At 40.7% G+C, this 72089-nt stretch overlaps 2 protein-coding genes and 1 long non-coding RNA gene across 8 annotated transcripts; 1 reads left to right on the top strand and 2 right to left on the bottom strand.

The window, feature by feature from the left end:
• Nucleotides 1-30655: 30655 nt before the first annotated feature.
• LOC139830635 (uncharacterized) lies at nt 30656-33789 on the bottom strand. 2 transcript variants are annotated; one of them, XR_011743555.1, is made up of 4 exons: nt 33267-33789; nt 32657-33167; nt 32146-32425; nt 30656-31364 (listed from the first exon to the last, which is right to left on the bottom strand). It is a non-coding gene; the product is annotated as an uncharacterized lncRNA (long non-coding RNA). The 2 variants fall into 2 exon arrangements; XR_011743554.1 differs by having other exon boundaries at nt 32679-33167.
• An 895-nt stretch (nt 33790-34684) lies between these two features.
• Nucleotides 34685-40918, top strand: LOC127332154 (uncharacterized). Of its 3 annotated transcripts, none has more exons than XM_071819138.1 (9): nt 34685-34816; nt 36180-36353; nt 36426-36500; nt 37420-37926; nt 38264-38611; nt 39365-39462; nt 39573-39619; nt 39695-39748; nt 40373-40918. In XM_071819138.1, the coding sequence occupies exons 1-9, from the start codon at nt 34790-34792 to the stop codon at nt 40696-40698; spliced, it is 1656 nt and encodes a 551-aa protein (XP_071675239.1). In that variant the 5' UTR covers nt 34685-34789; the 3' UTR covers nt 40699-40918. The 3 variants fall into 3 exon arrangements, with proteins under 3 accessions (XP_071675239.1, XP_051214369.1, XP_051214370.1); XM_051358409.2 differs by having other exon boundaries at nt 39695-39756; nt 40372-40918; XM_051358410.2 differs by having other exon boundaries at nt 34686-34816; nt 36183-36353; nt 39695-39756; nt 40372-40918.
• LOC127332155 (E3 ubiquitin-protein ligase DIS1) lies at nt 40876-46584 on the bottom strand. 3 transcript variants are annotated; one of them, XM_051358414.2, is made up of 4 exons: nt 46364-46584; nt 44747-44968; nt 43971-44357; nt 40876-41593 (listed from the first exon to the last, which is right to left on the bottom strand). In XM_051358414.2, the coding sequence occupies exons 2-4, from the start codon at nt 44942-44944 to the stop codon at nt 41273-41275; spliced, it is 906 nt and encodes a 301-aa protein (XP_051214374.1). In that variant the 5' UTR covers nt 44945-44968; nt 46364-46584; the 3' UTR covers nt 40876-41272. The 3 variants fall into 3 exon arrangements, with proteins under 3 accessions (XP_051214374.1, XP_071675240.1, XP_051214372.1); XM_071819139.1 differs by having other exon boundaries at nt 44747-44971; nt 46385-46584; XM_051358412.2 differs by having other exon boundaries at nt 46385-46583.
• Nucleotides 46585-72089: the final 25505 nt, after the last annotated feature.

The following is a 72089-nucleotide window of genomic DNA, read 5'->3' as shown; positions in this document are numbered from 1 at the left end:
TATCTGGATTGTGACTGCCCTTATGCAAATTAGAGAAGAGAAATTAAAGCGTGAAGCCTCTATTTCTAAAAAGTTAGAAAATGGATGGGAGCCCATCATTAAGATGAAACTATATGGCTTTGATTGCAATGCTTTATGTGATCTCGGTACAAGTATTTCTGTTATGCCTAGAAAAATATACGATAGATTTGCCACCGTTGGAACAATGTTATTTGGATGTTCATCTTGTTGATATTGCTGCAAAGAAACCTTTGGGGAGTGTTAATAATGTTCTTATTATAGTTAACAATAACCTTGTCCCCATTGATTTTATTGTTTTGGATATTGAATGCAACGCTTCTTGCCCAGTTATTTTGGAAAGACCGTTTCTTAGAACTGTTGGTGCTGCTATTGATATGAGAGATGAGATTATTAAATATCAATTCCCACTTAAGAAAGATATAGAACACTTCCCTCAGAAAAAAAGGAGTCACCTTATGATTCTATTATTAGAACAAATTATGATGTTGATACTTCTTCACTTGATAATACTTGATGCTAGCTCTTTTTCTGCACCTAGCTGAAAGGCGTTAAAGAAAAGCACTCTTGGAAGATAACCCATGTTTATTTTCTGTAATTTTTCTTTTTCTTAAGTCTTGGAAGTTATTACCTCTGTAATAACATCTCCTTATCATTTTTATTTCGTTTTTGTGCTAAGAATAACCTCTAATAGGAAGAAACTAAGATTTGGGGAAGTTGTTGTCCTGAAAAACAGATTATGTGCTGTCATCATAAAAATTTGTAAAAATAGCCAGACTGGAATTTTGAGCTGAAAATTGTTGTGCGTATGTACCAGGTTATTGTATAACTTTTGTTAGTTTACCACTTTTCTATATGAGCAACATAAGGTTTTCTAAAAAATCGATCTTTACCTGCGGTTCTGCTTTGACAGATTTCTTCCACTATTTGCATTTGCCTCTTAATCTCTTTCTTTTTTAGTTCTTTTGATCAAAGAGTTTTTTGAAGAGTTGCTACAGTATCTAATGCTTTAATAGATGTTTGATATATGTTAGAACTGAACCCAAGTGGATTTGTTTATTTTGATTAAACTAATGCTGCTAATAAAGAATTGTGTGAAGTTTTGTATGAAGGAAGTTTTGTAGGGAGAGAAAAATGATGCTATGAGATGAAGTATGGATAAAAGCTCAAGCTTGGGGATACCCCTACACCCCAAGAAATATTTAATAGGTACAAGCGTTAAATCTTGAGGATGCCCAAGGCATCCCATCTTCATCAACAAAGAAACATGTCATCTCTATGCGCTATATTTTTATTGTTTCATACGCTATGTGTTGTTCTTGTAGCATTTTTTGTTTTGTTTTGTTTTGTTTTTTGTTTTTTGTAGAATATGGTTGGATACCGGCATATTTATTTTGGATAGAGACACGCTCTATTTTAATTGCATGGAACGCTCTAGTTTTCGTTGTTATTGTTCTGCGAGTGTTCTAGTTTTCTAGTACCACGTTTAGCTCATGTTCTTTCACTCGAATTATATTCAGAGATAGTTAGTATTCTTTATTTATGTATGATTAGCTCTCTGGTCCATATTGTTTTTTTTTATCTCTGAGAGCTATTTCAAATAAGTTGATTGGTGTTGGAGACGAGTAAAATGTTTCATGACTATAGTGATGCAAAAGGAAGCTTGTCTGGACTGTGGCATAGACTTTGGCATGTCATGTTGGATGTTACTAGATATTTCCCCGCGCGTTGCTGCGGAAACCAGGCAAATAATTTAGAGAATTGTAAAAAATAAAGAATGTACATTTTCTTCAAAGAAGGGCATTCAGCACATGACCAAAAATATGGTCCAACATGCATTTTTTGTGTTGACATCTCACACATGAAACTACAGTACGCGGAGCGGCCGCTTTGTGGCATATTAGGTGTGGTTTATACGGTTACACCGGGGAAGAAAGTTGTTTTGGTGTAGACTACAATTGTTTCTTGCATAAAGCATATGCTAAAGCATGAATACACACAGTCTAGTTGTTCACATGTGAATGAAATTAAAAAATTGAGGAAATGCCTTAACCGGCCGATCAAAGATAAGAATATCCAAGCCACCTATTAGCATCCAAAGAATTGAAGAAGCATCTTGCAGCTATTCCAGGATAGCCATTTCAGAAATAGTAGGTGCCAGTGTATGTGCATATCATTTCACAGTTTTGTATATGAAGAAATCAATTGTCCGAAGGATAATGAGTAATTATTTAGAAACTTCTAACCCGTACATCACTCCAATTACATCATTTAAATTCCCTGGATGTGTGTACGTGTGTATTAGAACTTACACATCCATTTGCAATCTTATTGTACACAAAATAAAAACATTTGGAATTGTGTTATCTCCGTATAAACCATTTCATGTTTCCTTGTGTAGACAGCAGGCAAAACGAATGAGTATCATACTCCATCAGCAAATATTCAGTCAGACTAAATTTATGACCTAAAATTTATTGGCTTGCTTGTTTACATGCCCACTTTCTAGAGAAGAATAGAACGTAGATAATCTATATGCAAAAAAAGAAGAGTACATATTTGAAACAATATTTGATACATGTGGTGATTATATTAAGATTCTTACAACAAGCACCGTGGAATGCACATGGATTAGTGCTACTCAATAGTTAAATTTCATGTTTTTGTCATGTCCGTGAGGGTTAAAAGAAGTACCCTACTGAGATAGGACGTACAGCAAAATCAATCCTGGATGAACTATAGCTAATTGGTTTAAAATGTGGAAATAAGGAAGGCACATAAAAATAAGAGGAGAGTTGGTTGATAAAACATGCTTGAAGGCTTTTTAGTATAGACCTGCCATACGCTGAGATTTTTGCCAGTACAGACCATGTAAAAGAAATAGGACTCGTTTGATAAAAGTGTATTGTAGTAACCTCAAGAAATAGCCTTGTGACAAACTCAGCCATTTCAACTCCAATAATCAGAAATTGGATTATGTGCTCAAACAGTTATCTGGATCCCTTAAGGAATACCTGTAGTACTTGTGTAAATATTAAACACTACTCGCCTTAGCATTCAGCCATTGAGCCTGACAACCAAAATCGGTGAAGCAAAATTAAACTGAAATTATTGGTTATGCCTGAAAGTTCAACAATAGAGGAGCTGCTGGGTTTCCTCTCCAAAGAATATCATAACCGCTGATTATAAAACAGCATTGCTTATATATACTCAGCAATACAATAAGTAAATCACACTAACTCCATTGTTCTTTAATCACATTAACTCCATTTTCCACTCCTCGTCACATCTAAGGAAATAAACAACCAAGACATGAAAGAACACAGCCATATGAAGATTTCTTGATCAAAATCAGATGATGTTGGACTCACATACAAAGAAATTGGTCCGAGCTTCAACGATAAAACGAATCAGATTATATCAAAAAGAAGACCTGAGCACCACCCTGCATCCACCAAATGAATTCTCGGACGCTCACCTGAGGCCCCATGTGTACATTGGCGACCATGTCGATGGATTATATAAGGCGTGGGAGAGGAGGATTAACTCCATTTTCCACTTCTCATCAGATGTAAGGAGGAAATAAACAACACGGACATGCAAGAACACAACCATATGAAGATTTCTTGATCAAAATCAGATGACGCTGGAGTCACATAGCAAGACATTGATCCGAGCTTCAAGGAGAAACCGAATCAGAGATTATAGCAAGAAGAATACTGAGCACCAGCCTACATACACCAGATGAATCCTCGTACGCTCACCTGGCCCCCTGTGTAGATCGGCGACCATGTCGTTGGATTATATAAGGCATGGGAGAGGAGGATTTTGATAGTGGGGAGGGGAAACGATGGTTCCTAGAGGAGTAAAACTCATCGGTTCAGAACGAATTAAATATACCACCTTTAGTGAGGGAATAGTGATGGGCAGCCAAAGGGTTATTGATGAGCGCCTAATACAATCGCTAGGGACGGAGGAGCATTTCCGTGATGCAGCTAGAAGGTGAAGCGATCGGGTCTGAAAAAAGTAATCAACGCGAACAGGCAGCTGGTTGCATGCATGGGATGACGTGGAGGTGAGATGTCTAAAATGGTGGGCCTGCTGAGGTGGCATAGCTGCATGTTTAGAGAAATATGTTAGTGGGGATGAACTACTTAGTTATATAGGATTTTTGTCATATGCTTAGTATTTATTGTTGTAGCATGACTTGTCTCAAATAGCTGAGAGTGCATAATATGCTATTGAAAGAATCATGTGATGTTTCCATCATAAAATCATAATGTTGTGGTATTCTCCGTTGATGCTTTATTCGGTTGACTTGGCGCATGCTTATACCATGTGATGACCATAACCAGTCAACTAAATCCTCTATGATCATTTAGTTTTTGACTTGTAATATCACTTTATGCTTTGATAGATAATTTTTTATCGCTATGCATGATTATGGCCATTATTTCTCTCTTAGTTGATCACTCCCAGTCTTTTCTAGCTTTCGCTTGTACTGAGTATGAACTCTACTCGTGCATCCAACCACCATAAACCAAAGTTTGTCAATTGTGTCCACCATATCTACTTGCAAGCATTATTTCTATTCCGAGTATATTCATCATGTTTTTATTTATCTTCCAAATTAAATTTTGGCATGAGAAAATTAGACAATAAAGCTCCCACGAACTTGATGACACATTTAATTTCTTGCGCTTAATAAACTTGATCATTGTAACTATCTTATGAAGTTTATATGTTTGCAAATTGCAAGTTGGGAGTTAGCACAACCATAATTTTATGGGGAACGCTTTCAACATTGCACTTATTCATATTTGGTTGATGTCATGTTCTTTTGTTTATGGATGCCTAGCGATGCGAAATAAAATGGAAACTTGCAAGTCCATGGATTTTGTATATGAGTTAGAGAAACGCTTAGGCCGCTAATCTAAGTCATGCATCATTCATGATGGAAATTTACAGCGAACCATAGTGAACATTCTATGAAGCATTTTCAATAAAAAAAACTATACCTATAGTAAATAAAAAGATTGATGAGATGCTCATTGTTTGTTGGTCTTGTCATTTTGGCATGGGATTGCTCCTACAAGAGTACTTCCATATCATCGGGCAAGAGGTACCCCATTGGCGATTCTCGATGATACATGTATACTTACAATAACAAGAACTTATTTGGGACCTAAGTTGAGTAGCATGAGGTTTAGGTACTCGTATTCAAGGGGCATGAGATTTTCAACTTGTGATTTGTCAAGCATATAGCTCATATTTGCGATCACATTAACTTTAACCATTCAAGATATATGGTTGTGATAGGGGCAATGATGTCTACGCACGCTTCTATTCCTGTAGACAGTGTTGGGCCTCCAAGAGCAGAGGTTTGTAGAATAGCAGCAAGTTTCCCTTAAGTGAATCACCCAAGGTTTATCGAACTCAGGGAGGTAGAGGTCAAGGATATCCCTCTCAAGCAACCCTGCAATTAAGATACAAGAAGTCTCTTGTGTCCCCAGCACACCTAATACACTTGTCAGATGTATAGGTGCACTAGTTCGGCGAAGAGATAGTGAAATACAAGTAATATGGATGATTATAAGTAGTAATTGCAATCTTAAATAAAAATAGCAGCAAGCAAACATGTAGCAGAACTTGTTGAAAACGGTGTTTCAATGCTTAGAAACAAGGCCTAGGGATCATACTTTCACTAGTGGACACTCTCAACATTGCAATCATAATTGAATATAAATATAAGCACTTCACTATGCTATTCTGAATTACTCTCTGGCTGGATAACGAACACTAATTCACCATGTAGGGCTGCAAAAGCAAACCTTAAAGATGTATTCCCAAGTACTAATAAACACCCCACGCTGTCACTGTGAGCATTCATAGGAGGTACTAACACACCACAATTTCATAGAGACATCCGACTCAAATCATAACCCAGTGAATAAGTATTCTGTGAAATATAACCTAAGAGACCCACACGGTGCACACACTATCACCTTTACACACGTGGGACAAGGAGTCTCCGGAGATCACATAAGTAAAATCCACTTGAATAGCATAACGACATCTAGATTACAAAGCTCATTTTATGGATCTCAATCATGTAAGGCAGCTCATGAGATCATTGTATTGAAGTACATGGGAGAGAGAGATTAACCACATAGCTACCGGTAAAGCCCTCAGCCTCGGGGGAGAACTACTCCCTCCTCATCATGGGAGACAGCAGCGGTGATGAAGATGGCGGTGGTGTCGATGGAGATGGATTCCGGGGGCAATTCCCCGTCCCGGCGGCGTGCCGGAACAGAGACTTCTGTCCCCCGAACTTGGCTTCGCGATGGCGGCCGCTGCGTAACTTTTCTCGTCTCGTGGCTTGTTATTTTAGGGTTTTCGCGATGGAAGGAATATATAGGCGAAGGGGTAGCGTCGGGGGAGCCAGGGGGCTTCCTCCCCATAGGTCAGCGCGGCAAGGGGGCCACCCGCGCCGCCATATGGTGTGGGTCCCCTGCTACCCTTCCTTGACTCCTCTTCGGTGTTCTGGAAGACTCCGTGGAAAATAGGGCCGTGGGCTTTTGTTTCGTCCAATTCCGAGAATATTTCCTGTGTAGAATTTCTGAAACCAAAAACAGCAGAAAACAGGAACTGGCGCTTCGGCATCTTGTTAATAGGTTAGTCCCGGAAAATGCATCAAAATGATGTAAAGTGTATGTAAAACATGTGAGTATTGTCATAAAACTAGCATGGAACATAAGAAATTATAGATACGTTTGAGACGTATCAAGCATCCCCAAGCTTAGTTCCTACTCGCCCTCGAGTAGGTAAACGATAACAAGGATAATTTCTGAAGTGACATGCTACTATCATAATCTTAATCATACTATTGTAAAGCATATGAGATGAATGAAGTGACTCAAGGCAATGATCTATAGTTTGCTAACAAACAGATAACACATAGCAAAAACTTTTCATGAATAGTACTTTCAAGACAAGCATCAAAAAGTGTTGCATAAGAGTTAACTCATAAAGCAATAGATTCTTAATAAGAGGTTTGAAACAACACAAAGGAAGATTTAGTTTCAGCAATTGCTTTCAACTTGTAACATGTATATCTCATGGATAGTTGTCAACATAAAGCAATATAACAAGTGCAATAGGTAAAAACGTAAGAATCAATGCACACAGTTGACACAAGTGTTTGCTTCTAAGATAGAAAGAAGTAGGTAAACTAACTCAACATAAAGTAAAATAATGGCCCTTCGCAGAGGGAAGCATGGATTACTATTTTTGTGCTAGAGCTTTTATTTTGAAAACATAGAAACAATTTTGTCAACGGTAGTAATAATTCATATGTGTTATGCATAAGAATCCTATAAGTTGCAAGCCTCATGCATAGAATACCAATAGTGCTCGCACCTTGTCATAATTAGCTTGGATTTACATGGATTATCATTGCATAACATATGTTTCAACCAAGTGTCACAAAGGGGTACCTATATGCCGCCTGTACAAAGGTCCAAGGAGATAGATCGCATTTGATTTCTCGTTTTTGATAGATCTCAACTAAGGATATCCATACCGGGACAACATAGAAAACAGATAATGGACTCCTCTTTAATGCATAAGCATTCAACAACAGATAATATTCTCATAAGAGATTGAGGATTAATGTCCAAACTGAAACTTCCACCATGATACATGACTTTGGTTAGCGGCCCAATGTTCTTCTCTAACAATATGCATACTCAAACCATTTGATCATGATAAATCACCCTTACTTCAGACAAGACGAACATGCATAGCAACTCACATGATATTCAACAAAGGTGTAATAGTTGATGGCGTCTCCAGAAACATGGTTACCGCTCAACAAGCAACTTATAAGAAATAAGATACATAAGCTACATATTCTTTACCACAATAGTTTTTAAGCTATTTTCCCATGAGCTATATATTGCAAAGACAAGGAATGAAATTTTAAAGGTAGCACTCAAGTAATTTACTTTGGAATGGTAGAGAAATACCACATAGTAGGTAGGTATGGTGGACACAAATGGCATGGGTTTTGGCTCAAGGATTTGGATGCACGAGAAGTATTCCCTCTCAGTACAAGGCTTTGGCTACCAAGGTTGTTTGAAGCAAACACAAGTATGAATCGGTACAGCAAAACTTACATAAGAACATATTGCAAGCATTATAAGACTCTACGCTGTCTTCCTTGTTGTTCAAACACTTTTACCAGAAAATATCTAGACCTTAGAGAGACCAATCATGCAAACCAAATTTCAACAAGCTCTACGGTAGTTCTCCACTAATAGATTTAAACTACATGATGCAAGAGCTTAAACATGATCTATGAGAGCTCTAAACAATTGCCAAGTATCAAATTATTCAAGACCATATACCATTTACCATATGAAGCATTTTCTGTTTCCAATAAAATAACAATAAATGAAGCGATCAACTTTCGCCATTGAACATTAAAAGTAAAAGCGAAGAACACTTGTGTTCATATGAAAAAGCGGAGCGTGTCTCTCTCCCACACAAGCATGATAGGATCCGATTTATTCAGAGAATGAAAATTAACAAACGAAAATAAAAGCACACAGACGCTCCAAGTAAAGTACATAAGATGTGACGGAATAAAAATATAGTTTCACTAGAGGTGACCTGATAAGTTGTTGATGAAGAAGGGGATGCCTTGGGCATCCCCAAGCTTAGATGCTTGAGTCTTCTTGAAATATGCAGGGATGAACCACGGGGGCATCCCCAATCTTAGACTCTTCACTCTTCTTGATCACATTATATCACCCTTCTCTCTTGACCCTTGAAAACTTCCGCCACCACAAACTTCTCATAAACTTCATTAGAGGGTTAGTGCATAATCAAAAATTCCCATGTTCAGCAAGGACACAATCATTCTTAACACTTCTGGACATTACCCAAAGCTACTGAACGTTAATGGAACAAAGAAATCCACTCAACACAGTAAAAGAGGCAATGCGAAATAAAAGGCAGAATCTGTCAAAACAGAACAGTCCGTAAAGACGAATTTTTTAGAGGCACTTAACAGGCTCAGATGAAAAAACTCAAAACTAATGAAAGTTGCGTACATATCTGAGGATCACGCATGAAAATTTGCAGCATTTTACGAGTTTCCTACAGAGAGATCTACTCAAATTCGTGACAGATAGAAATCTGTTTCTGCGCAGAAATCCAAATCTAGTATCAATCTTCTATTAGAGACTTTACTTGGCACAACAATGCAATAAAATAAAGATAAGGAGAGGTTGCTACAGTAGTAACAACTTCCAAGACGCAACAAAACAGTAGCAAAATAAAAACATGGGTTATCTCCCAAGAAGTGCTTTCTTTATAGCCATTAAGATGGGCTCAGTGATTTTAATGATGCTCGCGCAAGAAATAAGAGTTGAAGTAAAAGAGAGCATCAAGAAGCAAATTCAAAACACATTTAAGCCTAACCCACTGCCTATGAAAAGGAATCTTCTAAATAAACAAGTCATGTAAGCATAATGCAATAAGCATAGGAAGACAAGACAAGCGCAACTTCAAGATTTTCAGCAAAAAGAGAGGTGTTTTAGTAACATGAAAATCCCTACAACCATATTGTCCTCTCTCATAAGGATTTTCAGTAGCATCATGAACAAACTCAACAATATAACTATCACATGAAACATTCTTATCATGAGCTACATGCATAAAATTATTACTCTCCACATAAGCATAGTCATTACTATTAATTGTAGTGGGAGCAAATTCAATAAGATAGCTATCATTATTATTCTCATCACCATAATCATCATATATAGGAGGCATATTGTAATCATAATTAATTTTCTCCTCAATAGTAGGTGGACTGAAAATATGATAGTCATCATTGTAATCATCATATATAGGAGGTAAAGTATCATCAAAGTAAATTTTCTCCTCCGTGCTTGGGGGACTAAAAATATCATGCTCCTCAAAACCAGCTTCCCCAAGCTTAGAATTTTCCATAGCATTAGCAACAATGGTGTTCAAAGCATTCATACTAATAACATTGCCATTAGCATGCATATAAAGTTCCATAGGTTTTTTAATTTTCTCTTCAAACACCTCATGTCCTAACTCAAGATAAATACTATAAAGATCTCTAATATTTTTGTTGTTTTCCATTAAACCTAACTAGTGAAAATAAAAACAAGAGACAAAAAGATAAAATTGCAGAATCTAAAGAAGATAGCTTCGAGCACTCACACACCGGCAACAGTGCTAGGAAATAGCTTAGTAGTCGGAGGATGTGAATACCTTTTACCTTACCTCACTGCAAGAACGGCGCCAGAAAATAGCTTGATGTCTACGCACGCTTCTATTCCTGTAGACAGTGTTGGGCCTCCAAGAGCAGAGGTTTGTAGAACAGCAGCAAGTTTCCCTTAAGTGAATCACCCAAGGTTTATCGAACTCAGGGAGGTAGAGGTCAAGGATATCCCTCTCAAGCAACCCTGCAATTAAGATACAAGAAGTCTCTTGTGTCCCCAACACACCTAATACACTTGTCAGATGTATAGGTGCACTAGTTCGGCGAAGAGATAGTGAAATACAAGTAATATGGATGATTATAAGTAGTAATTGCAATCTTAAATAAAAATAGCAGCAAACAAACATGTAGCAGAACTTGTTGAAAACGGTGTTTCAATGCTTAGAAACAAGGCCTAGGGATCATACTTTCACTAGTGGACACTCTCAACATTGCAATCATAATTGAATATAAATATAAGCACTTCACTATGCTATTCTGAATTACTCTCTGGCTGGATAACGAACACTAATTCACCATGTAGGGCTGCAAAAGCAAACCTTAAAGATGTATTCCCAAGTACTAATAAACACCCCACGCTGTCACTGTGAGCATTCATAGGAGGTACTAACACACCACAATTTCATAGAGACATCCGACTCAAATCATAACCCAGTGAACAATTATTCTGTGAAATATAGCCTAAGAGACCCACACGGTGCACGCACTATCACCTTTACACACGTGGGACAAGGAGTCTCCGGAGATCACATAAGTAAAATCCACTTGAATAGCATAACGACATCTAGATTACAAAGCTCATCATATGGATCTCAATCATGTAAGGCAGCTCATGAGATCATTGTATTGAAGTACATGGGAGAGAGAGATTAACCACATAGCTACCGGTAAATCCCTCGGCCTCGGGGGAGAACTACTCCCTCCTCATCATGGGATACAGCAGTGGCGATGAAGATGGCGGTGGTGTCGATGGAGATGGATTCCGGGGGCAATTCCCCATCCCGGCGGCGTGCCGGAACAGAGACTTCTGTCCCCCGAACTTGGCTTCGCGATGGCGGCGGCTGCGTAACTTTTCTCGTCTCGTGGCTTGTTATTTTAGGGTTTTCGCGACGGAAGGAATATATAGGCGAAGGGGTGATACGTCCAAAACGTATCTACTTTCCCGAACACTTTTGCTATTGTTTTGCCTCTAATTTGTGTATTTTGGATGCAACTAACACGGACTAACGCTGTTTTCAGCAGAACTGTTCTGGTGTCTCGTTTTTGTGCAGAAATCCAACTTTCGGGAAAATACTGGGAATTTACGCAGAAGGCCCTATTTTCCCAGAATACTGACGGAGCCAGAAGGACAAGTAAGGTGGAGGCCCGAGGGCCCCACACCATAAGGCGGCGCGGCCTAGGGGGGGCCGCGCGGCCCTATGGTGTGGCCCCCTCGGCCGACCTCCGACGCCCTCCTTCGGACTACTTATTGGCCTCGACCTAAAAACGCACGAAGAGAAGTCGAAGTCGCCAGAAACCCTCCAGAACGCCGCCACATCGCGAAACTCCGTCGCGGGAGCCAGAAGTCTCCGTTCTGGCACTCCGCCGGGACGGGGAATTGGAGGAGATCATCGCCGCCATCACCGCCAACGCCTCTACATCAACCAGCCATGTTTCCCCCATCCATGTGTGAGTAATTCCCCCGCTGTAGGCCGAAGGGGATGGTAGGGATTGGATGAGATTGGTCATGTAATAGCATAAGATTGTTAGGGCATAGTGCCTAGTGTCCGTAATTGGTACTTTGATGATATTGTTGCAACTTGTTATGCTTAATGCTTGTCACTAGGGCCCGAGTGCCATGATCTCAGATCTGAACATGTTATTGTTTCATCATGATATTCATTGTTTATGGTCTTACCTATAAGTTGTATACACATGTCGCTGTCCGGAACCAATGGCCCCGAAGTGACAAGAATCGGGACAACCGGAGGGGATGGTAGTGATGTGAGGATCACATGTGTTCACGGAGTGTTAATGCTTTGCTCCGGTACTCTATTAAAAGGAGTATCTTAATATCCAGTAGTTTCCCTTGAGCCCGGCTGCCACCGGCTGGTAGGACAAAAGATGTTGTGCAAGTTTCTCATTGCGAGCACGCACGACTATATATGGAACACATGCCTATTGATTGCTTTGTACTTGGACACCGTTTTATTATTATCTGCAAATGCCCTGCTATGATTGTTACATGAGTTTCTCTCATCCATGCAACGCCCATTCATCCGTCCCCGTGCCTACAGTATTTTAATCCTGCTGTTTACTAAAATCACTATTGCTGTCTTTGTTACTCTGCTGCTGTTATTTCACTACTGCTACTGCCATAAAACTGTTACTACTGATAAACTCTTGCGAGCAAGTCTGTTTCCAGGTGCAGCTGAATTGACAACTCCGCTGTTAAGGCTTTCAAGTGTTCTTTGTCTCCCCTTGTGTCGAATCAATAAATTGGGTTTTACTTCCCTCGAAGACTGTTGCGATCCCCTATACTTGTGGGTCATCAAGACTATTTTCTGGCGCCGTTGCCGGGGAGCATAGCTTTATTTGGAAGTTCACTTGGATTGATATTGTTCGCTGCAAATTCTCCATCATGGGTAAACCTCGCGATTCTAAAATCGCCATATTGCCATCCACTGCAAGAAAAGGTACAATTCTGAGTACCTCTGCTACTCTTGATTCACCATCGGTGATAAGTCAACTTGTCTCATCGCCACAAGCTGGTACGTCTGCTGAATCTGAAAACTCTCATAATATTGATAATGTTTCTGCTGTGCTTGATGATAGTGGTTCATTGGGATCCTTCCTAGATGCTACGATTGCTAGGTCTAGACAAATTGAAAATGCTGAAACTCCTGATGAAAATGCTACTACACCTGTTAATTCACCTGAACTTGATTATTCTAGTGATGATCCTGATGAAGATTATGTGGAGCTTAATGATGATTTTATTGAAAAATGCAATGCTACTACTGATGCGGGAAAAATTAAAAAGTTGCTTGCAGAACATGCTGTTAGATATAAACTGTCTCCTGATCCTAAATTTGCCACATCTCCTATAAACATTAAGGATAAAGATTATGATTTTTCTCTTGATCTATCTCATATAGCTATTGTTGAGAAAACACCCTTTTGTGGTACTGAAAAAGAAAGTGCTGTTGAACACATGATTGAGTTATCTACTCTAAGTAGCTTGTTTTCTGATGATGTCAAGATGCGTACTTACTTTGTTGCTAAAATCTTTCCATTCTCATTAAAGGATGACGCTAAAACTTGGTATAATAGTTTTCCACCTAATTCTATTAAAAGTCCAAAAGAATTGCTTGATGTTTTCTTCCGTAAATACTTTCCTGCTAGTGCTCAACATATTGCTTTGCAGAGAATCTATAATTTTGACCAGGGAGATGGAGAGAAATTGCCTGAGGCTTGGGCGAGATTTTGCTCTCTTATTAGAGCTCGGCCTGATCATGATTTGGAAAAGCATGATTTACTTGATATATTTTATAGTGGACTAACCATTGAGTCTAGGGCATACCTGGATAGTTGTGCTGGTTGTGTTTTCAGAAAAGAACTCAGGGCATTTTGAAGAATTATTGGCTAAAATAGGCCGGAATCATGATGATTGGTCTACACCTGAACCAACCCCGACACCGATACTGAAGAAGAGGGGCTTAATTAAATTGAATGATGAAGATATGAGGGAAGCCAAGAAGTCTCTCAAGGAGAAAGGTATTAAATCTGAAGATGTGAAGAATCTTCCTCCCATAGAAGATATATGTGAGATAATTCCCCCTTCATCCATGATTGAGGTAAACTCCCTTCAACGCTTTACTAGGGAAGATATTCCGTATTCGAAACCTCCTGCACAATGCTTAGATGAGTTTGATAATTATATTGTTAAGCAAGAAAATTTTAATATGAGAGTAGAGAATCATTTGATGGAAAATTCTCGAGCTATTAGTGAATTGCATGATATTATAGAGAGAACCTCCAATGATGTTAAGATGCTTGTTAAACATTTTCATATGGTTCAAACTCAAATTGATCAACTCACTAAAGTGCAAAATGACTTGTTGGGGAATAATTCTAAAGAGAAACATGCTTATGAAGTAACAACTAGAGGTGGTGTCTCTACCCAGGATCCTCTATATCCTGAAGGGCATCCCAAAAGAATTGAACAAGATTCTCAACGCATTGAACCTAGTGCTCCTTCTAAGAAGAAAAAGAAGAAGAAACATAAAAATGTTGTAGAATCCTCTGAACCTGCTAATGATCCTAATAGTATTTCTATTTCTGATGCTGAAACTGAAAGTGGTAATGAACATGATAATGATAATGATAAGAAGGATGCTTCTGATAAAGAAGAGGTAGAAGATGAACCTGAAAAGCATGCTAAAAATAAAAAGTACACTAAAGAAGATTTTATTGCTGAGAAACATGGTAGTGAAAGAGAACCTTGGGTTCAAAAGCAAATGCCTTTTCCTGCTAAGAAACTAAAATCAAAGGAAGAAGAACACTATAATAAATTTTGTGATTGGATGAAACATTTATTCTTGCAAATCCCTTTGACTGATGCTATTAAATTGCCTCCTTATTCAAAGTATATGAAAGATATTGTTACTAACAAAAGGAAAATCCCCAATGAGAAAATTTCCACTATGCTTGCTAACTACTCTTTCAATGGCAAAGTTCCAAAGAAGTTGGGCGACCCAGGTATACCTACTATTCCTTGTTCTATCAAGAATAATTATGTTAAAACTGCTCTATGTGATTTGGGAGCCGGTGTTAGTGTTATGCCTTTTTCTCTTTATAAGAGACTTTACTTAGATAAGTTGATACCTACTGATATATCTTTGCAAATGGCTGATAAATCTACTGCTATTCCTGTTGGTATATGTGAGGATGTTCCTGTTCAAGTTACTACTAACTACTTGATATTAACTGATTTTGTTGTGTTGGAAATGCCTGAAGATGATAATATGTCTATTATTCTTGGGAGACCCTTTCTTAACACCGCAGGGGCTGTTATTGATTGCAATAAAGGGAAGGTTACTTTCAATGTTGATGATAAGGAGCATACCGTCTATTTCCCCAAGAAGATTGATAAAGTATGTGGAGTCAATACTATTTTTAATGTGAGAACTATCAAAGTGGGAACTATTGATTGTCCTATATATGAGCCTAAAGAAGAATATCAAACTCTCGTGATTGGATCCATATCAATACAATTCAAGGTAACATGATTGATTTGAGGTTTATTTCTTCTTATGCTATGTAAAATTTATTTGGTGGCAAGACCTGATCAACCTTGTTAACAAGTACTTTTTATATGCATAGAGGAGGTAAACAACATCTCTTTCTTCCTCCACTTGCCCTAGTTGCTGTAGCACTTTTAATTTGCAAAGTTCCTTAGTTAATTGGAGATTTCAAAAAATTTCCTGGCCAGTAATAATAAACTTAATACCCAGAAATGTGCATTTTTCAAAGTTTTCAAAAATTCACAAAAATTATACCGTTGGTCCTATTTTTCGACGAGGCACCTGGGAGCACCAGAGGATGACCTGTGGGGCACCACAGGGTGCCACACCACAGGCCGGCGCGGCCAAGGAGGTGGGCGCGCCACCCTGTGGTGTGGGCCCCTCCTTGCCCCACTATCTCATCTCTTTCTTCCAGCATCTTCTCTCTCCCGAAAAAACTCGAACCAGTTTCCTCTCACTCGCGTTTTTGCTCAAGAGCTCAGGATTTTTTCGATCTCTTTGCTCAGCCCAGATTTCTGTCTGAAATTTGGCACATTTGCTCTCCGGTATGTGACTCCTCCACCTATCCAAGTAGAATTTTGTTTGGTTGAGTATATCTTGAATATTTTGCTGCTGTAGGTAACATGTTTAGTGAGCTTGCATGCTTGTTCTAAGTTGTATAAACTAGTTTTGATGCATGATTAGTACTCTAGCATGTTCCTATAGTAGTTCCCCTTGATTATATGGCACCAAATCAAATCTTATATCACTTGTTGAAAATTTCAGAGAAGAGATGAAGAAGTTCAACTTTGGAGAGTTGTTCAAGAAAGGAACAACCAGCACCGGGAGGCCTTCTAGGGCCGCCACCCGGCTTAGGCGATTGTACAATGAGGATATCATCGCGCCTAGCTTCGCGCCCGAAGAGGACAACGGGGCTCCTAATGCTTCATCTTTTCCATGCTATGATTTTCTGAGAAATGCAGGGATATTGGATGATTTCTTCACCCTTGTCAATAGGGCGGGCTTAACCACCTACGTGGAAGACGAAAGGGAGCAATACTATATGCTCACCAAAATTTTCGTCGAGAGCTTCAGGTTCAACAACACGCAATACGAGCCGACAGTTGCATTCAAGATCTATGGTAATCCTGTTACTATGGAATTGGAAGATTTTTGTCGTGCATTGGATATTGCCCCTGTAGGTACAGCAAGTAGGATTGATGACAACCCCCGGGACTTGTTGGAGCTCTACCGAGGGATCACCGATGATGATTGTCGCACCATTCAGCGTGGCAAGATAAGGAACATTCAACTCCCCGCCATTAAGTATTTTGCATATTATATTGCTACTAGCATTCTTGGTAGGGAGAACACTAGCAATATTTCTAGTTACCATCTTGCTTTCTTGAATATTGCACTTACTGGTCGGACATCTTATCACCTTGGTTCTCTTATTGCTCGCCGTCTGTCTAGTAGGGGGCCTATTTTTGGAGGAACTATTGCACTGCGCGTTTTAACATATTTAAGACTTCCTCTTGATCCTAATGATGTGCCATTGATCCCTAGGAGACTCGATATTGCTGCTATGAAGAGTCATCATTTTGTTACCGCTGATTCTACTTTAGATAATATGGTCTATAGAATGTTGTTTGCTGACGGGGATGAGAAGGAAATCCCTCTCCCCCAACCAGGTTTGTTCAGTATTGATAGGCAATCATGGTCTTGCACTAAGGAGGAGGTGGATGAACATATGAAGATACAAGACTTCCACCAGCAGCATGACTCCGAGGACGCCGAGGCCTCCCACGACTACACCGTCACGTATCCGGGTGCTTCTTCTAGCACATGCCCGGAATATGATCCATCTTCGTCGTACTACGGAGATACTACCTCATGGTCTCGATGGGATTGAACTCCACTTAGGCCAAAAGCCTAAGCTTGGGGGGAGGTATACCGGCATCACTCATTCTTTGCATATTATGATTGCTGGATACTTGTACATACTTGTTTTGCTTGTTTGAATAGTTTTCTAATGAGAGGGAGATGATATTTGGGGAAGTGCTGCCTGAAAACAGATTCTGGGCTGTTACTAGAAAAATTCGTGCGCACAGCCAGAACGTTATTTTGAGCTGCCAATTTTTGTGCAGGTTCCCCAGGTTGTTATCTAACTTTCATTAGTTGAACACTTTTCGAGCTGAGCAACGTAAGATTTTTGTAAAAATCGATTTCTGTACTGCTGTCAGGTTTTGGCAGATTTCTGTCATCCTGCTGTTATGTGTTTCTTTTAGTTTTCATTTTCTTGTTCTTGCTTTGTTTCTTTCCTAAAACACAAAAAGACCAAAAATATTTCTGTTGTTTCTCTTCACCACTTGTTTACTTTAGTTTCTTGCATTTGTTTCGCTTTATTTGCTATTGCTAGTTTGCTATAAGAAAACCCAAAAAGATTTTGCTTTGTTTGTTTGTTTCCTTTTGTTCTTGTTCTCAAATTCGAAAACACCAAAAATATTTGCTGTTCTTCTTTGGTTTGTAAAGTTCATCTTGAGTTCAATGGTCTTCGGTGGCTGGAGCGTGGTTTTCATTTCATATTGTCCAAGGTACACGAGTGAAAGGCAATAATGACGATCTACGACAACTGGATTGCGGTGAGAGGCTGGTATGAACTCTATTTGTTTTCATTTTTGTACATATACTCATCCATGTGAGCATGCTTAGTTGGTTCATGTGAGGTATATGTTATTTGAGAAAGTCTAGTAGTTTATGATCTCTCATGTTTAGCTCCAATCTATTAATATGAGTAGCATGTCATGGATGTTTGCTTGCATTGTTTTATTCATAAGTAAGTATGGCATTGTGGTATCCTCCTCTGAATAATTCATTTATATCGACTTGGCACATGCTCACGCATGCATATAACTGAACAAAAAGTCAATTAAGCCTCGATGATTTATATTGCTTCAGAGTTCTTGTATCATTTTTATGCCTCCGTTAATTTATTTTGCCGCAAGCATGATTATGACAGTTACTGCTCTCTTGATTTGTCGCTTCCTAGTCTATTGCTAGCCTTCACTTGTACTGAGCGGGAACGCTGCTCGTGCTTCCAAACACATGAAAACCAAGTTATTCCAGAGTGTCCACCATAAATACCTATGCATGGCATTTCAAACCATTCCAAGTAAATTCTCATGCGCTACCTTTAAAACATTCAAAATGCTTCTCAATTTGTGTTTATGTTTCATAGCTCATGAGGAAGTATGTGGTGTTTAGCTTTCAACCTTGTCATTTACTTTTGACGGACTCTCATATGGACTAGTGGCACATCCGCTTATCCAATAATTTTGCAAAAAGAGCTGGCAATGGGATTCCCAGTCCCGAATTAATTAACTTAAATAGACACTCCTCCATGGTATGTGATTGTTGGATGGCACCCGAAGGATTCGGTTAGCCATGGCTTGTGTAAGCAAAGGTTGGGGGGAGTGTCATCATCATAATAAAACTAAAATAAAAAGGCACTCCTTCATGGTATGAGATTGTTGGCAGGCACCCGAGGATTCGGTTAGCCATGGTTTGCGTAAGAAAGGTTGGAAGGAGTGCCACATAAACATGCAAATAATTCATGGGAGCCGCTCTTGAAAGTCCGGTTGGCGAGGTAGTTAGTGTACCCATTACCATTCGTTGACAACAACAAACACCTCTCAAAATAATTTTACTCCTGTCTTTATAAAAATGAAAAGCTCTAGCGCATGTTAATCTCTGCTTCCCTCTGCGAAGGGTCAATCTTTTACTTTTATGTTGTGTCTCCATTATTTCTTTGAGCACTATCTTGAGAGCACGACTGTCATTCTTAGTATAATATGCTTGTCTCAAAATATGATCGATTGTGGTATAACTTTGATGCTTTTATCTTTGACAATCACTACTTCTAGTCTTTCTATGAACTCCAGAGGTGCCTGGGCATTTATGTTTTGCCAATCAAATACAGGCAAGCGGGATACCACTTTATCATACTCTCTTATGAACATTGCAATCTTGCTTATATACATGATTCATGATGCTTATTATTAATTGTTGGTACCTTTCCATGATTGACATAGCTGTTAGATGATCTTATTTGCACGTATCTCATTATGAACTGCTTAAGTATTAGCCATAGCATGAGAATATATACATCATATGAGCAAATGTGTTCGTGAAAGTTCTTTTATCGCTCAGTTGTTAACTGAATTGCTTGAGGACAAGCAATAAGCTAAGCTTGGGGGGAGTTGATACGTCCAAAACGTATCTACTTTCCCGAACACTTTTGCTATTGTTTTGCCTCTAATTTGTGTATTTTGGATGCAACTAACACGGACTAACGCTGTTTTCAGCAGAACTGTTCTGGTGTCTCGTTTTTGTGCAGAAATCCAACTTTCGGGAAAATCCTCGGAATTTACGCAGAAGGCCCTATTTTCCCAGAATACTGACGGAGCCAGAAGGACAAGTAAGGTGGAGGCCCGAGGGCCCCACACCATAAGGCGGCGCGGCCTAGGGGGGCCCGCGCGGCCCTATGGTGTGGCCCCCTCGGCCGGCCTCCGACGCCCTCCTTCAGACTACTTATTGGCCTCGACCTAAAAACGCACGAAGAGAAGTCGAAGTCACCAGAAACCCTCCAGAACGCCGCCACATCGCGAAACTCCGTCGCGGGAGCCAGAAGTCTCCGTTCTGGCACTCCGCCGGGACGGGGAATTGGAGGAGATCATCGCCGCCATCACCGCCAACGCCTCTACATCAACCAGCCATGTTTCCCCCATCCATGTGTGAGTAATTCCCCCGCTGTAGGCCGAAGGGGATGGTAGGGATTGGATGAGATTGGTCATGTAATAGCATAAGATTGTTAGGGCATAGTGCCTAGTGTCCGTAAATGGTACTTTGATGATATTGTTGCAACTTGTTATGCTTAATGCTTGTCACTAGGGCCCGAGTGCCATGATCTCAGATCTGAACATGTTATTGTTTCATCATGATATTCATTGTTTATGGTCTTACCTATAAGTTGTATACACATGTCGCTGTCCGGAACCAATGGCCCCGAAGTGACAAGAATCGGGACAACCGGAGGGGATGGTAGTGATGTGAGGATCACATGTGTTCACGGAGTGTTAATGCTTTGCTCCGGTACTCTATTAAAAGGAGTACCTTAATATCCAGTAGTTTCCCTTGAGGCCCGGCTGCCACCGGCTGGTAGGACAAAAGATGTTGTGCAAGTTTCTCATTGCGAGCACGCACGACTATATATGGAACACATGCCTATTGATTGCTTTGTACTTGGACACCGTTTTATTATTATCTGCAAATGCCCTGCTATGATTGTTACATGAGTTTCTCTCATCCATGCAACGCCCGTTCATCCGTCCCCGTGCCTACAGTATTTTAATCCTGCTGTTTACTAAAATCACTATTGCTGTCTTTGTTACTCTGCTGCTGTTATTTCACTATCGCATCGCTATAAAACTGTTACTACTGATAAACTCTTGCGAGCAAGTCTATTTCCAGGTGCAGCTGAATTGACAACTCCGCTGTTAAGGCTTTCAAGTGTTCTTTGTCTCCCCTTGTGTCGAATCAATAAATTGGGTTTTACTTCCCTCGAAGACTGTTGCGATCCCCTATACTTGTGGGTCATCAAGGGGCAGCGTCGGGGCAGCCAGGGGGCTCCCTCCCCATAGGTCGGCGCGGCCAGGGGGCCACCCGCGCCGCCATATGGTGTGGGTCCCCTGCTGCTCTTCCTTGACTCCTCTTCGGTGTTCTGGAAGACTCCGTGGAAAATAGGGCCGTGGGCTTTTGTTTCGTCAAATTCCGAGAATATTTCCTGTGTAGAATTTCTGAAACCAAAAACAGCAGAAAACAGGAACTGGCGCTTCGGCATCTTGTTAATAGGTTAGTCCCGGAAAATGCATCAAAATGATGTAAAGTGTATGTAAAACATGTGAGTATTGTCATAAAACTAGCATGGAACATAAGAAATTATAGATACGTTTGAGACGTATCAGGCAATGAGAGCTCAAAGTTAAGAAGTACCATACTTTTTGGAAGGTTTATAAAAAACTTGTTAATCTTGCTTACTCTGCAAAGAGTTTTTCTTTTACTTTTATGTTGAGTCTTCACCTTCTTCTTTATGCACCAATTAAGATAGCATAGTTTTAATTCTTAGTGCAATGTGCATAGTCCCAAAATTATTATTGATTGATTCATGATTATGCTATTGCTTGTTCTCAAATTACTTGTATCTAGTCACCCTCTGAACTTTAAAGGTGTCCTATCATTTAAGTTTTGCTGCTTCATAAAGGACATGTTGAGTACCACTTTACTATGTTTTCTCTATGCTCATAAGCAAACAGTTGCTTTCAATGTACAGTTATTCATGATCATTTGTTTAAGTTACTTCTCATGTTATAACATAGTTGCTAAGTTCTATTGTTAGAATTATATCTATTATGCCTATGTTTAGAGTACTTTGATCCCAGCTCACAATCCTTTACAATGCTTGATCAAGATTGTGTTGGCTTCATGTCACCTCAAAAGTTATTTTGTTATCACTTACCTACTCGAGGACGAGCAGGAGTTAAGCATGGGGATGCTTGATACGTCTCAAACGTATCTATAATTTTTGATGCTCCATGATTGTTTTACACCAATTTATATATGTTTTGCTCATGCTTCGTTGCACTTTTATACATTTTCCAGCACTAACCTATTTACAAGATGGCACAGTGTCAGTTCCCTATTTTTCTGTTCTGTATTTCAGAAAAGTTGTACAAGAAATATTCTTGGAATTGGACGAAAAAAAGCCGAAGTCAATATTTTACCGTAACAAAGACGAAGTCCGAAGGGGAGTCGAAGAAAGGCAGCAGGGCAGCCACACCACACCTAGGCGTGGCCTGGCCCTGGCCCGCGCCTAGGGGTGGTGTGGCCCCCCTGGCCTCCACCAACATCGCCCCTCCACCTATTTAATCACGATCTCGGGAAAACCCTGGACACCCGAGCCTCCATCCATGAAAAGTTCTGTCGCAGCCATCATTGCAGACCCTAGCTCGGGAGGGTTCTGAAGCTCATCCCGGCACTCTGCCGGAGGGGGAAATCATCATCGGAGGCCTCTACATCACCATGCCTACCTCCAAAGTGATGCGTGAGTAGTTCATCCCTGGACTATGGGTCCATAGCAGCAGCTAGATGGTTGTCTTCTTCAATTTGTGTCTCATGTTTAGATCTTATGAGTTATCCTAGATGATCAAGATCATCCTTATGTAATGCTACATGTTGTGTTTGCTGGGATCCGATGAATATTGTGTACTATGTTGAGATCGATTATATATTCTTGTCATATGTTATTTGTGATCTTGCACACTCTCCGTTGCTAATAGATACTCTGGCCAAGTAGATGCTTGTGACTCCAAGAGGGGGTATTTATGCTCGATAGTAGGTTTATGCCTCTAGTTTTCTGGAAGAGTGACAATAATTTCTAAGATTGTAGATGTGATGTTCCTATTAGGGAGAAAATAACAATGTTTTATCCAAAAGGGTAATTCTATTGTTTACTTTACACACATTGTTTAATGCGATAATCTATTGCTTGCAACTTAATATTGAAAGGGGTTCGGACGATAACCGGAAGGTGGATTATTAGTCATAGATGCAGTTGGATTACTGTCTATGTATTATGTTGTAATGCCCAAACGAATCTCATAGTAATCATCTTGTCATGTATGGTCAGTATTCTGTCAATTGTCCAGCTGTAATTTGTTCACCCAGCATGTTATTTATCTTTATGGAGAGACACCTCTAGTGAACTGTGGACCCCGATTCTTTCCTTTATACTGATAAATTCATCAACTGCAACCGTGTTCTGTTTATTTACTGTAAGCTTTGTTCTCTTTAATTGCTGCAAACATCTCCTTCCACTCGATACGTTTAATTCTTTGTGTTCAGTAAAATCGGTGAGATTGACAACCTCACTGTAAGTTGGGGCAAAGTATTTTCGTCGTGTTGTATGCATGTTCCACATTGTTGCTGATGCTGGTAGTGCGTCCTGCCAATAGTCAGCTAGCAACACCTTCAGAAGTCACGCCTTTCTCCTACTAGTCGATTAAACCTTGGTTTCTTACTGAGGAAAAACTTGCTGTTGTGCTCATCATACCTTCCTCTTGGGGTTCCCAAACGGTGTGAAGTCTACGCTACGAGCACCATCAATCATTTCAACCTCTAGTCTTGCTAATTCGTCTATTAAATTCATCGCATCATCACTTGATTCTTCTTCTAAAATATCATTCTCTACTTCATCGGTTTCTATGATCGAATATATTGACTCGTCATCTTTTATTTCATCATCATATATATACCAATATATTCTCATTAACACTATCTATAATTAACACTCTTTCTTGCTCTTCATATTTACTAGAGTACCTTTTCTGGTCTTTATTAGGACCAGTTGTGCTTAAACGAGTAGGGGAGTTGCATATAAAGCACCTACATGTCTTGTCATATGATTTTCTAGGATTATATCTTCTTACATTTCTATTATGTAAGAAATGATCTCTATTATCAGACCTCCTTAAGAAATATCTTTTCTTCTTTCTGAAGTTTCTATTATCTCTTCGTTGAGGTTTATAATGTTTTTTGCTCTTATACCATTCTTCTCCATATGTTAATGTTATTTAGACAATGTTATTGCAGAAATTATAATATGCTCTCTTCATAGATCTTTGAGCTCGAATATTTGTACATATCTTTCTTAGTTGTTTGAAAACAAATGATATGGCTTGGGATATATTTAGAGCCATTCCCACTGTTTCTTTTTCTTATATTCCTAGAATATTATCAACCCTAAAGGGTTTGGTAATTTATTAAAATATCTTTCATCCACGCCTGCATTATAACCTTGGTTAGCAGTGGTAGCATTCTATAAATAATGTTGAGAAAAATCTTTGATACCTTTCCAACTTGTTAATGTTAAATTTTCTATTTCTCTCAACCTTTCATTTTGTAACGCGGTAAATCCTAATTCTGAATCTTCTTTTATGACTATACTTGATATAATGTTAACAAAGTTATTTGGGTTACTTCCAGCCCTTTTCAATTCTTCATAATTATTAGGAAATGCTTCTACCCATTGTTCCCATAGAACCTTTGCAGATTCTCCTGAAAATGTTTCAATATATGTTAACATGTCTTCCACCTTAGGTCCTACATTATGTTGATTTTGTATATATTTCTGAACCATTATGCTTTCAAGATGCTAAATATATTCGGCCAATCTATCGGATCATGGGCTGCTAGATTTAATATTGCACCATCATATTTGGTGTTATGAAATTGTACCGTCTTTTCGAAAAATTCTTGGTAAAATTTGAAAATTCAAGAAAAAATTGATAATCTTAATCATAGTCCTAATCCCAATCATAATTTTTTAAGCATCTCCTGCATGCATGCAACCCAAAGGAATCAAGACATTCGTCGCATGGAGACGAGAAGAAGCCAATCAAGCTAAAGAGAAGGCCACAAGTTTCAAGACACAATAGTGCTAGTCTACCAAGGCTACATCAATAATACGATGTCTACAAAGGCCAAGAGCATATGTTTGGTGGCACATATGACATCCATACAATATGCTCTCGTGAATTCTTGAAGTGTGAAGCTACAAAGGCTGCCACGAATACATGACATCTGCCTCTCAGCATGCCAATAATATGTGTAAATACGGTGGCACGTACTATCATGCATATAAGCGCCACGTTGTGTTTGTGAAGAAGCAGCGACAAGAGCCACGATGGCAGTACAGGAGGCCCTCTCCTTCTATAAAAGGGGAGCCATGCATGCCTCACAAGAAGGACACCAAGCAGTCTACAAGCAGAAACACACCAGCAACCATAAGAGCAGAGAATTAGAGCTAGCAAGGCCGAAAAGTGCTTTTAGCACACTAGCTCCAGTGCTCTCGCTCATTTAAAAAAATTGAAAAATATTTTTACAAGTTATAAAAAATCATGAAAATAATTCTGTAGATTACCAATGATACATCCCACAATCATGGAAAATCCTAATCCGAAATTATTTTTATTTTGACCTGGACAAAAATGACAAATTGTGATATGTTTTGGAGATTTGAAAATGACTACTCAGATCTACAATTTTGTCATTTTTGTGTAGCTCAAAATATTAAGTATTTGAAATTGATTTTTTGCCCGTCTGTGGGATACATCATTGACTATGTGTGGATTTTTCCAGAATTTTTTACAACTCAAAACTATTATTTTTAATTTTTTTTAAAAAGAGATCACTGGTGCCCATGTGCACCAAATCTCTGTCCTAGCAAGGCTCCCTACTCAGTAGTAGTAGTGCATCCAACATCCTTGTAATAAAGACATTATATTGAAGGCACTAGTATTAAGAAGGTATAGTATGGTAATTTCTCGTTGTTGTGTAAACTCGTTGGGGGTTCCCGAAAGGCAAACCCGTAAGTAAATTATATTGTGGAAATAAAGTAGTTATGTGTTTTCCTTGATCTTTTTATCATGTTTATATCGATGGGTTTCTATGATAAGGATCCTATAGGAGAAACCTCTGCGTGTAGTTCTCTCTTAAGCCTTGCATGTGGCGTTAGAACGAGAACTATAGCCGTAGAAAAGTATTCCCTTTTGGTGGAACTACCTCATAAAAAATTAACCTATATAAATTTAACTAAAACCATCTAAGGAAAGAGACTTAGCTATTCCTGAAGCAAAATAGTGATAAATACAATAAGTATTGAGTAGGACCAATACACCACTGCGCACACCGTGAGACGTACTGTTAGCCCCGCCAGCCTCAACGATCCTTCAAAAAATCCCCCAAAAAAATCTTTGTATTCAAGAATACTTCTTAGCTTAATTTATTTACGAACTTTTTAGTAAAATATTTAATATTAATATCTAAGTATATTACGTAAATTTGTGTGCGCGAGTATTTACCTAAATTTTTATTATGTATCTTACACAATAAAAATTGAGAAATATTCACAAACACAAATTTACGTAATATACTTAGACATTAAGATTAAAAAATTTACTAAAATTTCGAAAATAAATTAAGCTAAACAAGTATTCTTAATACTAAGATTTTTTTGCGGATTTGTTTTGCAGGATCTTGGAGGCTGGCAAAGCCAATAGTACGTCCGACAGTGTGCGCGGTAATGTATTAGTTCTACTTGGTGCTGACCGTATTTATCACTATATTGTTTCAGGAATCGTAGCTAAGTTTCTTTCCTAGATGTTTTTGGTCAAATTTATATGGACTTATTTTTCATCGTCTTCCCAGGTAGTTTCAGCCAAAGGGAACACTTCTCTACGACTATGGTTCTCGTTCCAACACCACATGCAAGACTTACAGAAAACTACACGCAAATGTTTCTCCTATAATATCCCTAGCATAAAAACTCATCCCATATAAACATAATAAAAATATCAAGGGAAACACAAAACTAATTCATTCCACAATATAATTTACATACGTGTTTCCCTTTCGGAAACCCCCGACAGGCTTACACAAGAACGGAAAATTACCTTACTACCTCATTGATACATGCGCTTTCAATATAATGGCTTTATTAAAACTATTGTGGATGTACTACTACTACTGAGTAGGGAGCTTTGCTAGCTCTAAACTCTCTGCTCTTATGGCTGCTGGTGTGCTTTTGCTTGCAGATTGCTTGGTGTCTTTGTTTTGAGGCATGGCACCCCTTTTATAGAAGGAGATGGTCTTTTGTACTGCCATCGTGGCTCTTCTTGCTGCTTCTTCATGGACACAACGTGGCGTTTCTATGCATAACAGTATGTGCCACAGTATTTACACAGATTATTTGTGTGCTAAGGTGACATGCATTCGTGGCAGCCTTTGTAGATTTTTTCACAGTTCAAGAATTCACAAGAGCATATTGTATGACTGCCATATGTGCCACCAAACCTATGCTCTTAGCCTTTGTAGATTTCATATTATTGATGTAGCCTTTATAGACTAGCACTATTGTGTCTTGGAACTTGTGGTCTTCTCTTTTACTTGATTGGCTTCTTCAAGTCTCCATGCGAAGAATAACTCCATTCCTTTTTGGGCTGCATGCATGCATGCTGAAGATACTTACACAATTATGATTAGGATTAGAAATTAAATTAAGATTTTTTAAAAAATTTGAATTTGATGAAGGATTCCTATACCTAAATGCTTGGTAAAATTCGAAATTTCAAAAAAGGGAATAATAATAATCTTAATCTTAATCCTAACCCTAATCATAATTTTGTAAGTATCTCTAGCATGCAGCCCAAAGGAATTGAGACATTCTTCGTATGTAGACGAGAAGAAGCCAATCAAGCAAAAGAGAAGGCCACAAGTTTCAAGACACAATAATGATAGTCTACAAAGGCTACATCAATAATATGAAATCTACAAAGTCTAAGAGCATAGGTTTGGTGGCACATATTACATGCATACAATGTGCTCTCGTGAATTCTTGAAGTGTGAAGAATCTACAAATACTGCCACGAATGCATGGCATCTGCCTCTCAACATGCCAATAATTTGTGTAAATATTGTGGCACGTACTATCATGCACAGAAGCGTCATGTTGTGTTCGTAAATAAGCAGCGAGGAGAGCCACGATGGCAGTCCAGAAGGCCCTCTCCTTCTATAAAAGGGGAGCCATGCATGCCTCACAAGAAGGACACCAAGCAATCTGCAAGCAGAAGCACACCAACGGCCATAAGAGCAGAGAATTAGAGCTAGCAAGGATCCCTGCTCAGTAGTAGTAGTGCATCCACCATCTTTGTAATAAAATCATTATATTGAAGGCGCTTGTATTAATAAGGTAGTAAGGTAATTTATCATTCTTGTGTAAGCATGTTGGGGGTTCTCGAAAGGAAAACCTATATGTAAATTGGCTTCTTTTACGGTACCTTTTACCACTCCTAGTAAGAGGAGAGGTATGATTTAAACAATGGTTAGGATTAACCGTTCTAAATTAGGCCCGGCAGCCTAGTAAAACCTTGATAATGCAAAAAAAACTAAAAGTAGTTGTATTCGGCCCGGCGCAATAGTTGGATAAGTGACAGCTCGAAGGCACATCGATCAGAAACGCCGCCGCCACATCGAGACCCCTGTGCGTCGAGGGCGGCCGCTGCCGCCGGATCGGCCTGATCCTGCATCGTCGGCGAGCAACACCGACATCAGCTCCGCCCTTTTCTGCATCGCGGGCGACCGCCGCTGCCAGCAGATCGGGCTGGTTCTGCATCGCCGGCGAGATACACTGCCACCAGGTCGACACCGCCACCAGGTCTACGCCGTCCCAACTTCGAGAGACGCCGCCAGGTACGTCCCGAAGCATGATCGTAAATCACGTCGCCACCAGGTCTTGTAATGCAACACAGTTTCAACCAACGCAAATTCATATGGTTCAGGTTCAGGAACTTGAGCTGATGTAGCATTTATTTTTCTTCTGTGGAATAACTTTATGGTTTTATCTTGAACCATTGTCACCTAAATAGAATTTACAAATAGTAGTTGATTAGTTTTCTGTAAAATAAACACACGAATTAGTATGTAGCAAATATAGAATCTGAACCCCAAACGGGATGCAACATGGTGTGATACACTGATACTCTATCTCTGCCAGTAGTCTGATGTTCATTCAGTTAGAATCGGTCCAAACTAAGGTGCTTTTTGAGATTTGCATAACCCGTGGCAACAGACTAATGGATAAGTATTTTCTATTCTGATGTTCAGTTTGCAGCGTTGAAATCCTCAATTATACAACATCATTATTTCCCAATTTTCTTAAGAATTCTATTTCAGATGCATTCAAAAAAATGTTTCACAATTTTTCTATTCCTATTTGTACGTACAATGCTGGTACAGCTATTTTGGTCAAGCATTGTGAAATCTGCCAAGTTCAAACTGCATGCACATGACACAGTTATATGCCGTGAATGCGGGGCATTCAACAGTTCAAAAAATGTGTCTTACGGTCATTGTATGCTTACAGACTGAGAAGTTTTATTTCTTTTCAATTATTTATGTAGAAGCTGAAAGCTTAATCATGGGGTTCATATATTTCCCTATATTGTTTCTTAGGAACCTAGAACGTGAAGTATGTTTGTAATCTTTGAAGTATTTATGTTTAACAATTCAATTCGTTGCACCTTTTCATTAAACGTTGTACTTTACACAGTACAGATTTTCTATCCATTCTAAAAGTTACTGATTTCGTCATTGTTGCTCCAAACAGCTGGATATTTAACCAGAGATTCGCGAGTGGTTGAAAGGAAGAAGCCTGGAAGGGCGAAGGCAAGAAAGAGCTTCCAATAGGTCAAGTGGTAACAGGCAAGTTCCGCCGTTCTCGTAATTCTTCAGGTCTATGTGCAAAATCACCGCGCCTCTGGTGGCAGGTTCAGGTTCTCTCCTATTTGTTGTGGATTCTCAGTCAGCACAGATCTTGTATTTGAACTGGATGTGCTGTCATTTTGGCGGAAGGCCCTTGGGAGCTTTGTACTCGAATATTGTAGTTTGTGTTGATCATCGATTTCCTAAGACACCAGTTACTGCGATTTTTCGTATGGTGATACAGCAAACAGATCCAGAAAACCCATTTGACTAAATCTAGATGCACTGCTGTCGGCCAATAAAAAACAGACCATGCCTCTGGCGCAGAAGAGCTGGTGTAAGAAAGTTATTCACTTGTTGTGCCTGGTATGTACATAGCTATTTGTGTCCAATATGTACAGAGCTATTTGTTATGTTACGGCTTTTCTGATCGGCTGGGAGCTTGTGTTTTGCACTCACAGTAATTGGGCAGAGCGAAGATCGAGTGTGTAAAAAAAATGACTGTCATGTGCCATTCCAGCGAAAACGATACACTGGAGCCACTAATTTTTTCTCTACATACTACATGCTTACGATGAGTTTTAGTGTGCAATTGAACTGTTTCAAAAGTAGGATAAAGAGTATTCTGAATCAAACAAGATAACTAACTTAACTGGCAAATTTCTCAATCAATACGAACGACAAATTGAACTATTTCAAATGTAGGATAAAGAGTATTCTGAATCAAACAAGATAACTAACTTAGTTGTTAGATTTCTCAATCAAACAGAATGACAAACTGAAGTAAACACTGGTAGTACCAAACTCGATAATAAACAGCTAGTCCGAAACATTATAAACTGAAGTATACACCAGAGAGAAGGATCACAACAAATTCCAATCATGCCTCGCCATCAAGACCAGGACCTGTGCCGTTGATCTTGCCACACCAGGTCTTAAATTTGTGCTTGCGGCTCAGATCTTCGTCATCGTCAGGGTAGAAATCGGCGCCCTCCATCATCAAAGGGCCGCAGTCGATGACCTCCTTCACACTGCCATGTACCGGAAATTAGCAAACTGAACAGTAGTATTCCCTGCATTCAACCTCCAGGCCTAAGAGAAATGAAAATATGAAAGTGGCACAAACAAAGTCTACACTACATGCTAGCAACGAAAAAAATGCCAACAGAGTTTGAATCACCCTAGCTTGCACATTAACCCAGCAAATGTTTATAGTTCTAAAAAATATATCCAACTCCTACCAAGCCCCATATAAAATAGACAAGCTTGGATCAATCTTACACTTAGGAATATATTGCAGCAGGTGCTTCAATTTTTAGGACTGAAGTTTGACTTGATATATTACACTAGATGCAGCAGAACTGATCAAGACCACAAGCCATCAAGCCCTGCACATACAGTCACACAAACACACCCACAAATGCAGACCATACTTGCTGCCTAATCCTATCTCATCCTTTATCTCAAATTATCAAGTAACCCAACAGACAGAACCTATAGGAAAAATACATATAGCTGGTTTCTGCGTTGGTACATAGTGGCAACGTTAAAGTAGATAGAAAAATGACACAGTAACCGAGGGAAGTTTAAAGTTATTAATTTTTTGTAAGAAATATCTGTATCTCATAGAGAATTAGAAAAAATAGTACATAATTCTTAGGGAAATTGCGAAGTCATGAAAATTATGATTCACGAGGAACATTGAGATGATACTTTTGTTGGAAAAAAATTATACTTGCTAACAATCTGAGAATGGTCTCAAAAGACAAACATCATATATGCATAAGACAGCCCTATATGATGTGGCGGGTGACAAATGGAAAAGCTAGAAGTTAAGAAACATGTGGAAAGCTAGAAATCATTTAAGAGCCTAGACTTGTGTGTATAAGATACAGTATCTAGAATCTTTTGTCCTCATAGTCTACATTGCAAGACATTCAAGGAAAGTAGTTCAAGAGAAGTTCTGTTACAATCAAACTTTCTTTCATCGAACTACAGCCCCTTAAAGAATCTTTAAGACAAAAAGGAGACAACTTCCATGTTGAGACATTCAATAACATCAAATAAAGTTATGCATTCTGCAGATCTACATTTCACAATATCGGGCAATTGTACTTGCATTGAGAGTTCACAACCCTAATTAAAGAAATGCTTAGTGGAGGATCAAACCTAAGATGACCATAGAGAGCGAAACGGAGTACCATCAAAATGGGTTTGGTAGCAGTGTACATAGTATGACCTTGCGCGGATACGATGGCACTTACTTGTCTGCATAACTGTAGTTAGGGTACATGCCCTTCAAGGTTCGCAGCAAATATTTTAAGTCCATTTGGTCAGCATATGTATCTCTCGCATGGCCCTGCTTTGTTGTATATAAGGAATAATGCGTCTGCGACATCACGAACATCAACTATGGGCCAGAAGTTGTTGTTCAACGTGTCAGGTCTGCCTGCATTCATTCAAACAAATAAAATTGCAGTAAACCAAATTATTTTCTGAAGTTTGGTGGGCAGCTATGGGTTACAAGTCACAAAAGCACGCAACAGGCTAAGGGAAACAGTAGTTTTTTTTTTTTTTTTTTGCTTCAGTAGAACTAAATGTAATGCGCAATGTCCAAAATGATTGTATACCCTGCTGATAAATGATAAGAAAGAAGTAAATGATGTTTCAAACAACATACATTCAGGACAGAAGAGTGAAACCTCTTATGATGTAGAGGAGGACCTTGCTGCTGGTATTGACAGCCACATGTTGCAACAGAGGGCCGAAGACCAGACCGGGACAGAATGTGGCGATGTGCAACCCCTTCTTCTCTCCTTATTCCAGTGATACTTCGGTCTTGGCGAAAGAATACCAGTTCTGTCCAACAAAAATAAGCATATGTTAGTCCTCTGTTTCAGCAGTTATCCCCAATAACAATTCAGTAAAGCTCAAGATGTTACTGTTTATTTTTTCCGTCATATATTTGAAAACATGGTGTATGCAACTATGTATTGACCAGATTCACTGATTACTGACATCATTTTCCCTGCAGAACTCTTTATCTGACCAACAGCTCTCATCTTTGATTTTATCTTCAGGCTAATGCGGGTTAAAGTAAAAAGAGACTGCAGACGAAACCAGAAAGAGTTTCTTATCGTTGGTAGCTGAGCAGGCCTTGAGCACATTCACGGTTGCACAGACAAACAGTTCTAAAGTGAAAAGAGGGAGAGGAGGGTTAAGATAGCACAAATGCAGAAAGAGCAAATGAACAGAGTGAACATATGGCTCCCTTCTGATGGTACACTTACATGGCATACCTATGCACCATTCAGGTGAACCGGTGATCACCGCCGAGAAGACACGGGGGGCGCGCCGCGATGACAGCTAGCCACCGCTCCCGGAAACGTGTGGTGGGCTTGGCCGCCTTGACGAGCGACGAGGACGACGTTGTCGATCTTGGATCCACGCGGGGGCCAAGGCCGCCGCCGCCGAGATAGTATTGGGTAAGGGGACGGTGGACTATTGTACTAGTACATAGTACATCAGCAGGGTGGGCGCGCGGGTGGCGCAGGCCGTGCGGGAGGGCGCCGCCGGCGCCAGGTCTGTCAAGGACAGCGCGCAGCAGTAGTCGGCTTCGTCCATGGCGAGGACGACTACGACGCCGGCCGCGGCGCAGAGGTGGATTCGGGGATAGGGGCGGGGAGGGCGAGCTCTTCCGCGGCGGTGGTGAGGAAGGCAGCCGAGGAGGAGAGGCGGAGCAGGGCGGCCGAGGAGTTGGGGAATGGAGAGAGCGGCGGCGACGGGGCGGGCGAGCTCTTCCCCACCCGCTGCGGTCGGGCTGGACAGTCTATTGGGCTAGGCCTGTCTATTGGGTCGGGCCCATCTATTTTCCATTACAGAGGTGCGAAAATTCTCTCAGGTATGTAACATACCTCTCAAGTTTTTGACTGTGGTATGAAACTATTTGGGCCATTAGATGAACGAAAATTAATGGCTGTTATTCATTTGAGGGTACCATAAAAGAACTCATGTAAATTATATTGTGAAAATGAAGTAGTTCTGTGTTTCCTTTGATCTTTTTATCATGTTTTATATCATATGGGTTTTTATGCTAGGGATTCTATAGGATAAACCTATGCGTGTAGTTCTCTTTTAAGCCTTGCATTTGGCAAAGAATGAGAACCGTTGCCGTAGAGAAGTGTTTCGTTCGGGTGGAACTGCCTGGAAGGACGATAAAAAAATCAACTTATATAAATGTAACCAAAAACATCTAGGAAAATAAACTTAGCTACTCCTGGAGCAATATAGTGATAAATACAATGAGTATCAAGTAGGACTAATACACCACTGCACCATGATCACGTCGTCATCGGGGGGATGTGCGGCGCGTCTCCTCCTGCGCCGGCCTCGCCATCTCCGGCTTCATGGTGGCGCCGCCGATTTTGGGAAGGAATTAGCTCTCGTCTGTGTTGTCTCGCCTGTCTTTCCGTCGCGTTTTCTGGGTGTGGTTGATTCGTGAACCTGGGGTCCTATTTATTCAAGTGTCGGGGAGGGGAGAGTAGGAAACGGGGACGGGGTCCAATCCGAAAGCGGCTCCTTTCGGTGGGCCGTTGATCTGGATTGGTTTCTGCACGCAGTCTCCTTCTACTCCAATTCTTCTTCCTTCATGTTGACAGTTCGCGGGAAACCCTACACGCGCCGCGCCTCTCTCCTGCGCCGACATATCAAGATACATATCAAACGGGTCCAAGCCGCCATCAGTTGATTGGTGGTGATTTGCAATCTTATTTCTCTTGCATGCCGCTCGGGGTTGCGGCCTCTAGTTTTGTCAATGGCTACCCCGACCCTTCGGCTTCAGGTTAATTCCTTTCCTCTTCCTTTTGCGTCGACATTTATCGGGTTCCTCATAGTACCACAGTGTGGGCTGTGTGGGTTCATGGTTAAAGGGTTCCAGCACTGTAGAAGAGGCCTTATCGTTTGGAAGATCCAATTCAGATAGGAACACTCCCTCTTCCATATCCATTGTTGCATTGCCATCAATCTGCTTTGTTTTTTTGAATCTGAAATTCCGAATGCACTAGAGAACCTTAGGGCAATTAGTAACACACTTTTAAAAGCCGGACCATATCCCGTTTGCCTGATGCAGAATTGCTGAGGTATCCTACAGCCTCTGCTAGATGTGATTCAAACATTCTGCATTGTTTCATATTGTCTAGCAGTGGCGCACTTATGTTTGGCATCTCACCAGGATTCCAGATTAGATTGACGTAGCAAGAGCATCTCTAGTAGAGCCCGTATTTTTCCGAACCAAAAACACAGAGTTCGGTCTCCCGAATTGTTCAGTTTAGATGTTTTTTGTCACCACGTAGAATATATAGAAACCGAAAACTGAAAAATGGAAATCAAAAGTCGCGGGAAAATTTGCTGCGATGATCATGCGAAATGAAACCAAATCTTGCTCCGATCGAGCTACATTCAAACATAATTTACAAATACTACTCAAAATACTTCACTAACCCTACTCCGCTCGTTAATTTGACTAGTTAAACTACGAAATTAGCCCCAGGATTGTCACCGGGGTTGTTCTAGCGGCAGAGGAGGGTTTTTCCGCGCCGTCGACGCTTATGCGACAACGAGCGCGGCCACCTCGAATGGCGCCACCTCCGCCGAGCTCCCGCAGGTGAGAGGCGGCCCATCTTCGTCGTCGTTGTAGTTGCCGTCACCGCGTGGCGGAAGCGTCGGCAGCGGCGGGCTGCACGAGCCGGCGGGGGCGCCTCGGCTTCCCCTTCGTGCGCCTTGGAGCGTGCCCGCCTCGCACGGACGCGGTGGCGATTCCCGCCGCCGATTCGGCCCCCTCCCCTACCAGCCCGTTTTGCGCGCGCCAATGCGGAGGGAGGGGTGGTGGCGGCGGACTGGAAGAGCGGAAGACTGAGCGGCAATTGCTCGTCGGAGGTGGAGCGCAGATGCGGCGGAGCGGCGGCGGGAGAGTAGGGTTTCGGATCCCAACTCGCCCCTGCGCCTGTATAAATATGGGGCGGCCGTCGATTTTCTCGGACTCCCGAACTCTATTTACGGGCTGGGCCGCGAGTTCGGGCTGGGCCTATGGCCTATTTCGACCCGAACCTGTAAACTCGCCGGAATTTTTCGGTTCTGGCCCCTTTTTCAGTATCTGTTAGAGTTGCTCTAACTCGATGTTATATTTGCTTTTTTTTTTCTTTCAGCAGCAACCACTCCACAGAACCGAGGCAGCGGAAGCTCTTAATCATGGAGATATCAGCAAATGTACTACTAGTGATAGATCGCCCACGGACACGTATGATCCATGGGATCCTCCCCGCCCACCCCCTCATCCATCGATAAAGGCCTTAACGTCCCGCCATCAATTTAATATGCAGGTAAAGTAATTTTCCCCCTCTTATGATATATATCCTGATACTGGTTCTTGACTGACGACGCCTCTCTTTTAGTACTCGCGTCAAATTTGGAATTTCCTTGCTCAAGTCAGAGGCACCAGTATAATAGTCCCAGACCGCACTTCTCAGGTTTTTCATGCTCATTCTCTAGGGTTGACATATCATTTGGCATCTAACTAATGTTTGTTTTTTTTCAGCAATATCTTTTATTAGTTATCATTTATGCTGCACACAATAATTTGAAGGAAAAAAAAGTGTGTTTTTCATCCCTCAGTTATCATATGAGCGTTGCTTTCACCCTAAACTCTTAAAACCGCCAGATTAAGTTGGTCCCTCAACTACCAACACAGTGCAATTTTCAGTTTTCATATTCGTGAGTGCTTTCTCTCAATCTAAAGATGTTTTTTTATGAAACGATGCCTGCATGTCGGCCAACATCACCGCCATAAATCTCCACAGTACCATCAATTCTTAAAAGTAAGCCGTAAATTTAAAATTTGAATTTTGTAAAAATTCAATAGGGTTTATTCTGGAAAATGGGCTAAAGATGTGTGTGTATGTGTGTGTGTATATATGTATATAAAAAACTTTCACATGCAACAAATACCATTTCAAATAACTCAAGGTTCATGAAAAAGTAAAATACTAAGGAAACAAGTCTTTTTTTTCTCTGTTGTTCTCGAAGTCTTGACTGTGTAATAATTGATGAGTGAAGTGCCACTTAACTCAAAACTGAAGTTCTTTTTTGACATGCTAAACGTACCATGACGTAAGCGTACTTCACTCAAAACCTCTTTCAAATGGGCGAAGCAACTATGAGAGCTGAAAAATGCATGGTGTTGGTAGTTGGGGATCAGCATTTGGATGATTTGAAGTATAGGAAGAATGTTTCACTCATGCTATAGTTCAGGGATAGTAAGTGCAAGTTTTCCTAATTTCAATACTGTAAAATATCTTTTTATAGAATATTTTTGTTGATGTACTTTGATGGCTGGATAGCTGAGCTGATTTCTCTTTACCATGTTTAAACATGGATGGATCCATCCAGGGGACCATGGCAATGTTTGTTGAGATACATAACCGCTTGGTGGCCATCCTAAAAAAGGATAGTGTTCCATCCTTTCAACGCATGTTCGTAAAGTATAGAGAGCGCATGGTTTGTGGATATGTCATCACTCCGACAACCCTCCAGTTCATAATTGCAATGAATGCCCTGCGTTGTGCTAAGTTTGTTTTGGAGGGGACGGCACCTAAGCTCGGTGGGCAGCGCGCCAACCCCAACTACATAACCAGCTTTGGGTTCTTCCCCCTCCACCAAGCTGCTGAGACATTCTCCGCTGACATGGTTGAGTTACTTCTCAACTATGGTGCATTGCCCAATCTACGCACCTCGGGCGATAGAATCATTGAGGGCCTCCTCCCACTCCATGTTGCCATTGAGAACACTTGCCAGCACAAGTATCTTGAGGACAATCTACTATCTGACCAGAGCCATATGAAGGGGAATGTCGAGTACATCTACAAGCTCATATATCTGCTTTGCCTGCCTGAGATGGTTTGTGTTAAATCTCTCCGAACATCAATTACTACTTTGCTTACATAACAACATTTGAGAATTTAAGTTCATGCTGGATAATTATGTCGATTGTTCTATGAACTAAAAACATAGTATAGATCAACTTGTACAAGAGAATTATTTGCATGTGTAATTTTTTCTGTATTTATATTAAAACTTGAGGAGGTGCCATTTCTTCTTAATGTGAGATGATTCAAATTTATCTGCACCTATATTTTTTGTTATTTTTTCTTGCTGATAAAGTTTACTGCCAATCTGTATTACGTATAATGTGTCCACTTTAAATTATGGTGTTCTCTATTGGTGACTTATGTAGAAGATCTTCATGGACACAACTAGAGTTCTTGCATCTCAAACGGATAATATAGTAGACGAACTATGGGATTACATTAAGCATGGGAAGCTTGTCCCAGCAGCTATTTTGCTCCTCGCAGCTCAGAGGCATCTCCGTAACCTCGGTGGATTTGATAGGATCCAGGATCTTATTGATGATTCTAACTTTTCCCTTGCAAGGGAGGAGTGTGGATTAGAAAGTGGTAAAAATACCAAGGCGCAAAAGCAGCTAAAGGAGAAGAAAGCACAATTTAGTAATGCATTCATGCTTGTTAGGATAATTCTGAATGCTGGTGAAGCTCTTGATGCATATATTCAAACTCATTCAAAGGTAACACATTTTTGTTAGATGACATCTTCACTGACTTAGGTCTCCAATTTTCCAATTTGAATATGCTTTTATACGCTGAGGTTTGGCGAAATTGTGATATTGATTGTAGTGAGAGAATATTGCATACATTTTACTTGCTATCCAACGGGAAAATAACACAATTTTTATCGAGATCATTTTCTTGTGCTGTCTTGATCTGCTTCTTTTACCAAGTCTTTTCAAATAAAATACTAAAATCTGGTGGACCTCAGTTCAATGGATTGGATTTCCACTTTTGAAATCTATCTGAATCGATATATTCTGAAAATGTACAATCTTAAATATCAGTAACTGATGTACATTTAGCAATAAATTGATCATGTGGGGAACCGAGAGCAACACTTCGAAATTATTTCCACATGCTTACTAGTACTTCAATTTAGTGTATTTTGAGCTGTATGATTGCTTGATTGTAATAACTTTACCAAATAATGGTGTTTCCTAAAGTACACTAAAGCATGGTCAAATTGTCAATAACACTTGTGAGTTAATTGTTACTTGGAAAAAATTATCTGGATTTCTTTAATACTTGTCTGTTAAGTGTATTTGAGGTTTGTAGTGGTCTTGTACTGTAGTTCTTTTGCATATGGCCTTTTTGGCTGTACAGTCACTAAATAGTAGCACATCAGCTAATTTAGCTGGGATACATATCAAGTAAACGAAATCAAGTGATAACAAAACTTAATTAACTTCTACAAAATAATAAATATGCAGGCGTCTCATGAGGAGGTCCTTGGGAAAGTTTCAGCAATTCTCCAGAATTATGATGTGGGTCCTAGTGGAAAAGTAATATGCATTGAAGACCTTGACTGGTTTGATTTTGTCTTGCCGGATGTCCCCTGTTTTACCGTTAGCTACCTTTTTTCGATATATATGATCTACCTAACAATCTTTTAATTTATTTTTCCACATGGTCTTGTAGCTGCCCCTATGCCTGCCCAGTGCCAGACGGTGTGTTGCATGAACATGGTGCGTGCTTGTTTCACAACCTGTGCTTCCCACATTTTGCAAAATAAACGGTAATAACTCTGTAATGGGAAACAGGGGAAACAGATTTGTCGAAGGAAGCCATAGGATCGTCTACTCCTGAAGTCAAGGGAAGAAATGTATGGATATTTGAACTTGTGTGCCTTTTGACTTTTCTATTCCTTATTTTTCTGCATGATGATTATTATTTTTTAATTAACGTAGTAATTTATATTTCTGCATGCTGAGACTGACGATAAAAGTTCTTCAAATTCATTTGATGGCAGTTTTTATTAGGACACTGAAATACACCATATGGCTGTAGTATTAGCATTCAAATATTTTTATTGACGGGCACTGTATCATCCCATAGTATAGTACGGCATGTACATATTCAAGAGTTAGATATAATGGCTAGGGCTAGAACACTCTAGCTCTGTTTTTCGTAAAATTAAACGATGTTGTGCAAATGATCACTATCTGGTTGGTGTGGTAATAATTTATGGGTAAGACGCTTTTGTACATCTTTAGTCCCTCGATCAATCAGAACAACCAAGGAAAAATCCAGTCTGGGGGTGTTTACGAACTTCGGTTTTAGTTCAACCAAGTGTCTGTTTTTCCTTTGATGGTTATTGACAGTAGTTCATACAAAGCGGCTGAATTTTGGTTGTGTAGCCAGTGGACAACTCAATAACCAGTTTTAAATCTAGACAGCCATGTTGCATGTTTGTTTTACATTATTTATGTGTTAACAGGCTGCGATAAAGGAACCACGTAAAGGACAGAACCTCTATTTTGCAAGAGATCAGTTTCTACCCATGTGGAGATCGGTGTTAACATGTCGGTTTCTTGTGAGCTTATGTCCGTCTTATGCACCAAAGAAAGAGTCACTGTATGCCCGACCTGTTGACACCAAGAAGAAAGTGAATAATCAAAGGCCTTGTCAAGTTGGCCTTGGCTTGTTAGATACCAGTAGGTCTTGGAAATCAAGAAAAGATCCAAAAGTACCTAGTGCTCCTCGGTCCAGAAGGCTATTTGCCACTGCTGCATCGACTGTCCTGAAGATGTTGAAGCGCTCATGATGACCGAGAACGAAGATATAATAGATTACCAGCTGAAGCTGTTGAGCATAATAGCCAACTTTCATCCGTTGAAAGATTCCTTTCAACTACATTTATTTTGGAGATAGTTGAGCTGAAGTAGTAGTGCCTCTTGTGAAGATGAATCCTTCGGTCTTTCCATTGTTCTATACTCCTATATTATGTCTTCAGCCAGCAAACAATTAAGAATTCTAATTCTCAAGCTGTTACAAATCCCTACAGTAGCAATATCATTGTACGAAACATATCGACCACACAAATGGAGTTTGGAAGCTACACCTTTACATCTAATGAGTTGCCATTACAAACCCCCTATGCTACAGAATGGGACGCCCAAGCAGCTCAAAGCAAAGAGGAGATTGCCATGAATCCTGCATCAGTATCAGTGTCACCCATGTTATCTGAGTGATACCAGTCACCCACTTGCGCCAATCCAGCAGAAGATAGCTAAAATAGAAGTATTACAGGTTGCGCGCTTGAGAATCAGCGCCCAGGTGTTAATACAGTTTGGCAATGCTATTCATGGGCACATACTACGGCAAATTGGCTGATCGTTTCACTGTTCTTTCCAAATCCTACCGGTCACCCTCAATTTGAGCTCCTTCCTTTCACCACCGGAGAAGAACAAGGCCATGTTCCGTTGGATTATTAGCCCGTCATAGCTATCTCGGACCTTCCGATGGCTGTCCCTTATGCTCCGGGGAACCCCTTGAAAGATCATCTTGCGCCCACCACCTCCTACCTCAAGGCTGTAGCTGTAGTTTTTTGCTTCCGTGTCATCTCCCATGAACCTCAGGAAAGCAATGTAGACAGGCGCCATGCCCAGCTGAAATGCTTCAAAATGTAGGCAGAAGTACTGGCCAAAACAGCTGAAAACCTAGATGGACAAATCATACTTGAGTACTTAGTTTAATAGAAAAGGAAAATGGAAGAAAAGATACATTTTGGATTGCGCTTCAATTGAAAATTGAGATGAGGAAACGCAGAAGCTGAGTATAAAGCAGAGAATGGTTGAGGACCTAAACCAAACTTCAACTTGTACCCACGAGATTAATTTGGGCAAACCGAACCTAACTAAACCACGTCCTGACTCCACCTGAACTAAACTAAACCTATGGCTGGAACCACAGTTCTCAACCGGGTTTTGTCTAGACAACAATTCCCCACCATGTTGCTTGACTCCTCGTCAAAGCGGCGGGGGGGGGGGGGGGGGGGGAAGAGAGCTGGGAAGCGGAGAAGGAATCCGAGTCAGTGGCAGGATGCCTGGAGGGGCGAGGCGCGAGCGGTGGCATGCCGGCCAGAGGAGCAAGGCCCGAGCGCAGCTCCAGCATTGCCACGACGAGCCTGGGCGCCGCGCCGGAGCACTCCGGCAGGACACCACGACGAAGAGGGTGTCTTGCCAGTTGGCCGCGGCAACCGGAACAGGTCGAAGTTGGAGGTGAACCGGAGCTTCTTGGTGAGGTCGCAGGTGTAGTACGGCATCTCGGCCTCCTGCGGTGACTCGTGGAATCGGCGCACGGACGCGGCCATCTCGGCGAGGAGGCCGGCAGGCACGCGTGGTTCACCACTAGGAAGAAGCCTACCATGTCCACCACAGCCTTCACCTAGGCGAGCACTTGAACCGGCGGGCTGAGAGGTTGATGACCGGGACACAGACTCCTGCAGAGCTCGGAGCGGAGGAGCCGGAGCGCGGGGTTGATGACTGTATGTCGATGTTGCAGGAGGCGACGCCGTTGCGAGGGCCACGGTGCGCGCCGGTCAGCTACTTAGCGTCTCAGATGGACATGCACGTCCAACCACGGCATCGGCACCGCCAGCTTCCTCTGTTTGTCCATGGAGATGTTGGCCCCGTACAGACAGGTGGCCACAAGCAGCGCGGAGCAGGCAACTCTGGCCCCGTGCGCTTGTACTGGACCCAGCCGTATGTGGAGGAGCCCCCCACAAAGCCCAATTGGCAGATCAAACAATCCTCTCTGGAATTTTTGATCTTGTTTCTTGATTAACCATGCCATGAGAGCACCCACTGAAGCACCTGAGCTCGTACTGCCGCGCGTCCATTTGCAATTTACGATCTAGCTTCTCGATTCGTCATGGCATGATCTTGATTAGCACTGCAATGCCAAGCACCTGTGTGCTCGTCCTGCAGCGTCCACGGCGAGGCCTGCGGCCGTGGCATCGGCCACTTCGCTGCTGCCACCATGATGGCGTCATGCGACCTCGAGAGGTACAACTGCCAGGTGGGCGTCATTGTGTACCACGAGACCTCAAACCACCATGGCGCCCAGCGGTTGACCGGAGCGCGCTGACCCCAGCTGCTGAGCTGCAGATGGTCCTCGACCTCGTCTCCGGCCTCAACCACTCACGCCCCATCATTGGTCGACTAATATGGGCAGAACCATGGAGCCTCAGCCTGCTGCTAGCACGTGGTGAGGTCAGGGCCAGGTGAGAGACAAAGATCGAAGCGCCGTTGTAGCGGAGGAGGGGCCGGCGAGCTGCAAGCATCGGCGGATGCAGTTGCATAGAAGCGGACAGAGCAATGCAGTCCTAACCAATCTCACGAACCGTATATTAACTTTGGGTTAAACTATTTGGAACCGGAACCGTTCGGGCCCATACCTGATTATACCCAACCGTTTGCTACACAAAACTGAACCAAACCAAACTGTCGTCAGAATAAACTCATTTAGAAACTGAACTAGACAAGCCCACAGGGAGAAACCAACCCAACCCACCCGGTTATGGCAAAACCATTCTTAGGTTTAGCTGAGTAAGACATTTCAAATGTTGAGTTGGAAATAGATGCAGTGGATCTGGGCATTGTGGTGTCTTCATAGATGTGAAACTATTATGGTCAAACAAGTATGTAACATTGCCAGCATCTTCATCATATATTGTACGACAAATAGTTAGCATAAAAACAAGAATTGTAGTCATATTTGACTGACAGGAAAGCTTGTCATATGTTATGGAAATGGCCACAAAGTTTACTGTCAAAAATGAGCTTAGTGTCTTTGCAGAAAGGGAACTAATCATTTCTCGGTTGGTGGTAGTTATGGTTGTGCAGTAGACCCCGACCAGCAACCGCCCAGGTTCCAGTTATCTTTGCTCAGACTTTTGTGCTTATTTTGAATCGATATGATACCTAGCACTTCCTAGGTATTCTCGTTTTATTTTGCATTTTCACAGACATAAAGGAAGCACAAAAATGCTAGATGGAAATTCTTAATGAACATTTTGGTGTTGGCGAGAAATACCGTAAGCATCCAAGTGGCATTCTCAACTTCATGGGGATTTGACTTGACATAGCGATGGTTGAAAGTGCTTCCACTGTGCATATCAACTTTGTGATCATCTTTCAGGTGATTTACCAAGTATGGAATGTCACCAGCAACTGTACATTCAGATCCAGCATATGGACAGCTATAAGGCCTATATTGGCACTGTGACTCATGCTTCAGCTTGCAGTAGTACGGATAAATGCCTAAACAGCCAAAGTTCTGGAACTTGCATGGAAGTTCAAGAGATGCAGCCACTTTCTCAAGAGCAAGGCATCTTATGTTACCCAGTTCATGCCTACAAGTTGGGCAGCGATTGTGAACTCTTGGCTTGCATCCAGAGCAGATTGTATGACCATTTGAGCACTGCACAAAAGGGTGACGTTACAATACAGTAAAAGAACGTGTGTAGTGCACAACGTACTTAGTCAACTCGTTTTGGTGTTTAAGCATACGAAATAACATTCCAATGGAACAAAACATATACATGCATAGTATTGAAGTAGCATATGCACTGAAAATAATAGAAAGCAACAAGAGTGCTTTACTCAAACAAGAGAGGGAAAGCATCTACAAAACATAAGACAGGCAAAACTAAGAACATGATAGCAGTTACAAGCAAAGAATATTGAAGATGACTCTGAAACTAATGCATATTGTGTTATCTAACAGAATACATTTGAACAGGAATAATTCGGCACATCAAGTTAACTTTTGGAACTAAATGAATCCGCTGGAGAAGTAGAAATGCACACCTGATGAATAGGAGGGTACATGGCACTCAAGCAGACTGGACATTCCAAAAGTTCGCGCACGCTGCTAGAAGCTACGACATTTGGTTTTGGTGTAAGCGGAATATGATCGCCGACAAGTTCAGCAACATCCAGTACGTCGGACTTTGGAGGATCAATAACCTCAGAACAAGAATCATCAATATAAGCAGCTGAGGCCATGGGTAAATTCCGGAGATTGCAGACCTGCTAAGAAAACGGATTTAAAAAATTGCCTTATTAACATCAGAAGTAACAAGGGTACAAATGATTGCCAATAACAGTACTTCCTATTAGCATTGTTCAGAAGAATTGTTGCCCAAAAAAAAAAAACGTTTGTATATGGGCCCAATTGCTTAGCTCCAGTATAGTATTGTTACATGATTGGAAACTGTCTAAAGGTTTTAAAAGAGACAGGGCCACAATGGTCAGTGGAGCAGAAATAATTTGAGCGCATTGCCTAGGGCCTGACATTATACTATCAAGTGTTGACCAGGTCTTTTTAGTTGTCACTACATGTGCCAAAATATATCATAAGTGTCATGAAACATGTTGATGTTTTGGTAGGTATTATTATTTTACAAGAAAAATGTAGTACACTAAGGACGTGTGTTATTTGGATTGCATTTCCAAGCATTTGTGTATCCGTGGTTCCAGTAGATTACTACTTTCCCTCTTTGAGAAGCATGGTTTCTTTCGGGGAGGAAAAAGGTAAACCACTAGTAAAATACTAAAATGTGAAGAAAGAAAACCTCAAAGGTAAACACTAGTTTCCGCAAATACTGACTACAGTACCTTGCAGAGGGAAGCAAAATTTTGCATTTAGGTAATATGGGCGCAAACGACTCACAAACACTAAACCTTCACGCAGGTTGAAAGCAGACAATTGGACACTAGTCGTAGAGGAGAAGCATTGAATAGCATAGCAAGCTTTTGCAGCTCCATACGATGCACACACGGTTGACCCAACCATATCTCCCATTTGTAAGTAGTATTAAATCCAGCAACCAATATGATTACCAGATAAAGGGCACCCGCACAACTTTATGTACTCCTAAGATCAACGCATGATTAGGTGAGCACGTGAGTAGTGGAATCCGTACATATCTGGGCATAGTAGTATCACTCTTTCGGCTCATCAATCGTCTACCGAAACCTACAGCTTAACTAATGCCTAGGTACTAATCATCTGTATCTCGAGCTCCATTAATGGCCACCATTACGCGCAAGAAACAGCCATGGAAGGGTCCGGCCAGAGAGGAAATGGCAAGAACGCTATGGGTTCGGTTCTGTCAATCAAACGACACGCTAGTAAGGGGAAGAGCTACGAGTCATGCGCATCTGCAAGGCGCGAAACCGCACCAGATCGAGCGGCAACCCTGAACCCCTGGCCCGAATCGAGCAAGAAACCACCGCAAGCGGGAAGCCGCACCCCTGCTCCTCTCTCGGCATTGGAGTCACCCGAACGGAATCGAGCGCGGACTCGACGAACACCTCGGAAACCCCTCTAGAAACCCAATCTTGTCTTCCACCGCCCAAGAAAATAATGGGGAGAAAAACACTCGCACGAAAGAAAAACAGTGGGAGAAAGATGAGCAGTACTCTGAGAAGTGGCGCCCGTACCTCCGGTGGGAAGCAAGAAGCGGCCAGGCTGGAGGCCAGCTCCGGGCGGCACGGGCGCACGGCGATCTACTCGCCCAGTGCGGTCGGCGCCGACGGCTGGCGAGTGGGGAGAAGGGAAGAGAGAGGGGGGGACAGAGGCGACAGAATTCGAATTAAAGCCTCTCTCTCCTCCCTCCCCTGCCCTGTTGCGTTTTGTTTTGAGTAACTGATGATTTTTGTCGCCTGAAATCTGCCAAGCTTTGGATCATTTCCATTTTATATATTTTCTCTACTACTACTCGTTGGCTACTTGCGCTGCGACGCCTCCTCGGGGTTCGCGCTCGCGCCTGTTAACCATGCAGTTAACCATGGAGTCCAAATGAATCGATTTTTTTTTAATATACGAATCTGTAGTATCTATATCTATACCCCTATATAGTGTAGCAGTTTTGAATTCAGTTTGGAGAATAAATCCTAACCGTTGGACTGATCAATCTAAAGGCTGGTGGTAGCTGGATTCGCCATGAACAGTTACATTGCAGCTGCTCGGCATTGTTCTGGAACTATCGCGTGCCCTTCTCTGAAAATAAATACGCATGCATGTCTGATACGTGGGAAGGTACTTGAGCTGAAGAGATGGCTGTGGGGAGAATGAGAAAGTAAAATAGACAAACGGCGGGTAGATTTACTAGGCAGGGATTCGGGTCTTGCGACTCTGGCCCCACTGCTGTGAGCTTGTGATGCAGCACCCCTCTGAATAATCTGTACGGTCACGCGCTCTCTGCAATTCTCTAGCCATGTCACACGAGAGTGCATGTAGCTCTACAGTTGCTTGCGGCCAAATAGAAATTAAACAGTGTTTTTATCAAGCTACCAGCCGGCGTGACCGAGACAAAAAAAAAATGCACGCAGCCATGGTAAAGGCGTAGAAATAACTAATTATGGTAAACGGAGACATGAGAAAATCGTTTGTAACTATATGCATCAGTTTGTATTTTCTCTTATAAATAAATATGTCTTATATTGTTATTGGATCTTGATTTTTCTTAGATTTTATAAATAGATTTTATGTGTAAAGTCTGAGCAATCAAAGTTCAAATAGTTCTTTGATTTATATCTATGAACACCTCCAAACTGGAGTATTTATTTTTGTTCTGGAAAACGAGTGGTTAGTTGTCCATATTTCTCATATTTTTTTGAATAAAGTTATGTTTCCCACGAGTATCATTTATAGTAAGTGGAATTGCTCCATTTATCATATTTGAAATTAAAATGCTTACAATTTAGTTTCTACAGTAAAAATAATTTAAGTTTTAGGTTTGTTCTAAGTAAAGAAAAAAATCAAATGCGGCCAGATTTGTAGAAAAATATGTAAATATTTATAATGTCAAACATATAGTACCAAATATAGTATACAACAAATCTAATTAATCTAAATGGTCATTTTAGGCATTGATATATTTAACTATAAACCCTAGGACAACCTTAAAGTTGTTTGACTTCTGACATTCCGGGAAATAAAATCGTTTTCAAATGGTGGGAGTAATATTTATGCACGTTTACTTTGATAAGAAACTCCGTGAGATTAACACATCTAGACACGTGTTAACATGAAACACTCAATTGCGTTTTTTTGCATCTTTCTTGAAAATTAAGTTGAAAGTACCATTACATGCGAAGCATGTACGCTTGACTAGTATATAGAAGAAAGAAAGCAGGTTTAATTGTCACCTTCTGTAAAATGCTGCATGATTGCCCTAGCCAGAGAACGTGAAATCCTATCATGCAGTTTGACGGCTTCATTGTCAGCTTCCGACGTGTCACGGACTCACGGTAGCCCGTCGTGTGTTGATTCGATTTATCACGAGTGAACGCACGTCGTTTTCAGACGGTGAGACGCGTCGCCGACGCCGAGGACCGGAGGCAGCAAAATATATACGCGCCTACGCCCGTGTGAAGCAAACAGCCGGTGAGGCTCTGGTTGCTTGTTTGTCGACCAACACCAACGGATTCCATCCAGGAATGCGACACACGCCCAATGCACGACCTGATGCATCCCAGCCACGTGTTTCGAACCATCGTTCGGAACGATTTGGGGCCTACCAGATATAAATTCACGCTAAGTATTTTCTCAATCACGTAGGCATGCACATATTGGCAAGCCCCAAATGTATTCTCAACTATCACACCACCACCCCATGTGACGGTTAACGATACATGAATCATTTTATTGTTCATTTAATTAAGTCTAAGTTTTTTCACAATTTTTATTTCAAACCAAACTCAAGTTTACTTCCGGACTCGATAAAGACACATAGTATGACCGACAGGGAATTGTTTTGTGAACCAAGAACAGGGTAGCTGCTAAAGGCTCCTTGGGTTGCAATTACCATCCATCCAAATGCACTTACCGATGCTTTGTGTCATGAATTCGAAGTGGGCAACAAGTACACTCACATGACCGTTCACGCTACCAAAACATTTCCTCTAGCCACCAACTTATCCTACGAACCTAATCTTTTGATGAAGTAATCCCGCCACACCCCACAACCAAAAAGACGATGCCTCACTCCAGAACCTTTTTTTCGAGTTTGATGGGGGGGGGGGGGGCAATCCCCACCGCTTGTTGCATTCCACGAAAGTAGCATGGGAGGCTCAAGTTCTTACAACCAGATTAGAGAAATTACAGGGTGTTACAAGGAAGTAGAAGACAAAAAAATACAACAAAAACAAACTAGAAGCAAGGGAACACAAAAAGGCAGAGGGAGGTTAGCATCAGAAGCCAACCGAACCCCGGGAGGCTAGCTCCCCAAGAGACGAGCACCACGACCTAGCAGTGTGAGCGACAGGCAGCGACGAAGGACATGCAGAACCGAGACCAAGCACAGTCGAAGGGTGTCGGATAGCCGAGATTGGGGTGACGACACCGGTGTGCCGACCCCGTGGCCGAAGGGCGATGCAGAGTCGAGTCACGCCACAAGCACAAACCGGAGCAAAGTCATAACCAGCAAGCCACCTCGAGGACCTCAAGCCGGCTGCCAAGGAGGATCTCCGGTGAGAACCTCAACACCGAAGGCAAAGCAGCCCAACGAAACAAGTAGCTGAATACATGGAGACCAGACATGAGCACACCAAGAAGAGTCATCGGCACGGTTGAAAGGACACGGATGCCGCCTAGGGGGGATGAATAGGCGATTTAAAACTTTTGTGAATATGGCTTAATAAATGTGGAATAAAACTAGCGTTTAATTTCTCAAGCATAAAACCTATATAACTAGGGTTCACCTATGTGCACTATATATAACTTCAAGCACGAAGGCTATCACAAAGTAAAAGTAAAGTGCATAAGTAAAGAGCTCGGGTATAGGAATAACCGAAGTGACGCGGGGACAACGATATATCCCGAAATTTACACTCTTGCGAGTGCTACTCTCCGTTGGAGCGGTGTGGAGGACAAGTCACTCCAAATGCATGAGGCCCACTGTATTCTCCTCGAGAATTCCCACCAAAAGGGATGTCCTCAATCCACTATGGAACCTTAGGGTGGTCACCAAACCCGCACAAAGCTTGGGGCTATCTCCACAACTTAATTGGAGGCTCCCAATAAATGTCCACAAAGGCCTTGGCCTTGAGAAATCTCCACAACTTAATTGGAGGCCCCAAGAACACCACTAAGCCACAAAGCACAAAGTTTGAGGTAATCTCCACAACTTAATTGGAGGCCCCAAAACACCACAAAGACCACTAAGCCGTCTAGGGTCCAAAGACCCAAGAGGAACAAGCTCTCGAAGTGTATGTCTCATGAACTTTCACCTCCACGTATCACCGCGGAGAAGTCAAACCGATGCACCAAATGCAATGGCTAGAACACCACAAAGATGCCCAATCCTTCACTCTCAAATTCCAACAAAGCTACTAAAGCTATTGGAGAAATAAGAGAGGAAGAACAAATAGGAGGAGGAACACCAAATTTCTCCAAAATCTAGATCTAGTGAATTTCTCTCACAAAGAGAGAAATTTGTTTGGTCAAGATGTAGATCTAGATCTCCTCTATCTTTTCCTCAAATATGAGCAAGAATCATGGAGGAATTAGAGGGACATGAAGCTTTTCAAGGTAAACAATGGAGTAGAGAGAGAGTTGAAGAAGCAACCGCTCAATCGGGAAGAAGACCCCTTTTTATATGGGAGGAGGAGCACTAGCCGTTTGGAGAAAAAGGCTCCATTTTCGCACCCGGCCGGACCTTCCGGGCTTGGCCGGACCAATCTGATCAGCCGGACTTGTCCGGGCCGGCCCCGGACCCATTCTGGCGACTAATATGAGAGCCGGGACCGCTTGGCCGGAGCAGGGGCCGGACTGGTCCGGCTGGCCAGACCTTCCGGCCCGTGGCCGGACCAATCTGGCTGGCAGTGCACGGCACACCAAAAACGTCGCCATTTTCATATCGGGACTCCGAATTTGATGATCTTGGGCTCGTTGGAATCACAACAAAGAGTTCTACAAGATCATGCAGCGAAACATCATATTCCAACCACGGAGTATAAGATAAAAATAGGAAAGTTTTAACCTATCTGTAAGAGCTAAACCGGTAACACCTCCAATAAGGAAATTGCAACAACTTGAGTTAGAAAACTCGGATTTAGGTGAAACCAATTTAGTTGTAAAAGGGATGAAAAGAGCTACCCCACAAAGAGTGAAAATCTTAATAACATGTGGGATAGATTTTTCCATGAAATTAGAGGTGAAACCTCTCAATACAAAGAAGCAGGAATAACTCCAATATCGAAAACGCAACAAGTATTTCATGTGGAATCCGTTTTTGATGAACTAGAGCTTCTCATTAGAATAAGCACAAGCTCTAGAACACCATATGGATAAGATCCAAATAAAAACCAGAAAATTGATGCAAGGATGCAAATGTTTGACCTCTCTTCAATTGATACAACCGAGTTACTCAATCGAGAGCCCCTTGATAGTGTGGAAACTAACCTATAATCCGGTCTCCTAACTAAACCACGAGACCAGTAAGAAAGAAACCCTATCGAGACCAACCTTAACCTTGCGCATTCCATTTGAACTCGGTGATGACAATCTTGACTGCAACAAGATGGAACGCCTTCCTTGATTGTGCCTGCTTGATGAAGTCTTGTGGATTGCTCCCCCACACTCCACTACGGGAGCTCTTCTTTGGTGCATATTCACATATACATGGACATAACATAAATGGAAAGCTTCAAGCATATGATCTCTTTGAGTTGGCTCATCTTGAACTTGCACCTCATTTCTTCTTATTGCAACCTTGAAGCCAACATATGGTTCAAGCATTGCCTATGGACAACTCCTACAATTATAACTCAATGCAAACATTAGTCCATAGGGATTGTCATTAATTACCAAAACCACACATGGGGGCTCCATGCACTTTCAATCTCCTCCATTTTGGTATGTGATGACAATATCTTTGAGAGGGTTTATATAAGGAATTTAAGCAACAAACAAGTTGAATAAATAGAGCAAACTCCCCCATAATATATGCACGTGTGAATGAACTTGAATTTCATTGCATATATTGGCAATCAAAGCCTAGTGGTGTTTCCTCTCAATATTCAACCAAGCAAGGCAACAAGATGCAAAGCATGAAAGGCAAATACTTTGGCACAAAGCAATAAGCATAAAAACTCATTTCCTAAACCCTCGAAACTTCTCCCTGATGTCTACGGGTGCTTCTATTCTTGTAGACAGTGTTGGGCCTCCAAGAGCAGAGGTTTGTAGAACAGCAGCAAGTTTCCCTTAAGTGGATCACCCAAGGTTTATCGAACTCAGGGAGGAAGAGGTCAAAGATATCCCTCTCATGCAACCCTGCAACCACAAAGCAAAAGTCTCTTGTGTCCCCAACACACCTAATAGGTGCACTAGTTCGGCGAAGAGATAGTGAAATACAGGTGGTATAAATATATATGAGCAGTAGTAACGGTGCTAGAAAAGTGCTTGCTGGCGTGTGGTTGATGGTGGTAATATTGCAGGCAGTACAGATGCAGTAAAACAGTAAACAAGCAGCGATAGCAGTATTTATGAACAAGGCCTAGGGATTAGACTTTCACTAGTGGACACTCTCAACTTTGATCACATAACAGAATAAATAGATAGATGCTAGACTCTACACTCTTTTGTTGGATGATGAACACCACTAATTGCGTAGGATTACACGAACCCTCAATGCCGGAGTTAACAAGCTCCACAATATTCAATGTTCATATTTAAATAACCTTAGAGTGCATGACAGATCAACACAACTAAACCAAGTACCAACGTAGCATGCACACTGTCACCTTCACGCTACGAAAGGAGGCATAGATCACATCAATACCATCATAGCAATAGTTAACTTCATAATCTACAAGAGATCACAATCATAGCCTACGCCAAGTACTAACACGGATGCACACACTGTCACCATTACACCGTGCAGGAGGAATAAAACTACTTTAATAACATCACTAGAGTAGCACATAGTTGAATTGTGATACAAAACACATTGCAATCATAAAGAGATATAAATAAGCACTTCACTATGCCATTCATAACAGTGAATAAGTATTCTGTGAAATATAGCCTAAGAGACCCACACGGTGCACACACTGTCACCTTTACACACGTGGGACGAGGAGTCTCCGGAGATCACATAAGTAAAATCCACTTGACTAGCATAATGACATCTAGATTACAAGCATCATCATATGAATCTCAATCATGTAAGGCAGCTCATGAGATTATTGTATTGAAGTACATAGGAGAGAGATTAACCACATAGCTACCGGTACAGCCCCGAGCCTCGATGGAGAACTACTCCCTCCTCATGGGAGACAGCAGCGTTGATGAAGATGGCGGTGGTGTCGATGGAGAAGCCTTCCGGGGGCACTTCCCCGTCCCGGCGGCGTGCCGGAACAGAGACTCCTGTCCCCCAGATCTTGGCTTCGCGATGGCGGCGGCTCTGGATGGTTTCTCGTACCGTGGCTTTTTCGTGTCGAAGTTTTAGGTCAGGGACCTTTATATAGGCGAAGAGGCGGAGTCGGAGGGGCGACGAGGCGGTGTCACCATAAGGCGGCGCGGCCAGGGCCTGGGCCGCGCCGGCCTACCTCCTGGGCCCCCTGTGGGTCCACTCTGGCGACTCTCGGGTGTTCTGGATGCTTCCGGGGATTCTAAGATGCTGGGCGTTGATTTCGTCCGATTCCGAGAATATTTCCTTACTAGGATTTCTGAAACCAAAAACAGCAGAAAATAGCAACTGGCCCTTCGGCATCTCATCAATAGGTTAGTTCCGGAAAACGCATAAATATGACATAAAGTATGCATAAAACATGTAGATATCATCAATAATGTGGCATGGAACATAAGAAATTATCGATACGTCGGAGACGTATCAGCATCCCCAAGCTTAGTTTCTACTCGTCCCGAGCAGGTAAACGATAACAAAGATAATTTCTGGAGTGACATGCCATCATAACCTTGATCATACTATTGTAAGCATATGTAATGAATGCAGCGATCAAAACAATGTAAATGACATGAGTAAACAAATGAATCATAAAGCAAAGACTTTTCATGAATAGTACTTCAAGACAAGCATCAATAAGTCTTGCATAAGAGTTAACTCATAAAGCAATAATTCATAGTAAAGGCACTGAAGCAACACAAAAGAAGATGAAGTTTCAGCGGTTGCTTTCAACTTATAACATGTATATCTCATGGATATTGTCAATGTAAAGTAGTATAACAAGTGCAATATGCAAGTATGTAGGAATCAATGCAAAGTTCACACAAGTGTTTGCTTCTTGAGGTGGAGAGAAATGGGTGAACTGACTCAACAATAAAAGTAAAAGAATGGTCCTTCAAAGAGGAAAGCATCGATTGCTATATTTGTGCTAGAGCTTTGATTTTGAAAACAAGAAACAATTTTGTCAACGGTAGTAATAAAGCATATGTGTTATGTAAATTATATCTTACAAGTTGCAAGCCTCATGCATAGTATACTAATAGTGCCCGCACCTTGTCCTAATTAGCTTGGATTACCGGGATTATCGCAATGCACATGTTTTAACCAAGTGTCACAAAGGGGTACCTCTATGCCGCCTGTACAAAGGTCTAAGGAGAAAGCTCGCATTGGATTTCTCGCTATTGATTATTCTCAACTTAGACATCCATACCGGGACAACATAGACAACAGATAATGGACTCCTCTTTTATGCATAAGCATGTAGCAACAATTAATTTTCTCATATGAGATTGAGGATATATGTCCAAAACTGAAACTTCCACCATGGATCATGGCTTTAGTTAGCGGCCCAATGTTCTTCTCTAACAACATGCATGCTCTAACCATAAAGGTGGTAAATCTCCCTTACTTCAGACAAGACGGACATGCATAGCAACTCACATGATATTCAACAAAGAGTAGTTGATGGCGTCCCCAGGAACATGGTTATCGCACAACAAGCAACTTAATAAGAGATAAAGTGCATAAGTACATATTCAATACCACAATAGTTTTTAGGCTATTTGTCCCATGAGCTATATATTGTAAAGGTAGAGGATAGAAATTTAAAGGTAGCACTCAAGCAATTTACTTTGGAATGGCGGAGAAATACCATGTAGTAGGTAGGTATGGTGGACACAAATGGCATAGTGGTTGGCTCAAGAATTTTGGATGCATGAGAAGTATTCCCTCTCGATACAAGGTTTAGGCTAGCAAGGCTATTTGAAACAAACACAAGGATGAAGCGGTGCAGCAAAACTCACATAAAAGACATATTGAAAACATTATAAGACTCTACACCGTCTTCCTTGTTGTTCAAACTCAATACTAGAAATTATCTAGACTTTAGAGAGACCAAATATGCAAACCAAATTTTAGCATGCTCTATGTATTTCTTCATTAATAAGTGCAAAGTATATGATGCAAGAGCTTAAACATGAGCACAACAATTGCCAAGTATCACATTATCCAAGACATTTTAGCAATTTACTACATGTATCATTTTCCAATTCCAACCATATAACAATTAACAAAGCAGTTTCAACCTTCGCCATGAAAATTAAAGGCTAAGAACACATGTGTTCATATGAACCAGCGGAGCGTGTCTCTCTCCCACACAAAGAATGCTAGGATCCATTTTATTCAAACAAAACAAAAAACAAAAACAAACCGACGCTCCAAGCAAAGCACATAAGATGTGATGGAATAAAAATATAGTTTCAGGGGAGGAACCTGATAATGTTGTCGATGAAGAAGGGGATGCCTTGGGCATCCCCAAGCTTAGATGCTTGAGTCTTCTTGAAATATGCAGGGATGAACCACCGGGGCATCCCCAAGCTTAGAGCTTTCACTCTCCTTAATCATAGTATATCATCCTCCTCTCTTGACCCTTGAAAACTTCCTTCACACCAAACTCGAAACAAACTCATTAGAGGGTTAGTGCACAATCAAAAACTCACATGTTCAGAGGTGACACAATCATTCTTAACACTTCTGGACATTGCCCAAAGCTACTGGAAGTCAATAGAACAAAGAAATCCATCCCACATAGCAAAAGAAGCAATGCGAAATAAAAGGCAGAATCTGTCAAAACAGAACAGTCCGTAAAGACGAATTTTATTGACGCACCAGACTTGCTCAAATGAAAATGCTCAAATTTAATGAAAGTTGCGTACATATCTGAGGATCACTCACGTAAATTGGCATAATTTTCTGAGTTACCTACAGAGAATTAGGCCCAGATTCGTGACAGCAAGAAATCTGTTTCTGCACAGTAATCCAAATCTAGTATCAACCTTACTATCAAAGACTTTACTTGGCACAACAATGCAACAAAACTAAGATAAGGAGAGGTTGCTACAGTAGTAACAACTTCCAAGACTCAAATATAAAATAAAACTACTGTAGCAAAATAAACACATGGGTTATCTCCCAAGAAGTTCTTTCTTTATAGCCATTAAGATGGGCTCAGCAGTTTTAATGATGCACTCGCAAGAAATAGTATTTGAAGCAAAAGAGAGCATCAAGAAGAAAATTCAAAACACATTTAAGTCTAACATGCTTCCTATGCATAGGAATCTTGTAAATAAACAAGTTCAAGAAGCATAATGCAACAAGCATAGAAAGATAAAACAAGTGCAGCTTCAAAATTTTAAGCACATAGAGAGGTGTTTTAGTAACATGAAAATTTCTACAACCACATTTTCCTCTCTCATAGTAACTTTCAGTAGTATCATGAGTAAACTCAACAATATAACTATCACATAAAGCATTCTTATCATGAGTCTCATGCATAAAATTATTACTCTCCACATAAGCATAATCAATTTTATTAGTTGTAGTGGGAGCAAATTCAACAAAGTAGCTATCATTATTATTCTCATCAAATGTAGGAGGCATAGTATAATCAAAATAAAATTCACTCTCCATAGTAGGTGGCACCAAAAGGCTACTATCATTATAATCATCATATATGGGAGGCAAAGTATCATCAAAGTAAATTTTCTCCTCAATGCTTGGGGGACTAAAAAGATCATGCTCATCAAAACCAGCTTCCCCAAGCTTAGAATTTTCCATAGCATTAGCAACAATAGTGTTCAAAGCATTCATATTAATAACATTCCCATTAGCATGCATATAAAGTTCCATGGGTTTTTTAATTCTCTCTTCAAACACATCATGTCCTAATTCAAGTTAAAGTTCATAAAGATCTCTCATATTTTTGTTGTTTTCCATTATGCCTAACTAGTGTAAACAAGAAACAAAAAGATTCAATTGCAGGATCTAAAGGAAATAGCTTCGAGCACACACACAATGGCGCCAGAAAAGTACTTAGTTACCTGGAACCGGAGTATGAGAGCCTTTTACCTTTCCTCCCCGGCAACGGCACCAGAAAAGTGCTTGATGTCTACGGGTGCTTCTATTCTTGTAGATAGTGTTGGGCCTCCAAGAGCAGAGGTTTGTAGAACAGCAGCAAGTTTCCCTTAAGTGGATCACCCAAGATTTATCGAACTCAGGGAGGAAGAGGTCAAAGATATCCCTCTCATGCAACCCTGCAACCACAAAGCAAGAAGTCTCTTGTGTCCCCAACACACCTAATAGGTGCACTAGTTCGGCGAAGAGATAGTGAAATACAGGTGGTATAAATATATATGAGCAGTAGTAACGGTGCTAGAAAAGTGCTTGCTGGCGTGTGGTTGATGGTGGTAATATTGCAGGCAAGATGATGCGAAGAAACAAGAAACAAGCAGCGATAGCAGTATTTATGAACAAGGCCTAGGGATTAGACTTTCACTAGTGGACACTCTCAACTTTGATCACATAACAGAATAAATAGATAGATGCTAGACTCTACACTCTTTTGTTGGATGATGAACACCACTAATTACGTAGGATTACACGAACCCTCAATGCCGGAGTTAACAAGCTCCACAATATTCAATGTTCATATTTAAATAACCTTAGAGTGCATGACAGATCAACACAACTAAACCAAGTACCAACGTAGCATGCACACTGTCACCTTCACGCTACGAAAGGAGGCATAGATCACATCAATACCATCATAGCAATAGTTAACTTCATAATCTACAAGAGATCACAATCATAGCCTACGCCAAGTACTAACACGGATGCACACACTGTCACCATTACACCGTGCAGGAGGAATAAAACTACTTTAATAACATCACTAGAGTAGCACATAGTTGAATTGTGATACAAAACACATTGCAATCATAAAGAGATATAAATAAGCACTTCACTATGCCATTCATAACAGTGAATAAGTATTCTGTGAAATATAGCCTAAGAGACCCACACGGTGCACACACTGTCACCTTTACACACGTGGGACGAGGAGTCTCCGGAGATCACATAAGTAAAATCCACTTGACTAGCATAATGACATCTAGATTACAAGCATCATCATATGAATCTCAATCATGTAAGGCAGCTCATGAGATTATTGTATTGAAGTACATAGGAGAGAGATTAACCACATAGCTACCGGTACAGCTCTGAGCCTCGATGGAGAACTACTCCCTCCTCATGGGAGACAGCAGCGTTGATGAAGATGGCGGTGGTGTCGATGGAGAAGCCTTCCGGGGGCACTTCCCCGTCCCGGCGGCGTGCCGGAACAGAGACTCCTGCCCCCCAGATCTTGGCTTCGCGATGGCGGCGGCTCTGGATGGTTTCTCGTACCGTGGCTTTTTCGTGTCGAAGTTTTAGGTCAGGGACCTTTATATAGGCGAAGAGGCGGAGTCGGAGGGGCGACGAGGCGGTGTCACCATAAGGCGACGCGGCCAGGGCCTGGGCCGCGCCGGCCTACCTCCTGGGCCCCCTGTGGGTCCACTCTGGCGACTCTCGGGTGTTCTGGATGCTTCCGGGGATTCTAAGATGCTGGGCGTTGATTTCGTCCGATTCCGAGAATATTTCCTTACTAGGATTTCTGAAACCAAAAACAATGAGAAAACAAGAATCGGCTCTTCGGCATCTCGTCAATAGGTTAGTTCCGGAAAACGCATAAATATGACATAAAGTATGCATAAAACATGTAGATATCATCAATAATGTGGCATGGAACATAAGAAATTATCGATACGTCGGAGAAGTATCACTCCCCCATTGGCATTTATTTCCAAAATGGGCGAAAAATCTAGAAAGGTCAATATAGTGAGAATTCGTCCATAAGATGTGCATTTCTCATATTGGGAGTGGAATCAAATGCACGTATCCAATGATGAATACTCGGAGGGATTCAAACTATATCTAGGGTCAAAGATTGCAAAAAAGACAACAAAGTCAAGAAGCTTCAACACATGAAGCAAGCAATCAAATGAACAAAAAATAAGAAACCAAATGAAAGATAGATATTATGATAAGATCAAGTAGAGTGCTCTAATAACATAAGGAAACTCCTCAAGGTTTGTGCACAAAGATAGACAATTTGTGTTGGAATATAGATGTACAAACATGGTATCATCACTCCCATAATATCATACAAAGAAAAAGATACCAAGTGAAATAAAGTACTATGATCGCCGCAAGATAGTGCTTTAAATAAAATGAGGAAGCTCCCCAAGGTACATGCATAAATTAGATTGTTGTATTTGAGTACAATATGCACAACATGGAATCATCACTCCCTCATTACCATTTAAACCACAAAAAATTTTAAGAGACCATAGATAAGAAATTAAGCTTAACACTTGGAGCAAATTAATGGTTGAGCAACAAGTAAGAGACACCATAATAAAATTCTCAACCAAAAGGATATGTGAGAGGCATGGCCAAGCATATTATAAGACTAACACAAGGATGAGAAAATAGCATCATCATAGTCTTCAAAGAGTGATTTTGCTTAGCAAGATCAACAACACATAACAATTAAATAAGATATCAAATGGAGAATTATCATCTCTCAGGTGTATAAGTTTCTCTAAGTAGACAATATCACAAAGATATTTATCAACAAAGAAACATGTACACACAAAATAGATACAAACTAATTGAAACATGATATCCAAAATGAAGTCATGCAGTATACAAATAAGATATTTGCTTAATAGCATGCCCAAAGGCTCAATTTTATCTCATTGTACATTAATGAACTTCAAACACAAACACATCAAAGACATCACAAATATCAACAAGGGAAAGAAGATAGTTGAGATGCTTTGAGAAAAGCAACAAGTATCACAACTAAAGGATACCAAAAGAAAGAACTCAATTTGCAATAAGGAGGTTTCATTAATACATTTGCAAATAGACAGATTCATTCCAAGATGCAACCACGAAGTTCGATACAATAAAAGTACGCATGAGAACATACTTGTTACCAAGATAGCATTGGTGTGGATGTAGTAGATATGAGTTTGTTGATCATCATAACTTTCCTCAAATAATCATTTAGTAACCACTTCTTACTTATGAATTTGGCAAGCATCCAATGCATCCTCATGTACCTAAACAAATTTAAGTACAAAATGGTTTCCAAACTAATTGGGTCCAAAGTAGTTAGACACTAGAACATATAGGACAAACTCCACATAAATATGTGCATATTGGTATGAAATTGAATTTCATGCACATCTTAGCCCATTTAGGATTTGTTGGAGTTTACCCTATATATTGGAACAAGAAAGCAAAGCATGCCATAGAATATACATATAGTAAATATGCATGCATGAGACTCTCAAGAACCAAACGTAAATACAATTTGGACAAGACACCAATTAAATCAAGAACAACAGTTGTCCAAATTATATCAAAGAATCAAATCAACACAATATTGATTCCAAAGACTTATCTCATTACAAGAAGCTAATTAAACCCAAAACAAGCAATGAGATGACCAACTCCCAAGCGAGCAAGGTTCCAACAAATAAACTAAAACCTCAACACTTTTCATGATGGCACGAAGTACCGAAAAGAAAAGGTTTGTTTTCCAAAAACAAATACTTGATAATGATCAAGAGATGTTGTGATAGGATCATAAAAGTAGCATTTTAACAAATATAGGAGAGCTCCCCAAGATTAGTGCATTATTTAAGATTTTGTATTTGAATACAAAATGCACAAATGTGAGATAATAAATCTAGCCTTATTTAATAAAACGCTAAGAAGGTTTAAGTACACAAATTATATCCATAAGATGCAAGTAAAACACATGGGAATCAAATGAAAAACCATTTCATAGCAAGAAATGAAGAAATTAAACACAAGAGACAATGTAAAGATGATCAATAAATATCTACCTCATAATAGATTACCAGTTGTCCTAGGACAAGAGGTATTTGGGTAATATTTCCCAGTGGTAGTTTCCAAGTATATCCAAGATCATCTTCATACCAAAGGAAGCATATGGTAAAAGATACGAGTTAACTATCATGCCACGAGAGTTTCTTGATAGCTTCAATTAATTACACGATCATGCAAAGCAATGAATAGCATAACTTGAAGCACATGATTTCCCAAAAAGGATATGGACAGCAGTTGTGGAAAACCATGCCAAGAAAAACTCTCACAAACAAGATCCACAAAGATATTAGCAAGGAAACCATTTAATAAAAGTTGGACTTGTTTGAGCAAAACATGCCACATAGGAATGAGATAATTCACAATATAAATACTATGTGACACAACCTCAAATATACACATTTTCTAGGGTTGTAATATGAACAAAGCTTATTACTCCCCCATAATGTGATAAGGAATTTATTTTCACAAGCGGCAAATAAGATCCAACTAGAATTAATTAATGCACATTACAATTTGAATTTCTCATGAGGATGACATACCACATAAAGACTAGATAACCTTGCAAAATCAATTCTAAGTGGCATTCCTCATGTACACATATTTTTAGGATTGTGACATGCCCAAAGGTATATCACTCCCCCATAATGGGATAGTCCATTAATCACTCACAAGAGACATATAAGATACAAACATGATGGAACAGGCTCAAACACAAACACATATACATGGTGTGCAACCCAACATACTGATGTCTACGCACGCTTCTATTCATGTAGACAGTGTTGGACCTCCAAGAGTAGAGGTTTGTAGAACAACAGCAAGTTTCCCTTAAGTGAATCACCCAAGGTTTATCGAACTCAGTGAGGTAGAGGTCAAAGATATCCCTCTCAAGCAACCCTGCAATTAAGATACAAGAAGTCTCTTGTGTCCCCAACACATCTAATACACTTGTCAGATGTATAGGTGCACTAGTTCGGCGAAGAGATAGTGAAATACAAGTAATATGGATGATTATAAGTAGTAATTGCAATCTGAAATAAAAATGGCAGCAAGCAAACATGTAGCAGAACTTGTTGGAAACGGTATTTCAATGCTTAGAAACAAGGCCTAGGGATCATACTTTCACTAGTGGACACTCTCAACAATGATCACTGATACGTCCCCGACGTATCCATAATTTCTGTCGTTCCATGCTTGTTTTATGACAAAACTTACATGTTTTGCTTGCACTTTATAATGTTTTTATGCGTTTTCCGGAACTAACCTATTAACAAGATGCCACAGTGCCAGTTCCTGTTTTCTGCTGTTTTTGGTTCCAGAAAAGCTGTTCGGGCAATATTCTCGGAATTGGACGAAATCAACGCCAAACCTCCTATTTTTCCCGGAAGGCTCCAGAACACCGAAGGAGAGTCGGAGGAGAGCCAGGGGGGCCCCACACCATAGGGCCGCGCGGGCCAGACCCTGGCCGCGCCGGCCTAGGGTGAGGCCACCCTGTCGACCCTCCTGCGCCGCCTCTTCGCCTATAAAACCCCTTTCGACCTAAAAACACAGTACCAATTGACGAAACTCCAGAAAGACTCCAGGGGCGCCGCCGCCATCGCGAAACTCCAATTTGGGGGACAGAACTCTCTGTTCCGGCACCTTGCCGGGACGGGGAAGTGCCCCCGGAAGCCATCTCCATCAACGCCATCGCCTCCGCCATGCTCCGTGAGTAGTTCCCCCATGGACTACGGGTTCTAGCAGTAGCTAGTTGGTATACTCTCCTCCATGTACTTCAATACAATGATCTCATGAGCTGCCTTACATGATTGAGATTCATCTGATGTAATCGGTGTTGTGTTTGTTGGGATCCGATGGATGATACATTATGATTAGTCTATCTATAAAGTTTGTGAAGTTATTGTTGCTGCAATCTTGTTATTCTTAATGCTTGTCACTAGGGCCCGAGTGGCATGATCTTAGATTTGAGCTCTATACTTGTTGCTTAGATTGTATCTACAAGTTGTATGCACATGTCACTGTCCGGAACCAATGGCCCCGAAGTGACAGAAATCGGGACAACCGGAGGGGATGGCGGTGATGTGAGGGACACATGTTTTCACGGAGTGTTAATGCTTTGCTCCGGTGCTCTATTAAAAGGAGTACCTTAATATCCAGTAGTTTCCCTTGAGGCCCGGCTGCCACCGGCTGGTAGGACAAAAGATGTTGTGCAAGTTTCTCATTGCGAGCACGTACGACTATAATTGGAAAACATGCCTACATAATTAATAATCTTGATGTTCTGTCTTAATGCTTTGATTCCTATCAATTGCCCAACTGTAATTTGTTCACCCAACACCTGTCAATTATTGGAGAGTTACCACTAGTGTAGATCGCTGGGAACCCCGGTCCATCTTTCATCATCATATACTCGTTCTACATGTCATTGGAAGTAGTATCAACTATTTTCCGGTGACATTGCTCTCATATTGCTATTACTGCTGCTGTGTTACTATTACTACTGCTCTCATATTACTGCTACTTTCACATCACCCCTGTTACTAGTGCTTTTCCAGGTGCAGCTGAATTGACAACTCAGTTGTTAAGGCTTATAAGTATTCTTTACCTCCCCTTGTGTCGAATCAATAAATTTGGGTTATACTACCCTCGAAGACTATCGCGATCCCCTATACTTGTGGGTTATCAAGACTGTTTTCTCGCGCCGTTGCCGGGGAGGCATAGCTCTACTTATAAGTTCACCTGGGGAGTACACTCTACCTCTCTCTCTGTTTTATTTTATTTTGTTTTGCTTAGTTTACTTTTTCCTAGTTTACTTGTGCTTAGTTTATTTCTGTCTGGTATTATTTTGCGTAGTTTACTTTTGCTTAGTTTATTTTTGTCTTGTTTTATTTTTCTCATATATCCAAAAATCCATAAAAATTTGAAAAACCGAAAAATTAAAAGCTGCTATTATGGGAGAACCTACAACCTACTTGGAGCTCATAGAATGTTATAATAATTATAGAGAATCGAGAACTGGTAAAATAATGAGTGCTATGATAGAAAAATTGAATACAATGGCTAGAATCTTGCTTAGACGCCATGATATAAACTGTTGCTCTCAACAGGATACTAAACATCTTAAATTTCAATGTGGCTTTAGTGAGGAATTTTTTATTAAGAACTATAACCGGAATTGCTATATTCATTATGGGTTCGAAGAGGTAGAACAATTTGTCTTATTTATGGGAGCCTCCGAGATAGAATCCTTCATGGTTGAGAATTATGAAACTTGTGCTATTTGTAAGGACCTTAAAGATTATGTCTCTACTATCCTTAATTCTTGCATAGAATGCTACAGTAGGAATCCTTATATCCTTGATTATAAAGAGAGACACATTAATGCACAAGAATGCACTCACAATTTGCAGGAACCAGTGGAAGAAGAAATTGATGAACCTGAAAGCTCATTGGATGAAAAAGAGGAGGAAATTGATGAACCTGAAAGCTCATTGGATGAAAAAGAAGAGGAGAGTGATGAACAAAAGGAGGAAGAATGGATTAGCTACCCATGCCAACCTTCTAATGAGAGTAACTCTTTATCTCTTACACTATTTGATTGTCCTCCATGCTTACCGAAAGAGGTTGAATGTTATGTTCCTGTGGATTCTCTTGAAATATTACCTATAAGTAAAACTTGTGAGAATAATTATGCTACTGTTATTTATGATAATCCATGCTACTTTGATAAATCTTATGATAATGCTTTGTTTGTGCCTGATGTCGAAATGCATGGTACTAAAGAATTTTGCTTGGCAAATGTTTATGATAAAGCTCTAGATGATGGTCCTATGTTACTAGATAATATTAATTGTACTACTAATGAAAATGGGATTGGAGAGTTCTTGACTTACTCTATGAGTCCCATATCTCTTGAGATTGATCAACTACCTTGTTATATTATTAATAAAAGTAAGTTTGAAAGTTTTAATTCCACTATTCTTGAACTTGATAAAAATTATGTGTTTGGAAATCATGAAAAGTATGCTGCATGTGATAGTTATATTGTTGAGTTTATTCATGAAGCTATTGAAAATTATTATGAGAGAGGAAAATATGGTTGTAGAAATTTTCATGGTACTAATACACCTCCCTATGTGCTTAAAATTTTGAAGTTACACTTGTTCTATCTTCCTATGCTTGTTACTTTGCTTTTCATGAACTTGTTTATTTACAAGATTCCTTTGCATAGGAAGCATGTTAGACTTAAATGTGTTTTGGATTTGCCTCTTGATGCTCTCTTTTGCTTCAAATACTATTTCTTGCAAGTGCATCATTAAAACTGCTGAGCCCATCTTAATGGCTATAAAGAAAGCAACTTCTTGGGAGATAACCCATGTGTTATTTTGCTATAGTACTTTGTTTTATATTTGTGTCTTGGAAGTTGTTTACTACTGTAGCAACCTCTCCTTATCTTAGTTTTGTGTTTTGTTGTGCCAAGTGAAACCTCTAATCGAAGGTTGATACTAGATTTGGATTTCTGCGCAGAAACAGATTTCTATCTGTCACGAATCTGGGCTGTTTTCTCTGTAGGAAAATCAGAAAAATATGCCAATTTACGTGCGTGTTCCTCAGATATTTACGCAACTTTCATTAGTTTTGAGTTTTCTGATTTGAGCAACGGAAGTATTTTATTAAAATTCGTCTTTACTGGCTGTTCTGTTTTGGCAGATTCTGTCTCTGTTTTTTTGCATTGTCTCTTGTGGACTTTAAGCGAGCTTTTCTAGACATAGAGAGCTGTAGCTAATGTTTTATTGAGTTCTTGCAATGTGCCACTATAGGACCAAGGTGGATTCAAATTTTTTGAGTACTAACCCCTCTAATGAAGTTTATGAGAAGTTTGTTGTGAAGGAAGTTTTCAAGGGTCAAGAGAGGAGGATGATATATGATCAAGAAGAGTGAAAAGTCTAAGCTTGGGGATGCCCCCGTGGTTCATCCCTGCATATTTCAAGAAGACTCAAGCGTCTAAGCTTGGGGATGCCCAAGGCATCCCCTTCTTCATCAACTTATCAGGTTCCTCCCCTGAAACTATATTTTTATTCGGTCACATCATATGTGCTTTACTTGGAGCGTCTGTGTGTTTATTTTCATTTTGTTTTTGTTTGAATAAGATGGATCCTAGCAATCCTTGTTTGGGAGAGAGACACGCTCCGCTTTTTCATATGAACACTTGTTCTTCGTTTTACTTTTAATGTTCAATGAATAAAAGTTGGAAGCTACAATATTTATCCTTATTTGGTTAGAAAAAGAAAATGCCTCATATTGACTTGGATAATTTGACACTTGGCAATTGTTTTGAGCTCTCAAGTAGATCATGATTAACTTTTTTTCATGTAGTTTAAACATATTAGTGGAGAACTACTGTAGAGCTTGTTAAAATTGGTTTGCATGATTGGTCTCTCTTAAGGTCTAGATATTTTCTGGTAAAAGTGTTTGAGCAACAAGGAAGACAGTGTAGAGTATTATAATGCTTGCAATATGTTTTTATGTAAGTTTTGCTGTACCGGTTCATACTTGTGTTTGCTTTAAACAACCTTGCTAGCCTAAGCCTTGTATCGAGAGGGAATACTTCTCATGCATCCAAAATCCTTGAGCCAACCACTATGCCATTTGTGTCCACCATACCTACCTACTATGTGGTATTTCCTGCCATTCCAAAGTAAATTGCTTGAGTGCTACCTTTAAACAATTCAAAATTTATTACCTCTGATTTGTGTCAATGTTTTATAGCTCATGAGGAAGTATGTGGTGTTTATCTTTCAATCTTGTTGGGCAACTTTCACCAATGGACTAGTGGCTTCATCCACTTATCCAATAATTTTGCAAAAAGAGCTGGCAATGGGATTCCCAGTCCCAAATTAATTAACAAAAAAATAGACACTCCTCCATGGTATGTGATTGTTGGACGGCACCCGAAGGATTCGGTTAGCCATGGCTTGTGTAAGCAAAGGTGGGGAGGAGTGTCATCATAATAAAACTAAAATAAAAAGGCACTCCTTCATGGTATGAGATTGTTGGCAGGCACCCGAGGATTCGGTTAGCCATGGTTTGTGAAAGAAAGGTTGGAAGGAGTGCCACCCAAAAATAAAATAAAATGGGAGCCGCTCTTTGAAGGTTTGTCTGGCAAGGGGGTTAGAGTGCCCACTACCATTCGTTGACAACAACAAACACCTCTCAAAACTTTACTTTTATGCTCTCTTTATGTTTTCAAAACCAAAGCTCTAGCACAAATATAGTTGTTGAGTCAGTATACCTACTTCCTTCCATCTTAGAAGCAAACACTTGTGTTAACTGTGCATTGATTCTTACATACTTGCATATTTGCATTCATCATATTACTTTGTGTTGACAATTATCCATGAGATATGCATGTTGAAAGTTGAAAGCAACCGCTGAAACTTATATCTTCCTTTGTGTTGCTTCGATGCCTTTACTCAGAACTTATTGCTTTATGAGTTAACTCTTGTGCAAGACTTTTGATGCTTGTCTTGAAAGTACTATTCATGAAAAGTTTTGCTATATGTTATCTATTTGTTAGCAACTATAGATCATTGCCTTGAGTTACTTCATTCATTTCATATGCTTTGTAATAGTATGATCAAGGTTATGTAAGTAGCATGTCACTACAGAAATTATTCTTTTTATCGTTTACCTGCTCGGGATGAGCAGGAACTAAGCTTGGGGATGCTGATACGTCCCCGACGTATCCATAATTTCTGTCGTTCCATGCTTGTTTTATGACAAAACTTACATGTTTTGCTTGCACTTTATAATGTTTTTATGCGTTTTCCGGAACTAACCTATTAACAAGATGCCACAGTGCCAGTTCCTGTTTTCTGCTGTTTTTGGTTCCAGAAAGGCTGTTCGGGCAATATTCTCGGAATTGGACGAAATCAACGCCAAACCTTCTTTTTTTCCCGGAAGGCTCCAGAACACCGAAGGAGAGTCGGAGGAGAGCCAGGGGGCCCCACACCATAGGGCCGCGCGGGCCAAACCCTGGCCGCGCCGGCCTAGGGTGAGGCCACCCTGTCGACCCTCCTGCGCCGCCTCTTCGCCTATAAAACCCCTTTCGACCTAAAAACACAGTACCAATTGACGAAACTCCAGAAAGACTCCAGGGGCGCCGCCGCCATCGCGAAACTCCAATTCGGGGGACAGAACTCTCTGTTCCGGCACCTTGCCGGGACGGGGAAGTGCCCCCGGAAGCCATCTCCATCAACGCCATCGCCTCCGCCATGCTCCGTGAGTAGTTCCCCCATGGACTACGGGTTCTAGCAGTAGCTAGTTGGTATACTCTCCTCCATGTACTTCAATACAATGATCTCATGAGCTGCCTTACATGATTGAGATTCATCTAATGTAATCGGTGTTGTGTTTGTTGGGATCCGATGGATGATACATTATGATTAGTCTATCTATAAAGTTTGTGAAGTTATTGTTGCTGCAATCTTGTTATTCTTAATGCTTGTCACTAGGGCCCAAGTGGCATGATCTTAGATTTGAGCTCTATACTTGTTGCTTAGATTGTATCTACAAGTTGTATGCACATGTCACTGTCCGGAACCAATGGCCCCGAAGTGACAGAAATCGGGACAACCGGAGGGGATGGCGGTGATGTGAGGGACACATGTTTTCACGGAGTGTTAATGCTTTGCTCCGGTGCTCTATTAAAAGGAGTACCTTAATATCCAAAGAGTTTCCTTGAGGCCCGGCTGCCACCGGCTGGTAGGACAAAAGATGTTGTGCAAGTTTCTCATTGCGAGCACGTACGACTATAATTGGAAAACATGCCTACATAATTAATAATCTTGATGTTCTGTCTTAATGCTTTGATTCCTATCAATTGCCCAACTGTAATTTGTTCACCCAACACCTGTCACTTATTGGAGAGTTACCACTAGTGTAGATCGCTGGGAACCCCGGTCCATCTTTCATCATCATATACTCGTTCTACATGTAATTGGAAGTAGTATCAACTATTTTCCGGTGCCATTGCTCTCATATTGCTATTATCACTGTGTTACTATTACTACTGCTCTCATATTACTGCTACTTTCACATCACCCCTGTTACTAGTGCTTTTCCAGGTGCAGCTGAATTGACAACTCAGTTGTTAAGGCTTATAAGTATTCTTTACCTCCCCTTGTGTCGAATCAATAAATTTGGGTTATACTACCCTCGAAGACTATCGTGATCCCCTATACTTGTGGGTTATCAATCACATAATTGAATAAATAAATGCTACTCTCAAACACTCTTTTATTGGATAACAAACACCATTCATTGTGTAGGGCTGCAAAAGCACACCTCAAGCCGGAGTAAACAAGCTCCACAACGTCATAAAGGAATCACACACGATGCGCACACTGTCACCATCACACCGTGGAGAGTAACTCCGGAGTTCATATTAAAGTAACCTCTAGAGTGCATAATAGACAAGAGCAACATCTACATATTCAACTAGATTACAAAGCTCATGATCACATAAAGATCACACCATGGGAGAGAGATGAACCACATAGCTACCGCTAGAGCCCTCAGCCTCAGGGGAGAACTACTCCCTCCTCATCATGGGAGACAACAACGGCGATGAAGATGGCGATGGAGTCGATGGAGATGGATTCCGGGGGCACTTCCCCATCCCGGCGGAGTGCCAAAACAGAGATTCTGTCCCCCGAACTTGGCTTCGTGATGGCGGCGGCTACATAACTTTTTGTGGAGGAAGACCGATATCCCTAGGGTTTTCGCATCTGGGAGAATATATAGGCGGAAAGGCGGCCTCGGAGGGGCCCCAGGGTGCCCTCCCCACCTGGTGGCGCGGCCAGGGGTGGGCCTGCGCCCCCCTATGGTGTGGCCAGCTCGTGGCCCGCCTTCATCTCTCCTTCGGACTCCGTGAAGCTTCTGGAAAAATAGGGACGTGGCCTTTTGTTTCGCGCAATTCCGAGAATATTTCCTGTGTAGAATTTATGAAACCAAAAACAGCAGAAAACAGGAACTGGAATTTCGGCATCTTGTTAATAGGTTAGTCCCGGAAAATGCATAAAATGATATAAAGTATGAATAAAACATGTAGGTATTGTCATAAAACTAGCATGGAACATAAGAAATTATAGATACGTTTGAGATCAAGCATCCCCAAGCTTAGTTCCTACTCGCCCTCGAGTAGGTAAACGATAAAAAGAATAATTTCTGAAGTGACATGCTACCAACATGATCTTGATCAATACTATTGTAAAGCATATGAAATGAATGAAGTGACTCAAAGCAATGGTCTATAGTTTGTTAACAAATAGATAATGACTAAACAACTGAATCATATAGCAAAGACTTTTCATGAATAGTACTTTCAAGACAAGCATCAAAAAGTCTTGCATAGGAGTTAACTCATAAAGCAATAGATTCTTAATAGAAGGTTTTGAAGCAACACAAAGGAAGATTTAATTTTCAGCAATTGCTTGCAACTTTCAACATGTATATCTCATGGATAATTGTCAACACAAAGTAATATGATGAGTGCAAATAAGCAAGTATGTAAGAATCAATGCACACAGTTGACACAAGTGTTTGCTTATAAGATAGAAGGAAGTAGGTAAAATGACTCAACATAAAGTAAAAGAAAGGCCCTTCACAGAGGGAAGCAGGGATTAAATCATGTGCTAGAGCTTTTCAAGTTTTGAAATCATATAGAGAGCATAAAAGTAAAGTTTTGAGAGGTGTTTGTTGTTGTCAACGAATGGTAGTGGGCACTCTAACCCCCTCGTCAAACAGACCTTCACAGAGCGGCTCCCATGAAGGACGTTATCTCTACTAGCAAGGTAGATCATCCCTCTTCCTTTTTGTTTACACATGTACTTTAGTTTTATTTATGGATGACACTCCTCCCAACCTTTTTCTTTCACAAGCCATGGCTAACCGAATCCTCGGGTGCCTTCCAACATTTCACATACCATGGAGGAGTGTATATTTGCAAAATTAAGTTGCTTACTGATGAATCAGGGCAAAACATGTGAAGAGAATTATTAATGAAAGTTAATTAATTGGGTCTGGGAACCCCGTTGTCGGCTCTTTTTGCAAAATTATTGGATAAGCGGATGAAGCCACTAGTCCATTGGTGAAAGTCTGCCCAACAAGATTGAAAGATAAAACACCACATACTTCCTCATGAGCTATAAAACATTAACACAAATAAGAGATAATAACTTTTGAATTGTTTAAAGGTAGCACATGAAGTATTTACTTGGAATGGTAGAAAAATACCACATAGTAGGTAGTTATGGTGGACACACATGCTATAGGTTTTGGCTCAAGGTTTTGGATGCACGAGAAGCATTCCCTCTTAGTACAAGGCTTTGGCTAGCAAGGTTGTTTGAAGCAAACACAAGTATGAACCGGTACAGCAAAACTTACATCAGAACATATTGCAAGCATTATAAGACTCTATATTGTCTTCCTTGTTGCTCAAACACTTTTACCAGAAAATATCTATACCTTAGAGAGACCAATCATGCAAACCAAATTTTAACAAGCTCTACGGTATTTCTCCACTAATAGGTTTAAACTACATGATGCAAGAGCTTAAACATGATCTACTTGAGAACTCAAAACAATTGCCAAGTATCAAATTATTCAAGACAATGTACCAATTACCACATGAAGCATTTTCTGTTTCCAACCAAATAGCAATAAATGAAGTAGCTTTCAACTTTTACCATGAACATTAAAAGTAAAACTAAGAACACCAGTGTTCAATATGAAAAAGCGGAGCTTGTCTTTCTCCCACACAAGGAATGGTAGGATCCGAATTTATTCAAACACAAACAAAAATAAAAGCACACAGACGCTCCAAGTAAAGCACATAAGATGTGACGGAATAAAAATATAGTTTCACTAGAGGT

This window comes from Lolium perenne, chromosome 4 (assembly GCF_019359855.2).
Source record: "Lolium perenne isolate Kyuss_39 chromosome 4, Kyuss_2.0, whole genome shotgun sequence".
Classification (NCBI taxonomy): Eukaryota; Viridiplantae; Streptophyta; class Magnoliopsida; order Poales; family Poaceae; genus Lolium; species Lolium perenne.
Note: the sequence above shows the minus strand (reverse complement) of the source record. Positions and strands in the feature narration are given on the sequence as shown.

Excerpts from the sequence above, each read along its gene's own strand:
- LOC127332154 (XM_051358409.2), top strand. The coding sequence starts at position 34,790 with ATGGCTACCCCGACCCTTCGGCTTCAG. Across the intron at positions 34,817-36,179 it reads CCCCGACCCTTCGGCTTCAG|CAGCAACCACTCCACAGAAC; the intron begins GTTAATTCCTTT and ends TTTTTCTTTCAG. Across the intron at positions 39,757-40,371 it reads CTGAAGTCAAGGGAAGAAAT|GCTGCGATAAAGGAACCACG; the intron begins GTATGGATATTT and ends ATGTGTTAACAG.
- LOC127332155 (XM_051358414.2), bottom strand. The coding sequence starts at position 44,944 with ATGGCCTCAGCTGCTTATATTGATGATTCTTGTTCTGAGGTTATTGAT. Across the intron at positions 44,358-44,746 it reads TGTACCCTCCTATTCATCAG|TGCTCAAATGGTCATACAAT; the intron begins GTGTGCATTTCT and ends CCTTTTGTGCAG. Across the intron at positions 41,594-43,970 it reads ATGCCACTTGGATGCTTACG|GTTTTCAGCTGTTTTGGCCA; the intron begins GTATTTCTCGCC and ends TTGTCCATCTAG.